The following is a 72,089-nucleotide window of genomic DNA, read 5'->3' on the forward strand; positions in this document are numbered from 1 at the left end:
TAGAAGGCAATTTTCCTTGTCTGTCCAGAGGCTGCACTCAGGATCCCCCTCAGGATGATGAGAAGCATTTTAAGACCTGAATAAGATAGGTTGGGAGAGTGTTAGTCTGAAGATCGAAAGGTCCTTGTTTCCTTCCTGGGATTTGGCAGGTGTGTTTGACATCTCATCTGTCTAGGTGGTCAACGCCAGATTAGACGGGGCTTTGAGAAACCTGGTTTGTGGATGGTGTCCCTGCCTGTGGCAGGGGACTTGGAACTAGATGACTTTTAGGGTCCCTTCCAATCCAAATAATTTTATGATGGTGAGGAGGGCCCAATGCTGCACACCTCCTACTTTAAATGTCTTTCTAGCTTCACTGTCTAAACCAAGCAATTAGCAAGGTATGGTCTACAAGATTTAAGAGCTCTAAAACAAGTGTTTCACTGCATACAATTCTTCAGCACAAGAAGAGTATAAGAGAACAAATTCATTGGAGTTGTTGATCATTTAACAAACACATTTCTCAGAAGCTATGATGATGAGCACTCCTCAGTAATGTATACTCAAGGGGTTTTTAACAGAATTTTACTTTGACATGTAACCCTTGTCATAGGTTCATAATCTCTCCATAGTCCCAAATATGACTTTTGTCAAGGACAAAAAGTTGTTGAGATTGGTTTTGTTTGTTTTTTTCTTTCCCCTGGAAAAAGGCTGAAAAACAAGCTTTAACATTGCTACACAAATCAATAAGTTCATAATCTAACAAGTTAGTAAAATGCATTTAGATCAGTTTTGAATTAATTCTGTTGGAAAATTCACTGCAATAATAAAAACTGAAAGCATGTAAGTATTTCTAAGTCTTTAAAGGGTATTGTTGTTCCATAGCAGAAGGTATTTGATTTGACAGATATGACTAATAAAACCATTAACACGAGCTGATTTTTGTATCACTAGAAGGGTTTTACAAGATTTTTTCAGAAAGTAATGCTTACATTTCCTTACAATCAATCAATCTTGTTAAAATAATCACAAGTTGAAGAGCTAACAATCTCTGAAAATAAAAAAATAAATCACACTGCTGCAAAAGAATTACATAGTGTGCTTTACTAGAAATGGTAAGAGTAAAAGGACTTTGCTTGGCTGTAATCCTGTTTACCAGCCTACATATGCCATTACAGATGACACTGATTTATTATGTATTAGCTGCAGTGGAGTTCACTGTTTAAATCTAAAATGAAAACAAAACCCAGAAAATCAATGCATACAGAATATTAGATGTAGTGTCATTTTTTGTGAATCAGAAATCTGAATTTTTCTCATTGTTTTTCACTAATTAGTGGCTTGTCTGGATTTTTGTTGTTGTTGTTTTATTTTGTTTTTTTTTTTCCCACCCCTTCCCACCATCTATCTTAAATCCAGAACTATAAAATGATTCTGCATCAGGATGAATTTCAAATAATATGTAGGTCCTTGAAAAATTTGACGAAAAGTATTTTTAGATAATTTTGATTACTAGAGGTCTCTTCAAGAAAAAAGACACAAAGGAGAGAAAAATTTAGAAGTATGCTATTAAAGGTTTTGCTGGAGCAAAGTGACTGCAACAAAGAAACTGTTGTAACCCAATACCTTACTGTTTTGGGAATGGTATGTCCCTTTAGCCCTGTGACCCCTGCAGGACCGGTGGACTGGCCCCTGCGGTGGGATTGGCCTGAGGCCGGGGCTGACCCCTCCCCTTTCCTGACCCTTAAAAACCTGTGCCCCGGTTTGGAACTTCCTCTTTTTATCCTGCTCTCCCGCTCTGACCACATGGAAGCCTAAGAATAAAGCAGAATACCAACCCTGGGAGAAAGAGCCTCTAATGTCTTACTGTTCTACATGAAACAGCATCCCAGGCCAGCTCTGCAAGGTATTTGGGAAGCAGGGCAGGCCTGAAGGGTGCAGTTTCAAGAAACTATTATAAATGTCTGTAGAGCAGGATGAATTTATGCCTGCAGCAGCATTGATAATGGTCTGACAGGAAAATGAAGATAAATGCTTTAGCTGAAATGTTTTTGAATACCTTACAGTTGCTTGTTACAACATACTGTTAAAATTACATGATGCTTGGGCCAGTTGTTTTGCAGGTCCTTGTCACAGAAATCACTGATTATGTCCTGTCATACAACTGTATTATGTTGGAGAAAGGTGCAGTATATAGTGTGATTCTCATTATCTGGAAGCTAACAAGATTACCGGACAGAGGAAACGTGCATACCTTTGAAGACAATCTCAGACCAGTCTACGCTGATGTGTAAGAGAAATAAATCCCCTTTTTCAACTTCTACAGTTTTACCAACTGTCTAGACTAAATTGTCTTTAGGCACAGCAAAATTAAAATTGCTGTGTGGGAAAGCTGAATAGTGGAGCAATCTAAGAGCTGTGTTTGTGTTGACGGTAGTTTTCTTATAACTTCTTGTTACTGAAATCCTGTGTGGTGAGCTAGAAAGTTCGTTCAGAAGACATCGTTATGCACGAGGAGTTAGGCCCCGCCCTCTCCATGGCGTTAGCCAATCACAGCTGTATCGAAGTTACTTAAGCCCGTGTTTGCCGAGCAATAAATGCATTTCACCGTCGACCGCATCGGTGTAGCGAGTGATTTGTCCGGCGACTGGGATTGTAAAAGTGTATGTGTGTGTGTTCGCCGTGGCCCACTCTAACCAGGTCGCCACTTGCCTTCGTTTCTCCCCCGACGAAGGCAACATCCTGTAAGGTCAGGCTGGTCATAACTGAAGTAGCAGAAGCAGCAAGTTCTATTTTCCTGAATACATTGATATGTTCATTCATCTGTGTCCTCCCCTTTACATCTCCATTTTTTATGGCAGGAGGCAGTTCTTTCTGAAGTGCCAAAACTACTTCTTGTGTTCTATGGCATCAGTTAGTGTCTGTGCCTGTTGTTTAGGATACTGCTGGGAACCAACAAAGCAGCCTTGTTCTCAGAATGCCCAAGGACAAGAAATGATAACAATGATTAAACACCTGCTGGAGATGTGAGAGATGCGATATTTTCATAAAAGCATGTTTTTAAGAGGTGTTGCCTTCCTCACACGAATCAGGTTGTGTCTGAGTCTCACTCCACAAACTACTCTATATAAGTGTGATGTTTCTTTAAATAAAGGGCTTTTTTGATTCTCCATGACATGAAGGAACTTGTTGCTGCATTCCTTCTCGCCACTTGCATAGCCCAAAATGCAACATGTGTCCCAAGGAAAAAAGGCATTAATGGACACAGGTTTGGCTTCATTCCCCTAAATCTGGATACACCTGCATCTGGGTAGTTCTTGTACAAGACAATTTTTAAAAGCAGTGGAATCCACAAGAACAGTTATTGTATACCATCCTCTTTCTTCTGAGCTTTTATGGATGCATGGTGAGGCTGCAAAGTCTCTGTTCCTCTCCTCTGGGAAAGGATGAGAGAGTGAGAGTTCTTCTACCTGAAGAAGACTTCAAGAAGACCTTACTGTTACCTTTCAAGACTTAAAGGGCGTTTCTAAGACAGACAGGGTATATGTGCTAGGACAAGTGATAGACACTAAAAGAGGGCATATTCAGGTGAAATATAAGGAAGACATTTTTAATTTCTGGTGAAGAAGCACTGGAATGGGTTGCCCGGAAACCTGGTAGATGCCTCATCCCTGGAAATGTTCAAGATCATGCTGGACGGGGCTCTGAGAAGTCTGATGTAATGGAAGTTGTCCCTGTACATCGCAGAGGGGTGGAAGGAGATGACCTTTAAGGGTCCCTTGCAGCCCAAACCATTCCACACATTGTTCCTCTGCAGAGCCCATGTTGTGTAAAGGGTACTTGCATCTGATAAACAAAACGCTTGTGTGTTTCCATCTTCACACTGTCATCACTGTGGTGTGTATTAGCAGATTCTTATTTGACCCATGTTTCTCTTCCTATAATTTGTGATGGCAACTTGTGCCTTAAAAATTATACAGTATTCATAGAGTACTTTGATATACTTTTTGCCATAAATGCTGTACCTTTCTGGTTATTCATTTATTATTAATGTGCTATACTTAATTTTAATTAATTTACATAATATAGGAAATATGTTTTGATTAAACACTTAATTGAGTGCCATGTAATTCTTTATCACCAGCTGACTGTTGGATAGAATTTACACTAATCTTATTCCAGTCAAACAATAATCATTACCATTAAATAAATTGGTATCTTGTGAGAAGGCCAAGTAGAAGGCCAAGTATATTATCCCTCCCTGTCTGAGTGTATTCACATCAACTGGAATATATTTTACTATGAAAAATAATTAGGGAGAATTCTGACTTATTTTTACCATGAGAAGAAGCAAAACATTTTTGCTTGACCAGGTGAAAATGAAGAAATGACCAAGAAGCATAATTCATATCTTCCAGAAAATCAGTGCTATCACTCAGAGTTGCAGGGAAACATTTCTTTTCCTAGCAAGGAGCAAGTATACAGAAAGTTAATGGCTCTCCTAGACAATGGAAAAAAGCTATTGCTGGACAAACTGAAACTGCTGCTCTTGCTAGCCTCACAGCAGAAGCCTTAGCAGCCCTTTGCACAGGAAAGAGTAACCCCAAGAGGAAAAAAATGCTTGGGATGCATACATGAATGTTGCAGGTTTCCACTCCAACACACAAATTATCTGTACTGTAAAAGCTGTCAGCGTAAAGTCTGCAGAAAGTCCCTCACCCTCTTTGCTCATGGCATGCTGGACATGTGGCAGAAACATCTCCTTAGCTGAACCCTGGTGTCTGTAATCTCAGTGTATCAGAACGATATGATATGATGTGTGCTACTGAGATTTCTTAACTGTATTCACTTCAAAATTTCTTTTCCAGGTAGAGGAGCCTCCTCACTCTGTAGAAACTAGTGGGATAATTCTTCCTTCTGGTGTCTTCATAACCCTCTGCGGCTTGAGTTCCTTTTTGCTCGTGGCCTGCGGTATGAGCTTGAGAGCCTCCTTGCACACCCTGTTTTTCAGTTTGGAAATTTAAGTTCTCTGCTGGAAAGTAGAAAACATTACTTGATCTTGGGGTTGAAACTGGGTTATCTTTAAGGTCTCTTCCAACCAAAACCATTCTATGATTCCTTAAACCATTCCTTAAAGGCAGCAGAAAAGACTAAGCTTGTATTCCATACTTCTTGTGAGAGCACGCAGTCGCAAGGACCCATCACCTCAACCCTATGATGTGGGCAGACCTGGAAAAGGCAAAGTGAAAAAATGTCCTGTGAAAGAAATGACAATGATTTTTCAGTCCCGGTCAGATGTCACACAGACTCTTTGACTGTGGTAAGCAAGAGCCAAGATTTCAGGTGAGGCTTTCTCCTATGTGATCCATTTAGGGAAGGTCTTAGTTAAAGCCACACGGAGTTCACTGAGTTCAGGTCAGCCTTCTAACAATGTCCTGGTGTATTTTGGCCTCTGGTGAGACCTTAACTCCTTCCAGATACTGGTTACAGAGCCTAGGCTCCCATATGTGTCTCAAGAGGACAGTGTCCCAAAAGTCACCTAAAGAATTGTGTACAATTTTACATAAAGAAATCTTTTTTTAAATGTAACCTTCTATCTTAAGTGTACATGGAAACAAACAACCACAAAAACAGTACAAAACAATAAGATTCACACTGTATTTGATCAGGTAGGTTCTCATAATACATGTGTCACAGGGAATGGCTAGTTTACTCACTGATTTAAATGTCATAATGAAGTAAGAATTTTCCTCTTGCCTTTCCCTTTTGTATTTGTTGTTTATGTTTTATGAAGAATAATAGGTAAGTGGAATAGTAAAACTAATCCTAGGGTTCATCAAAGTGTTTTAGATAACAGTTTTTGGATAGTTTCAAGGAATATGAATTACAATTTTTGATGCAGGGTGTATTATCTCTTCTATGTTAGAAGAAATTTTAAGTGACTAAAATTTAGATAATCAATGTTGGCAAATGTCACTAAATTGCTTTCCAGCTAATTTTAAAAGATAAAAACTTATCACTATTAACAATATATTAACAATATCCAGGTATGGCTTACAGTCTTTAACTTTCAAAAGTACTGAACTACTGTAAATATGTGTCTTGTTTGCTAATGTTATTAATGCATAGAGCACAATGGTTAAAATCCTACATCGCTACACTCTGTAAGAATGGGGTCAATGTGCTTGATAAAGCTGGTGGGGTTTTTTGGCACAGCCATTTTTACCTGAATTTATTATAAGGGTAGTTCAGGCTATTTTTTTCTGCTGTTTTGCTTTAATGAAAAATGGGTGTTATAAATAACTTTTATGAATCATGCAGTAACCTGTAGGCATCGATTCACTTCCTCTTCATGAATTCACTGAAGCTGCTTGCTCCACATTGGCAGCCTTTCCTTTAATCTGTAGTCAATTACACTGATTAAATGTATTTTCACTATTTCTCACCTGAGCTTGAAAAAGCGTTTCATAACGCATTTGTAGGAGAATTTTGGTTTTGGTAAATGCCCCTTTTTTCCCAGACTTCCAAATTTATCTCTCTGACATAAGATTGCCTTTTACGAGCAACTTTGTTTTTTGACAACACCTCATCTCTATTTGCAGGTGACTGCTGCACTAGTCCAGCATACAGTTTTGGCAAGGTTCTTGACTCTAATGGATTCTAGTTTCTGTGGTATTTGAACTCAGTCAAAGATGATGTCTCAGAAGAACACAGCAAAGAGAGAAAATTTTTTCTTTCACAGAAGCTAGAACATTTCTCTGATAATTTTCCCTTGGTTGAATATTTACTAATACATGAGGAAAACTCAGAAATAGAAAAAAGAATAGAAGCTACTTTCTCCAGCATACATGTATGCTTCTGAAAGCATACATTTCAAACATTGGAAGATTCCATGTGATAAAGCCCTGGAATGAAGAGGAAACTCAAGAAAGCTGGTTAATATTCAAAGATCACCTACTACAAGGTGAAGAGAGTTCATTCATAATAAATAAGACATCAGGCAAAAAATAGTTCCTGGCCAAACTCAAACACAAATTGGAAACATACAGCGGGTGGAAGCAGGGATGAGCAACCTGGGAGAAATACAGAAACACTGAATGAGCATCCAGGGTTGAAGTTAGGAAAACTGAAGCCCACATGGAATAACTTCTGTCCAGGGATGCCAAAGGCAAGAAGAAGGATATTTGTAAGTACATGGATGACAAAAAGAAAAATAAAAGGTCTGTGGAAAATGTGAGTCCATTGCTCAATGAGATGAGGGACCTGATTACACAGCTCCAAGGTATGGAAAAGGCTAAATTTTTGAATGGTGTCTTTGCCAAAGTCTTTACTAACTAGACTGACTTTCAGGAATATGAAGTACCAGAGACCAGGGGGACAGTCCTTTGTCCAGGTCAGGAAATACATAAGCAAACTGGACATCCATAAAGAGCAATGGATATTGTCTAACTAGTCTTTAGGAAGGGCTGTGACACTGATGAGATCCTCACAGACAGGCTATGTGTGGATCTTCATGTTGTTCTATTTTTGTTTCCCTTGGGAGATACAACTTGAGTAAATGGCCGGTTAGTTGTGCTTTTGTATAAAAGGGTCAATGAAACACAAATATGTACAGTATGTTCTCAGCTATGTACAGAGCTAATTCTTACAGGCATCTTTGGAGTTTTTTCTTCAGACTGTGCAAACTGAGGACACCTTGAGAGACAGTTAATGTTGGTTACCACTGCAATGGCTGAGGATGGACCTCAAGTAAAATTTTCAGTTTTCTATCTTAGAAATTAATCATGGTTGCTTAAGTTACTAGTTGAAAAAGAAAACATAATTGGACAGTGACTGAAAGCTGAAAAACTATACTTTTCAAAATTGAGGAAGGAATGCAAAATTGTTAGGTCTAGTTTGGTGCCTAAGAGAAAAAATTGGTGTTGGGGAAGTAGGGTGTTTTTTTTCATCGTTTGAAGATCCTTAGTTCCCTTCCTTTACTGTAAAGGACCCTTAGGCTGATCACCCTCATACATGAATAGGACTCCTAGGTGAGTCAGTTTAAATAAATCTTATTAATATATCAAAAAAAACTGTCTAGATTGCATATTCTTCCCTGCTTCCTGAAACACTGTAATGTTTCTGTAATTTTACTGTAATGTTAAAGTCTAATTGTAGCATTTTGTGTTGAAGACATGGATGCACAGATACTCACTAAAGCTCTATTGCTAACTTTTTATTTACTAGAATGTGAAGGATGTAGTAAGTATTCTATTAATTCTTTTCTAGAACTGTCTGGGACTAAATGTCAATTTTCTTTCATTTCTACATAGCTGTAATTGATTCCACGTTTGCTGCATATGATATCTTGATTGAAAAAAGAACTTGTAAATCTTTTTGTTTCAATAACTGCTGGAGTATTTTTTATTACCATTTCCAGGGAAATGAAACCTCCAGGGCAAATGCACAAACCTACTTATTAATCTCCAACAAGCAGATAAAAATATGAAAGCTAAAATGGTAGCAATGGTTTGAATGAAAGCTGAAGTGGGAACATCTTCCGCCTCTTTTGTTTTTCTCCATCCTCTGTAGCAAAGAAGACATACAGGATACTAAGTCTCTTTCTTTAAGGTTAACTCTAAAAATGGCTTCATTGTAGTTAAATGTTTTTCTTTTACATGTAGATTTGCTTGTATAGAAACAGAGGAGAGGAAAACCATTTTTTAAAACAAATTTTTAAAATAAACACAGGAAAACACTTCTGTGAAACTTGATAAACCTATTAAAAAAACTAAGAATTTTATTTATTTTAGGACTAAACAAATGGCTTTCTTAGAATAACAAATATTTGTATCATCAAAGCTATTTTCTTTCTTTGTTTCATTATAGAGTTTATATATGGACTTAATTTATTTTTAAAATTTTAATGAAATGGTATTCCAAATTTTGGAGAAAACTAATCTTTGGCTGTTGATCCTCAGGAAAACAGGAATGCTTGAAATCTTATGATTTAAAACCAATAAAAACATGTTGACAGTGTAGTTTTAAACTGAAATAAGAAGGCAGAAAAATAATTCATACTTTTATCTTCTGTTCAAAGATGTGGAACAAAGAGCAGTGGGATTTTGAGATCTATGCAATTGTCTAAAGAAATGAAAAGTGTTAATCCTTTGCAGTTATTTTTCTGGAACTCTGGTCTCCTAAAGACCTTTTATTCTATTCCCATACACTCAGTTTAAGGAAGGTGATCTTGAGGACACAAGAAGCATACCTAAGGTTACAGTAAGTTGATGATGCATCACAGTCACAGCAAGTTGCCTTCTTAAATGGGTCTATTTCTCAGCTAAAATCGGGTAAATAGGAAAAAATTATTTTCTTCTTGTCAGTATCTCATTGCAAGGTCAAAGGAAGAAAAATAAAACCAGCATGTCAGTAACTGAGGTAGCATATTGAACTATATTGAAGCATACTATCCAGAAACACTCAGTCCAGAAATATATTGCAGACATTTATTTATGCAAAAGATAATGCATTTGTTTCTTTAAAGAGGAATAATATTTGCCTTGCATTTGGTGAAGCTTAACCTTTCTGTTAAATAATTGGCTTTATATTTTTCATAATGCTTCATTTATTTCCGAGGTTTCAGCAACTATACCCTGCTTTATACTGTCAATACAATGAAGCAGTCTGAATTATTGTCACATGTTCATTCACTGTCACATAAGACCCTTTCTCTGATAAAGTTGTGTAGAGATTGATTAAAAACTTTGAAGGAATCTGACCCAAGTTTACAGAACCTGACCCTGATCTGTAGTGATGTCTTGGAATGGAAAAACTGGGAATAAAAGGAACAGGAAAGAAAGAAATTCTGAGTTCTTTTAGGGTGACTCTGATCTTATGTAACATGTGCACTTACGTGTTATCTTTTTCTGGCTCTCCTTGTAATAGACACTGTCTTCTGTTTTAATGTTTTTCTCCCCCTACTCCCACTGTACGTTTGTATAATAGAAAATATTTGCTGTTTGTAAAGAAAAGACTTCATTCCCTGCAGCTACTAACAATTTAATTGTCTAAGAGTTAGAATGCAAACATTGTATTTCTGTTTTTCTTCATCTCAGGTCATCCTGACAGTGCTTTACTCTGCTGGAAGGACATTTTGACAATAGGTGAAAGAAAACAGCAGAGAATCCTTGTGAGTATAACTCAGTTCTGACTGATGAGATTGTGTGACTTGAGCACCAGTGTTTTAGAGCCTGGCTGTTAGTGTCATAGCACTCACAGGTACAGACTGAATGTAAAGGACAGTATTTTGCTCACACAACCATACAATCTCCTTGATTCCTTTATTCTTGAAAAATGACCATACTTGAAAAATGTCCATACCTCCAATTAAATAATTCAAGAACATTTGTGAACTGTCTCTCAGTTAAGTTTAATTTCTCATATATTTAAACAAAAGCTAAGAAATGCAAATCAATAAATATGAATCTTATAACTAAATTACATTTAAATTAATAGAATCATAAGTATTTCCTTCAGTGCCTCCTTCCAGCTCCTGTAAGATCATCCTCACCAAATAAACACTCAATAACATTTACAGTAATTTCACGATTATAAGATGCACCATTTTGACTAAAATTTTGGTCCAAACCCAAAAGTGTGGCTTATAATTAGGTACAGCTTATATATGGACAAAGAACGAAATGTTGCTGTTTTAGTTTGGAGGACAGGTGTCTGCTGAGAAAGGAAGGAACTTCTCTTTGAAATGATGTAAACCCTCTCCCTCCAAATTATTATAATTTTGAAATCAAGGGGCTTTCAGGCAAAGATATGGGAATTAGGAATAACAGTTCTTTTCTAGGGAAATTAAAATAGAAATACAGTACTACAAAGAAACAAATCCCAAACCCTGACAAAGTCAGAGTACAACCTGACACCCCATCAGGCAGGGTGTTGGTAGCAGTCCCATTAAATGGTGGCTGCATCCTCCTGCAGTGACAGATGTGGTTCAGTTGGAGCAGTGCTCCTGTACAAGGTGCAGTTTCTCTCTGGAGGTCCAGTGGTGATGTGGAGAAATCCGGTTTTCCTCTGGAGTCCAGTGGAGAAAGGGGCTCCCTTAGTGTCCCAAAACCTCTGTTTTTATCTTGGTAAGAAATGTTGGGCTCTTCCCCCTGGCTGGAGCAACTTCCCATGGGATGAAGTAATTTTATCAGTCCCACAGTGGGACTCAATGAGCCATTAGCAGAAAATGGCTCGCTGAAGGAAGGATGGGTTGTGAAAAGATAAAGAACAATGCCCCACCTGGTTTCAATGGATGGCCCATTAGCAGAATATCTCACATGGAGATAAGGATCACCATCCTCAACCTCAACAGATGGTGATAGAATAGATACCTTTTATCACACTCTGTATTGTAACGTGCGGCTTATAATCAGGTGCGGCTTATAATCGTGGAATTACTGTATTTTTGTGTCTGAAAACCTCTTAATGTGAACAGCTGAGTATTGTTCCAACTCTTCAAAGTTGTTCCAGAAGAAGAGAGGTTATTTTAAATCATTTCAGAAGTTTCTGACTGAGTGAAAAAAACCCCAAACAAAACCCAAAATCAAAAATCTCCAAATCTATTAAAAAACCTGGAATAAGAAATTAAGAAATGAAATGATTGGTGCATGTTTTTGAAAGGCATTTGTGTGACTATATTATTAGATAAATTTTCATCAGCATATTTTTCTTATTTATTTCATAAGATTTAGAAAGCATAGTGACTGCATCATTTAAAAGTAATTCAGACCCTTAGAAAAGCCATGAATCACACAATTTAATTTACAAAGTCTGCAAATCCCGTCATTCTTTTACTTTATGCCAGATAATCCTATCCCCAGATACACGATTTTGTTTTCTGTACATTTTGATTAAATAATTGAGAACAAGGAAAGAAATTTAACAGACACAGCAGTTTAATTTATTTTCCTCATTTACGTACCTTTTACCTTTAGCCCTTGCTCAGTTTTTTGCTGAATATTAAATCAACAGAGAAGGAAAACTTAAAAATTGTTGACACTTTTCAAATTAAATAAGAAGAAAGTAATACTGATAGACTATCTCATAAATTCCCAGAACATTTTTGCACAGAGAGGTGTAAATTTCTGTAATAACCATATCTTACCATTTGATACATTTGTAGATACCCTAGGAACCAGATAAGATTATCTTCAGATGCAGTGTTTCATTAAGTTAAACTAATTTGGACTCAATCACTATTGACTGAAAAATATTTAATGCCATAATAGCTACTTCAGCACTATTTTTCAAGGCATCTTGTTAGATGCATCTAGAATCTGAAACAATATGTTAAAACACATTTATTACAGAAAATAATTACAGTTCCAGAATTTCTCTAAATTACCAGAGAGAAAACCATATAGATAGGCCTGTAGATTTGGAAAAAAGTCTTACAAACATGATTTTAAAATGCAAGGGTAATTGGTGAAGCACATTTCTGATTTATTATTATATTAATTGTAAAATATTTTCTTTATAATCCACTTAACTTCTGTAGAATCCCATTTATTAAAGAAGGGTGTGCTGCATTACTACAAGGTTTTTTATCTAAAGGGCTTGTGGTAGAGCTACTTGTGACAACACTGTGAATGAGCAAACAGAGAGTATTCAAAGGGATTGGAGAGAGAGCTAAATAATAATTTTTAGCCCATGGCAGTATTATCTGAGTGACAAACTTGGTATTGGCCTTCGGATTGCTAAAATATGAGCAAAATAGCGTAAGTGTTACTTGGAGACGTATTTCACTTGTGTACTTCCATGTTGTTCTGTTTCTTGTTTACTTTGATTGTTTTTATTTCTTTAGCTGAAAGCAATCTATATCATCACTGAAAAAATTCAGGTTGTAAGACAGAGGACTTTGCTACCCAGGTAATATCTTATCTTTAAGAATAAGTCAATAACCTCCTGGATAGGAAAATGGTTTTGGCCTTTGTCATAGTCACATGCTTTTCATATTAAAGAATTTGGATATCTGGATCAGACGTTAATTAGACTATATGAATGAAGAATACTTAATGCTGTGTACAAATGAAATGTGATTCCTTTGAATATTTTGTGCTTGGCTTTCATACAGAAGATTTATGGACCACAGCATTGACTACATTGTTAGAAAAGATATTTGGACTTTTGAGAAATTAGACTTACCTGACTTGGTGAAATAGTGTGCAGAACGTAAAAAATGTAAAATGCCCAGGAAATTATTAAATTAACCAGCTTGGTGAGAAATGAGTTCCAGCTCAGAAATTAAATATTTGTAACTTTTGTGGTGCAATTCTCTTGCTTAATCAGGTCATGGATCAGTTTTGCTACTTAGCATTTCACACTTAGGCACAAGCCTGCCCTTATATGTACCTTCTCCCATATGTCTGTTCTGCATATGCCTTCAGCATCCTAAAACAAAAACATTGATGCATTGGAGTAAATCCAATGGAAAGCCACCAAGGTGATTGGGACTCAGAGCACATTGTGTAGACATAGTGACTGTGAGGACTGGGTTTATTCTGGAAGATAGACTGCTACCTTCAACTAGCTTATGGGAAGATGTGAGGAATATATAGCCAGATTCTTTTGGGATGTGCACAGTGATAGATGAAAGACCCAAGTACAATTTACGGAGGGATGCTGTGATTCTGTATTAGGAAAACATGAAGACAATCAAACACTGGAAATACTTGTCCAGAGCACTTATGGAGTCTCCACAGATAGAGATATTCCAGATTCCACTCAAACTGAGCAACATGAACTGTATTGAACCAAATAAGACATACAGGTCTCTTCCTATCCAAATTACTCTATCATGCTATGTTTGTGCACTTGAAGCGTGCCCTCTACGTTTACAGAGAAGGCAGTTTTGTGTATTGTCTCATTTGATATGCTTCAGGCATCTCTAATAAGAATCAGTGACTCAAAATATTAACTATACTGTAATGACTATAAAACATTGCTATTATGAATGTAGTCTTCTAAAAACTATTCACATTAATCCTGTTCATAGAATCAGCATGATCATTGTAAAATGACACAATGTGAAAGTAATGGACTTCAAACATGTCCCTCTATCCTTTGAACATTCCTGAAACTCTTTTGTCAACTTTTCTTTCAAAATGCTAACAGGGATTCTTCTTCAGTAGTGAAATTTGATTTAAAAAATATGAAACACTCTTTGCTCAATAATTTAGTGATTATAATTGTCATTGTGATTATGGAAGGGAGTTGCTTCATGACCTCAGCCACAGGAGTTTCTAACCTTGAAAAATGAAGAGTGTCTAGTTAAAAGGCGTGAGCCTCCACCCACTGAACTGGTGACACCAAGGTTGCACGTTCTATTTTTTACCTTCAATCACAGAAAAAGGTGGAGTTTCACTGACTTCTCTTAATCCATGCCCTAGTTTCAAAGGATTCAAAGAGATGCCCCAATTTGAACAATTGCTAGATGAGTACATACTAGGATATCTGCCAAGACAGTGTTTACAAATTTATTTGCCCTTATTTTACAGCAGTCATGCTACTTTCCACATAGTGAATAGCTAAGATGCTAAGCTACTTGTAAGTATAGCATTTGCTTACTGACAGTCTTTCACAAGCAACAGTGGAGATTTCAGTTACATGGTTTCTGTTACTGGAATTGGTTATGGACCATGAGACACTACAACAATGAATAGATTCTCATGCTCCAAATTAAAAAAAAAAAGCAGCAAAATCCCGAATAAAACATCATTGATGAATGGATATGAAGCTTGGTTCCTTCATTTTCCAATTGAGCTAATGTCATCTCAGAAAATCAGTACTAGACTTTTTCCTCCCACCCACACAATTAGCAGAGTTGTCTTTGATGCATAAGATGTTGACATGTCCTTAAAGTCTGTCAGTGTGCATGACTGTAAAACAGTTGCAGCAAACTCTTTATTCTGTCCATGATGCTTAGAAAGTTTTAATCTTGCTTCTGGTCTCTGAAGATTTGATGGTGTTGAAAAAGGCTGAAGAAAGGGCTGCTGCTGATATTATCAGGTATATAATGCCTTATGATGCTCAGCTTGAGTTTCAGTCTCTTATCTCTTACAGGAATGTAGAGTTTGAAGTTACCTCCAGCATTTTTGAATCCAGTGGAGTTCTTCACAGGAAACTATTTAATCCAGTCCCTTTCACCAAGTTTATAAGATCGCTTAAAAGAAGCTGAAAATATGTTTCTAATTTGAAAACTGGGTTTGAATTTCAATTCCAGCATGTGAAAGGTTTTTTCATTTTTTTCAACACTTAGATAAATGTATTCTTGGCTTTCTGAACATCCTACATGAATCCTTCCCTTAGCTGATATTTTCCCCAACATATTTATGGAGCAATCATATATTCCTTTCTTCATTTTTCTGTAATAACCAAGCCATGCTCTCATGTCTTCTAATCATATGGTGATGCCTTAAGTTTTAGCTTTCACATTTTTCAGCTTTGGTGCTGCTGAGGTGTGTAGCTCTGAGCTTCATATGAAGTGTTAGTAAGTTCTCTTCACATGGTAGGTAGACCAAATAATCCTTTTCCTGCTTGAGGCCAAGGACAATCATTACAAGATTCAGGCCCAAAAAGAATAAACAGTGGAGAACTGAAGAGACCAAACAAGGAGGTTGGGACTTCATGACCTGAAGACGTAATTGGACACTTAACCCCAATATGTAAATAGCCCAAAACAGATAAAAGTGTAAAAACTCATGACAGGGATCCATCTTGGATCCATCCTGGGTGCAGCCCTGGCCAGTCTCTTGTAGTGCCCAAGGTGTATCCTTAAAAGGCCTTTCAACAAATACCTACTTTATTCTTTCAGTTCTCTCTAGTCTCTGTTCCAGGTCAACCTCTCTAGGCATCAATGGTAGTAGGATGTATTATTCCCAAACTATTCTTGATAAAATTCTTTAACAGACATGAAATCTGAGCTAATCTTTCTTAACCACAGATGACCAAAAACTATGTGGGGTATTCTATACAAAGGTTAATGAGTGCCTTATTTCATATCTGCCCTCACACAAACACTTTTCAGATAGTATTTGACATTTTTGTGTCTGTACTGCTTTTCTCCTATCAGTCAATTGTTTCTCATTACTTTAATATGCATTACTGAAATTTTACTTTGTTCCGGTTTCTTTCTTCCTCCCTTCCCCTCCTCGCCCCTCCTTAGGAGAAAGAGTAACCCTAACCCTCAGCAGAAGAATAAAAACCTTATGGGTGTGAGGCTCATGCTAAGCAGAAAGGCACAGAGGGACCCATGTTGTGGCAGTCCTGTGTTCTCCTTGTAATGCCTTTGGAAATTGTAGAGTTCTTGGAACTCTGGGTTTTGTGGTTTTCTGAACCCTAGCCCTAGGTAGAAGCCTAATCCTAGGCGCAACCCTAACCCAAAGCAGAGCAGTAAATGCAGTCCTGTGCTCAGGCTAGTGCCAAGCAGAAAGATGTGGAGGGAGTAATGTTGTGCAATCATATTGTGGCAGTCATGCCCTTGGCATTCCTTTTGTAGATGCAAAGTCTCTAGAGTTCTGGGATTTGTGGTTTTCTGGACCCTAACCCTAGGCAGAAACCTAAACCTAGGCAGAACCCTCACCCTACATGGAAAAGAGTAATGGGGGTGAGGCTGGTGCTAAGCAGAATTCCAGGGAGAGACCTATGCTCTAGAGGTCTTGTGTTCTGCTTGGAATGCTTTTTGAAACTGCAGAGTGCTTGGGGATCTGGGCTTTGTGGTTTTCTGAACCCTAATCCTAGGTGGAACCCTAGAGGGGACTAAAAGCCTCATGGGGACCAGTCTGGTGCGCAGCAAAAAGATGTGAAGGGAACCATGTTATGAATGTCTTGTGTTTCCCTTGGCATGCCTTTTGTAGCTGCAGAGTCCTTGAAGATCTGGGCTTGGCGGTTTTCTGAGCACTAACCTTAGGCATAATCCTAACCCCAGGAAGAGTAGCAAAAGCCTCATGGATGTGAGGCTGGTGCCAGACAGAAAGATGTTGGAGGGAGAGAAGTTGTTGCAGTCCTGCGTTCCCCTTGGCTCTAAGTTTTGTGGTTTTCTGAACCCTTACCCCTCCCCTCCTTTCCCCCTACCTTCCCTCTGCTTTTTCTTTCATTAAGAAATACTAAAATACTAAATAAATTTATTTTAAAAAGTGTTCCATGAAGTTTTTGCTAGAGTATCCCTAATTTTCCAACTTTCTTTTCTACCTATGAATAATGTCTTCTCAAGTTCAATGAGTAATTTCTCCTGCTTCACTGAAATCCAGACATGCATTTTCATCTAATACATTTCACTACTCTGAATAGTAGGTGTCAAAGAAGGATTTATAGCTCACAATCTATGCCTTGAACCATCTCCCCCATTTAGCATTTTTCTTCATGTCTCTATTCTTTCCTTCCAAATGCCTTCTAAAGCTTTGCATACCTTTAAGGTCTGCTTTGTTACTGTCCAGTGACTGTCCATCATTTTATTAACCTTGTCTGCTGTTCCTTGATTACCTAGAAATATCTGTAACTTGATGCATTTACTGAAAAATGTTGCCATTACAACTGCAATTTCATTTGCAGTTTTCTTCAGGAGACAATGTTTCATCCCTGACTGCATTAAGTTGCTTGATTTTACTGTCATTTCAGATATGAATCTTTTAATTTTCTACTCTCATCTTCTCAATATTGTTGCCCATATTGAAAACTAAAGTTTTCATTTGTTTTTAGAATATTCCACAAACAATTTAAATCTATATTCTACGCTTCAAAGTATAAATGCCTTTTTCTCTCCCTTTCTTTTTTTCTTGTCATTCTATTTCCTGAGCAGAAGGCTAGAAGTTATCATTCCTAAAACATGCTGTGCATTGTTTGCATAAACTAAGTGGAATAGGAATAACTTCCAGGATGATTCAGAGCACATGTTGAAAAATACATATGAGAAATCTGAAGTCAATTTAAAAGTAAGAAAAGCTGTAAAATATACAAATTATTGGAATGGGATCATTTGGTATTGATTTAATGTTTTCTTTCTTATTTACTAGATTAAGATTAAAAAAGAAATTATGAACTACACATGTTGAATTTATTATTTTTGGTGATGACTGTCTTCATCCATCATCAGTTTAATTCATAACAAATCACAACAGAGTGATTAATCTTCACTAGTGACTAATTTCATAATTTTAAAAAAATCTAATTTTTTAACTGTTTGGAAAAGTGGAATTAATTTTTATGTAGGGATATCAGCTACTATGAAAAGCCAGTCATTGTCTTTATCCGGTCTAGTAACTCAAGAAATGTTTGCAAACAGTTGCAGAATCATGGAATAGCTGAGCTTGAAAGGCACCTCTTGAGGTCATCTAGTCCTATCCCCTCCTCAGGGCAAGGCCAGTTAGAGTAAGCTTGTCCATGACAATCATATTTTAAACATCCCATGCAAAGAGACTCCACAACTTCTCTGGGCAGTCTGTTACACTGTCAGGGAAAAAAAAGGTTATATTCAAGTGGAATAAGTGGAATTACTTGTAATTCCTTGTACAATTTAATTTGTATCCATTTCCTTTTCTCTTATCACTTCATACATTGAAGAGGAGTCTCCATCTTCTTTATGCTCTGACCCCATCAGATGTTTGTACACTTTGATAAGAACCTCTTGAATCTGCCTTTTTTGAAACTGAACAACCTTAGCTCCCTCAGTCTCTCTTCTACATCTGATACTCCAGCCCATTAGAAAGCCTTTGTGTCCCATCTTTGTGTTGCTTCACTGAATTTGTCCCATTAATTCTGTATCTTTCTTGTACTGAGGGCTTTAGAACTGGACATGGCACTCCAGATTTGTCTCACCAGTGCCGAGCAGAGAGGAATCACCACCCATCTCAACTTGCTGGGAACATTTATTATAAGGTAGCCTGGAATGCTGTTGGCCTTCCTTGCTGATTCCTTGCACTGTGTCATTGATAGTTTGTTCACCTTGACTCCTAAGACCATTTCTGCAGAGGCCCTTTACAGCTGGTCATTCTTCACCAAATAGTGCCGCAGGGTTATTCATCCTCAGATTCCATAGTTTCCCTTTGTTTAACAGCATTACCTCCTCTGCCCTGTTCTCCAGTATGACCCTATGGTTGCCTCACATCCCTCCCAGTTTTGCATCATCTGCAAATTTGCTGACAATGCACTGTGTTACTGGAGACAGCATCAACCCTTGGAATATAGTACTTGCCTCCAGAGGACTTCACCGTGATGACCATAATCTGTTTGTTGTAACACAAGAGTCAGTTGTCAGTGTACCTCACAATCCATACATCATTCAGCTTGAACATTATGAGAAAACCACAGATTTAACCAAGAGATTATAAAGAAATTATCAAGTGAAGCCAGACAGACTGGGATGATTGAGCATAAGGCTCATTTTACACATGATCAGCCCCTTTCATGCTATTTTTTGTATACCTCCCTTTAGTTCCTCTCCAGTCCTCTTCCCTACATATCACAGCATGTGTCTGTACTACTCAGCTGATGCCCACAACCCACCCAGCCTGGCTCTCCTCTGGTTTACAACCTAATCAGTTGCAATATTCAGGTTGATCCTTCTGGAAGTAATACCTGTAATTTCTGGATAGCTTATCAGTTAGTGTGAATGGTATGGTTTGTCTCTTTTCATTGTCTCCATGTATGTTTTGTCACATCTCTTTCATTTATTTTGTTTCTACTTTCTCTTTTTTCCCTTAGTTTTCCAATTGACAAGATTGTCAACCAGATAACCGTACTGGAATAAACATTCTCACACTCCCACATGTCCTTATCAATTACCATGACTGACTAGGTTTAGTTCTTATCATGACCTCCCCTATCATTTGTCAGCTAGGAGTGTGTCACTGTATGTTGTTGCTGATGACTTCCTCCTTTCCTTATTATCCCTTTTATTTACTGTGACTAGACACCCTTAGAGGAGCAGAAATGTTTCTTTGTAATAACGTTTCATAATGGACTTTCTAATGTCCGATTTCTCAAGTATACCCTAATCTGGTCTTACTCCGTCAAGGAATTTTTCAGTCACAAGTGGCTGAGATTCATGAAGTCTGGTCAATACCACTAAAGACTGGTAAAAGGATAGCATTGACTACCTCATCTATTTCCATATCTTTTGCCATCCTGCATCCTAAACTACTTTTTTTTCTTTTGTTTTTGATATATGTGTAGATGCCTTTTTTGTTGCCCTTCACATACCTTGCCTGATAAAGGCCAGGTGGGTTTTGTTTTTTGTTTTCCTATGTGCAATCTGGCGTGCTTTCAGTGTCACTACCTTTCTCCAAGGTCCCTGCTTCCCTCTCTTGCATGTCTCATTTCCACATTGGTTCTGTCACCTTCTCCTTGTGCACTGTAGTTTTAGCTCCAGCTCTCCAAGACGAACAATTGTTGACTTTGGAAGAGGTGATTCTTGATCTTGATCTTGACCTTGATCTTGATCTTGAACCCAAGTCTCAACAATCCACTCTAGAAGCCGGGATACTGATCCTGTGCTAATTTCCTCAACATCTGTGATGGGTTGACACATGCCACAGAGCTTTCTGAACAAGCAGTTTGCATCCCACTATCCTGTCTAGTGAGGTAAAACATGCTGGAACAGGTTGAAGGTCATTTCATGCTGCTTGGCCTCTGTGACACAGAACTGTCCCAGACACATTCAACTTACTGGAACTAGCATAGCAATAGCATCTGAATCTCCTGCTTTGCATATTTCTGGATTGTTAGTTGTCTTCAGTCTTAGATTTCTGCACTGCTGCTCACTTTTGCATTAATTCTTAGAAATCTGTCGCTGGTTCATTCGATAGATTTGATAAACAAGAAATGCACTTCTATCTGGAGAGATGCACTATGACTATAGCAGTACCTAAAGAAAACTATGGGGAGATTATGTTTGTTCCTCTCTAAGGGCACCTGTTGGAGACCATTTGGTACCTCTTGCGCCAAGGGTTGGCTACCCTAACCACAGCAGCTGCATCCATGCTGCATTGCACTCGACTCTCTGGGCCTTGTGCTGTAACTCCTTGGATCCATCATATGGTTACGGGTTTCTGTGATTTTTCAGCTGAATGTGTCTGAAACAGTTTGGTGGCTGAACTTCAGCCAGGCAGAGGAGTGTTTTTAAAGCATGACAAACCCTGGAAGTTACATGAAAGAAAAGATGAAATCCTTGGGGGTGAAAAGCCCCAGGTGGTAATGGACTATTCAGAGTGAAAGTAGCCAAATTGTGCAGATCAGTTTTGATTTTTGGGGTGGTGCCCAAAATAATCTTTCAGACCTCTGTTTAGGCGTTGTAGTGAGTGCTAACTGGAGCAGTCTAAACAAATACAGCAAATGGACTGCCAGGGGCTCAATTTGAGAACTTGCTTCCTGCTCTCTTTTTCTCATTAGTTTCGACAGAATTCCAGATGATTGCAGTGAGGTTGTGTGCCATCTGTATTTAGCTTACTTGATAATACACTTAAATCTTCTTCCTGGAGATGAAATCTAGGCCTGACAGCAAAAAGATAATGAGAGAAAAATACAAGATGATACTTTAAAAGAGATAAATTGAATAATGATTTTTTTATGTTGGGGATATAAAATAGGACAGAGACATCTGTCCTCTAGTTTATAATCAGGACTAGCTAAGAGGCTAGCTAGCTTCTAAAAGGGAGTAGCTAAAATAGTAGGTTCAGAACTCACAAGTCAGAAAATAGTATGCAAGATAAATAAGTTTTTTCTCTTAAGTCTGAGGAGAGGTTTAAAATATTTTCTGAGCAAAGCAGGAGTGAAAATCAACTCCCTCAGGGATTACATTTGCCTATTTTTTTTCCTAGTTTCTCTGATTTGCTTTTATTTTATTTTTTACATCAATCTCCTTTTTCCTTGTCTCTGTTTTACGAGGCCACATCAATTCTATGCTATTTCTTACTCTTAGGAAAATAACAGCTTGCATATGAAGAGTTTTGCTCCATTTGGTGCAATACTGAGTTTGCGAAATCTGTTCTTCTGGATGATGCTTCTGGAGAAAATGCTTCTGGAGAAGCACTAGAATTGAGATAGTCAACTTTAGTATAATGATGACTTGATCATGGAATAAGCATGTTCTTTATAGATGCTCTTTTCTCTTTCGTAATATGTGTTTATATTACTTTGTTACTGTCTGTGCTTTCAAGAATTTATTAATTCCCTCCAACAGTCATCTCCATAATAACATATTCGATAACCACTTTCATTTCTTCTCTTTATTTCTTGCAGTTTTTCTATACAATCCATTCTCTCATTTTTCATTTTATGGAAAAGTATTTTGCTGCTTATCTGGATATATTTTATTTATTTCATAGACTCAACCTATATATGTTTGATAAAGGTTGATATCAGACCCATTATTTTATAAAGAAAAAATATTTTTCTATGTATTCTATGCATAGTATATGTATTTCTCTTTAATATTTCTATTTTTTCACTCCTTATCCAAGTATCAAAAATAGCAATTTTATTAAGATGTGGGTTCCCACTATATTGTGTTACATGGGTTTCAATGAAATGAAACTCTCTTCATTGAAAGGAACCTAAACCAGATTTTCAGAGTAATATTTTTATGAGATAGCTTATGAAAAACTTGGAGAGTTATTTTTGTGTTTTAAATGAGTTTATAAATAAAGCCACCTATCTTTTAGCTCTGTATCCTCTCCCCACTGAGAAACCTGAAGCGAAAATAACTTAAAAAATCCTCTCTATGTCTTCTCTTCTTCATGTTAAATGACTTCATGCTCTGCACATTAAGATGTTCAGTTAATTTTTCCTTTTCCTGTTAACAGCTCTTAAAAAACTTCTAATTAATGTTGCCTGGTCTCGGAAAATGTACATGGAACTACCATCCTTTCTCATACCCAGAACTCTTGCCATAAAAAAAGTAAAAGTAAAAAAATAGGGAAGAAAAGTACATAAGAGTTACTGAGGAAAGGATGACTTTCATTCTTTAAAGTCACTGACATTGATGCCACTTCCAAACTTTCATTAAAGTTCAGTTCACATGGATTTGTGTGTGGATAAGAACAAGACTGGGCAACTAACTTTATTGTATTCTCACAATTTTTTCTATCCATCCATGGAATGTAGATTTATGCCCTGAAACAGATGATTCTTTATAATTCTTTCTTGATAATGATTTCTAGTGACTAGAACACCAGTCATAATTTAGCCACTTTTAAAATACTTTGATATTGCTAGTTAATCTTAGAAAATGGTCCCCATAGAACAAAATAATAATAAATTAGTGACAGGAATGACAGTCAAGAATGTTTAATCAGTCTTTCTTGACGCTGTAAAGGCAAGGAGTGACAAATCAGTTTTGTGTTCACAAATATTTGTGAATTTTAACAAAGTATACATTATAACTCAACACTATATCTTAGAATAACATCTGTATTTTTCTGGTACTGATGTCTTAGATATCTGTAACTGGGTTTTTCCCCCTCATTCTTCTGTTATTAAATTGAAGCACATGTAAGAATAAGTGTATCGTAAATCAGACCTTTTATATAACACGTTCTTTTTTGTCTATGGTACATGTTTTGATTATATCACCTCTCAACTGTTTATCTTAGAATACATACAAAAGTTTCCTTAACTTCAGTGGAAATTAAGCAGGTGTTTCAGACTAATCACTTGGTACAATGCTTTGTGGAATGGGATTTTAATCAGTAACTATAAGATATATTTTCTTTCTAGAAGTATAGATTTCTTTCAATGTAATTGAGAGGGTGAGCCAGTTAACTAAGCTAATTTAGTGGCATATGTCTGAGCAGGGCTGGTTTTATTAGGTGCCTTTTAGCAGTGATGTCCATTAACTACAAAACTAATAGCCTGATTCTCAAAGCATTTTATTTATAGAGAAGAAATACTTACTCCATGTTCCCACTGATGTACAACTCACCAGAGTAAATGCAAATTTTTGTATATTTAGATCTTTATTTAGCCCATTGTTACTTGCATCTATTCACTACTGTTATACCTGGTATACCTAGCCTGCAGTGCATTATTTAGTCACAATTGATGACAAGTTTTTAAAGCCACAGTTTCTAAGGACAGCTACTTGAATTTTCTGTGATAATGGTGTCAACTCTTTGAACTGTGGAAGTTGATGCTATTATCTAAGAACTGCTTAGAAGCAATGAATACGTAGAGTGATGAGCTTCAGCCGCAGTTTATTCCTCTCAACATGCCTTTAATGCAGATATATGGATGTTGATGCCTAATAAGCTGAGTCTGTTATAGGACCTCTAATGTAGGGCAAATGTGCTGGGGAGGGAGGCACAATTCACACAGTATTTTCAGCTGGGTTTTTCTGTTTCCTGTTCATTAGTTGAGAATTAACTCTACTATTTGATCCGAACACAAAAAAATTCATTCAGGTTTTATATTTCCAAAACTGTTAGGAAACAGTTTTCCCTTGAACAGTTATGCTCTCTAGCTGCATCTTACTCTACATATGTGTTCCTTGAAGCAGCACTTTACTGCTTTGCTTTATGTTTTACCCTTGGGAAATAGAGCTAGAACAAGGGTATTGCATGCATTTTAAAAATTATATTCTCCTGTGAAATTAGAGTAAGTTTCTCATAATTTCCTAAGGGATTTAGTGAAAGAGCTATTGCTTCCAAATTTCAGAGTCCCGTTTTTAATTATTTCAGTGACAGAGCTGATAAATTAAAATAAATTATCTGCCCCGACTTATTTTCTCAAATGGAAAAGTATATTTTTTGCATTTAGCAACTACCAAAAGTAATTGCAAGACTATGGCTTTTTCTAAAGAGAGGACACAGTTCAATTGCAACTCTACTGAAACTAGGAATTACTACTATTTGAAATTATATAATTTACTGGGGGTTAGATGAGATATGCACAGGTCTTTCTTGACTGCTACATTTACGAAGCTTGACAAAAAAGACAGGCAAACTGTCTTTGCCCAAAGTTGAACTATATGTAATCTCTGCTCAATTAATATAAAATTTCGTAAAGCTGCAAACACCAAGACCAAGAATTCAGTTCACAGTTCTAATCAGAGAGACTACATTGTCTTATAATTAAATATACCTTATCTGTTGTTTTTTATTTTAATCCAAAAACATTTTAAAATATTTATTTTCCAATATTATTCAAAATTTTATGGATTATTTTAATATTTTTCAATATTTCAATATAATCATTACATAATAATTTTTTGCAAGAAACCAATTACACAAATAATACAACTAAATTAATTTAAACTGTTCTTTGCATTCAGGTTACTTTTTGATGGTATCAGGAGATGGAAGAGGGAAAAAACATTTGTAGTGAGGGTTCTTAAAGCTGTTTTATACAACAGGGTATGTGTCCTGCCTGGGGTTTGACTCCAATGTCTTATGTTCCTCTTTCCCTTTATCTTGTGGTACTTTTCAATTTTTTTTTCTGCTGTTGATGTCTTTCTTGATATACTGCTGCTTGTTTGCGATTAGAGATGGGAACTGCATCAACTACAGGGAATATTTCCACTCAAAACCTGAGGTTTTTTTGGTTCTTTTTTCACCCTTTTTGAGAGAAGTCTTTAGTCCCAAAAGCTTTACTCAGTGAATCTTATTACAATTAACATCCATGATGATTCTATTTGCTGTTGACTACAGTGAGAGGGCCATTAATGCCTAAGAACATTTTTGACTCATTAACCAAAATTGGCACAGAAAATGCTACGAAAGTCTATTATTTCCATTAGACTGATCTGTATAAAAAATGACCATTTAATAAAAATTAGTCTTTGCAGTTAGTAAGCCAAAGAAACCTGCAAAAGTCTTTATCCTTGAAAGATAACCATATAATCTATGACTTTCTCAATTTCAATAATACTCTTGTAAGCACTTTGTTTTGAACTGTTCTTGAGTAGAAAAGCCAAAACCAGAACCTGGTATAAACATTTATATTTGGCAGAAGAGTGTGATTAGATATAAACCCAGGATTTTGTCAGCCAAGAAATTTATTGTTTTCTGTCACTGTGTTTGGAACATGCTAAGAAAAATTGAACTGATGAGCAAATGCTGTTCAAATGGTTTGGCTAGCAAAGGGAGCAGCTGCTGCTTCTGACTTATGACACATCCTTAGTCCACACAGCTATAAAACTGTTATACATATTACTTCCTAGGATGGCATTTGTGGGAAATGTTGGGTTTTTTTTAGTAAACCCAAGGCAAATTTGTTTAAGTGTATAAGTTAGAGCCAAAATGCTCAGGCATTTAGTCATTTGTTTATGGGTTCTTCCGTACAACAATTGCTCTTTTTTTGAGAAAATAAAAAATTAAATAAATTTCTCCCTCTTGTGAAACTATATAAAAGTTTTACTCCTGGTTACTGTTAAGAGAAATCTAGTCTAATCAGATTTAATAAGGCTTATCATCTTGGAATTTGAGCACTTGCAGCATTCAAAATTATGAGAAATCTGTGAGATGAACTACAGAACTTCAGATGCATGGTCTAAATAAATAACAGAAAAAGTAGTTTGAAGCTCAGAAACCATTCTATTGTTGAGACTTATTAAACTGAGTATTTAGTTCCTCAAGAATGACAACAAATGTTCAAATACTTGAAAATTTAATAGAAATACGTGGAATAATATTTTGCACTACCATTTGGATTTGAAGGATATTTCAATGCTTTGTGGAGCATGTATGCTGTAAATAAATATATTTTTTATCTGCATATTTATTATCACCTTGTTTCATCAAAGCAGTATTCTAAAATACAGTATGGTTATTATTGCTTCAACTGACCTGATGACCTTTTCATATGAACTGACCTTTCCCTATTTATATGACCATTTCATACCCCAGACTTCTCATTTCAAATACTGAGTATTTGCAGAGCAACATGAGACCAAATTTCCCACCCAGGCTGAAGAATCACAATCTCAACATGTTTTTAGGATTTGGGTAAACAAACGAAGGTTTGATCTAGCATTGGGGATAGTTCATGAATTTTTATAGTCCCTACACTCATAAAAGTTGTTCTAAATCAATGTCAGATTAACTTAGCTGTTACTCTTTGATTTTCTGGGAGGGTGAAGAAGGCAATGCCTGTCTTTATGACCCAATTTGAGATGTGAGAGATGCAGACTGAAGTTTATGAATCTCTGTGCAAAGTGAATGGAGGATGAAATGGTTCACAGCATCCTAGTCTGAATCTGGCTTTTTTGTCCTGTATGAAATCAATACCTTGCCGTAGCTGTCTCTATAGCAGGCCGATGAAGCCAGGGCTGCTAATTTAGGCACCCAGAAGAAATTTCATCTGATTGAATGTCGATAAACATATCTGGTCTAGGCATCCTGAGCTCTCTTTGTAGTCAGTAGAGAAACAAAGTATTTTTAAAATCATGTTTGATTTTTTCCACATTCATCTATGAAGGCAGGGTAGCATGGCTGTCACCATAATCCGATAAAGGCTTTCTGAGGACTTAATCTCTCACAGATCCATGTTCTAGCACACATTAAGTAGAGAAGCTGGTATATGGCATGAGACACACATGGATCATCTCGGCATCATCTGTAGGCTATAGTTGTTTGAGCTTTGGACCTACACTAGCTTATGCACACATTTGTGGACAGACGTTTTTGTGGCCTGCTTAGACTTCCTCTCTGAAAAAAGAAATAATTCCATAAAATAAGAAAAAAAATTCAGGTATTGAAAGGGTCAGCCCTGTAGTCATAGGTATGACATTATCCTGCTATTTTATGTTTTTGGGAGACCATATTTGCTTCATTATCCAGAATAATATACAGATATATATAATATAATATGGCAGCCTAAATTAACTTTATGCATGCTAGATGCGTCAGTGCAACATTTCAGAAAGTGACATGAGCAGGTGTGAATTCTTGAATATAAAAGAGAAAGTCAAAAATGGGAGAGATGGTAGGAGTGCATTCCTGAGAAATATGGTTATTTCACAGTTCTGTGACGTGGTTCTGAAAAATCAAGTACACAAATCATACTGTGCTGTCTAGTGCTTAAAACAGGCAAACAAACTCAGAGAAAGAAATGGCTTACAGGCTCAGCTGCAAAGCCTTCAGTCAACATAGTCGTATAGGATAGACGTGACAGTAGGAAAGTAGTCAGAAAATATTATGGCTTGCAATGTCCAGATTTCAATAATAATTTTAATATCTTTCTATGCCAAAACATTCTGCTATGCATTGAGTAGTGATAAATACAAGGGATCAAAGGCAATAAAAGTTATGCCCTGATGGAGTAAGAATTGGAGCATCATGTTAGAACAGCAAATTTTCTCATATATTTCTTTCTTTTAAAGACTTTTGCAGTCATCGTAAATGGTGGTAGCAACTGAACCAAGCACAGGTAGCCTTGAGAAAGAAAAGTTCAGCAATAGAAAAGTAGAAAGGAACATTAACATCAGTATCTAGGCAATAAGCAGAATATCATTTGTAGATAGGCAGCCAGTTTTTAAAACATTTTAACTCTTTACCTAACTGTGAGGTTGTTGTACATTTCCAGTCTGTTGTGCTCCAAGGAATGCAGAGTGAATTTCAAAGCAAACAAAGATATTTTTAACAAGTTCTCTTACTTAAAATGAGCAGAATTTTTCTCTCAAATCCCTTGCAAATCTATTGCTATTTAAACTACAGAAGCTAGAACACAGGTATTTTCCTTTTTTACATTTATTAATGCACGTGATTTGTAGCATTAACTGAAACACTTTTCCTGTCTTTTTTGATGAAGGATAGCAAACATATACTGTGTTTCTAGACCAGGTTAAAAATGTGTAAAAAACAAATGCTTCCAGTCAGTCCCATTATTGCAGCTGGGAAAAAAATCCAGTCTCTGCTTGCCTGGGATACTTCTTTTATTGTATTTTAACCCCTACATTTAACCTAATGACATTTTGATGTCTAAAATCTGAAGTTATCCTCAGATGAATATTATCTGCTTTACAATCAGAAATAATCAGCTCTTCAGCTGCAGGCAATATGTGTTCTATTCAGCAAATCTGTTACGTGATTCACAGATCAGCACAAAGAAGTTATTCTCTTACTTATGGATACTATCTTCTCTCCAAAATTTACGTTTCTTATTCAGGCAAAAATTCTATTTGCCTTAGTGTTAACTTGAGTGAGTATAAAGGATTAGGATCTCTAGGCAGAGTCACAGAAAAAAAAAATAACAACTCTAAAAAATTATTCAATTATTATTATTAATTTTTGACAGAAAAACTAAAAATAATTCTTACACAGTTTATACATACCTTTCTAGGACTTCCAAGAAATTATAGGGGCCCATTGGAATTAGAGAACCCAAGATATGCTGTCTGCCGTGAGCAGATCTTCATCCTTCTGCACTGCCACCTCAGATCTCACAAAAAACTAATAACCATGGACAAACACTTTCTCCAGATAATAAACACAGAGAAATTTTTCTGAAAATCCATCAAATGTTCAGAGGAGACAGTCAATCTGTAATTATATATATATTTTTTTTTTAATTTTTTTTTTTAATGAGTATGGATCAAGCTTTCTAGGAAAGTTGTATAGAATGTAGTCCTTTCCCATTACAGACTTTTAGAAACTGTAGTCTCTTCATACTCCATGCAGAAAAATTTTATTATGTTTCTGGAGATAGGTGTTAATGCAAATGAAATGGGATTTGTTGCTGAGCATGTGGACTCTTGCTGCAAATGTTAGACAATAACTGTAAGTAGGCTTGCGACAGGATAGACTTTTTCCACCAATGGCTTCCAGAGTTGGATAAAATAATTTGCAATGTCACAAGACAGAGAATCAAGCATCAAAGTAGTTACTTGTGTGTCTTGCTGGAAAGAATGCTGGCTTTCCATGATAGTTGAAAATAAGGGATTTTTTGTATTGCTACTCTTTGAATCTAGAAGCCAAGGTTATTCCAGGAGAAACAAAAGATTATTTTATTATGAAAATCTGAAGAAGAATCTGAATAGCTTAATCTCTAATTTTGCTGTTGATTGCCATTACCTTTAGATTCCATCCCTCTCACTGCAATTTTCTTTCTTAACAAAATTTATCTAACTTATCTAAATAAATGCCACAGCTAACTTTATGTCCTTCCCCTAGTAAAAAGAATCCCGAGGGAATTCCTTTAAGACAGTAACATCAATATCAGACATATTATTTGCTTTTGAAGCCTTTTCTTTGCTATTAATTATTTCAATATGTGATTATAATATAGTTTCTGTTTGAGAAAGACAAGATGTCAAATAGACAGCTAAATGTCAGGTTTAATTTCTGCAGAACTGAATTACATGAGATTGACAAGTAATACTGCTTGTTTAGTACTGAATAATCAATACAGTTTATTCTAATCTACTTTCCTTAGTAAACCCGCTGTTATCCCTCAACTTGCCATCACCATTCCATCTTTCATGTGATTCCACAGGGAAATTGTAGTGGTGGTGATATGTGACCTTACTAGGATCTGTATTTATCCCTATCCTATTGTTTGAATTAATAAGCAGCAAACATCTCAGGTTGTAATATAATGCAATACTATGCATTATTAACAAATCCTCAAAAAAGAGAAAACTATTATTTGAGGAGCTTTATACATTTTATATTGTCATATTTCTGAATGAAAAGTAAACATCAGAATTCTTGGGCTTTTGACAGACTTACTGGGTAGCCACAGAGAGTGCTTGTTTAAATGTCAGTGAATCATGGCTAATATTTATGGCACCTTAGTGAAATACTCACAGTACAGACTGAAAACATATAGAATATGCCTGAGTTTATTTAAGAGATTATGATCTGTGCTGATATTCTTCAAGGGCAATAAAAAACCAATATGTCCCACATATTGCTTCTGTGATTTCCTCTGCAAAAATCATGTCCTCAGAAAACATTTGATAAAACATTGGATAAGGTTTCAGTACTTGTGCATATATCTGGTCCAGATTAAAAAAAAAAAAAAAAAAAAAAAAAAGCCAAATCCAGTTAACAAAACCCCCAACTCACAGAAAAGAAGCAACAGGGACAATTACAGTAATTTCACAATTATAAGCCACACTTCTGGGTGCCAGCAACTTTCCATTCTTTGTCCATATATAAGCCGCACCTGATTATAAGCCACATGTTACAATACAGAGTGTGATAAAAGGTATCTATTCTACCACCATCTGTTGAGGGTGAGGATGGTGATCCTGTTGCCTTCGTTGGGGGAGAAACGAAGGCAAGTGGCGACCTGGTTAGAGTGGGCCACGGCGAACACACACATACACTTTTACAATCCCAGTCGCCGGACAAATCACTCGCTACACTGATGCAGTCGACGGTGAAATGCATTTATTGCTCGGCAAACACGGGCTTAAGTAACTTCGATACAGCTGTGATTGGCTAACGCCATGGAGAGGGCGGGGCCTAACTCCTCGTGCATAACGATGTCTTCTGAACGAACTTTCTAGCTCACCACATTTCCCCCCTCTCCATGACCGATTAAGCCTTCGCAGCTGTGCGAAACTGATGTTAGTAACAACTCGTGAAACATATTAGTAACAACACACGAACTATTTTAAACGTCTAAATGCAATCGCAACTTGGTTATAACTTATCCAGTCTAACAATGAAAAGGGAACCGAACATTAACACGGGTACAACAACTGCAACTAGTCCCACTAGGGTGAACACATGGGTGGTAAACAGGGCTGTTGGGTAAACAGGGAAATTGAACTGATTTCATTGCCAGAGCGTTTGGCCGTGACGCTGGAACTTGTCTTCGAGTTCTTTGCTTGGCCAATGAAGCAGGTTTGGCAACAACAGGACACCGAAGCACGAAGATGGAACGCGAGGCTGATGAGATGGATCACAGCAGCGAACCTGTCAAAAGAAACTCAAGAGATTTCGTTAGTTTCATTGGTTTTGTTAGACAGCACGGGCTTTATGGATTTTAATGGGCACCACTTGATGACATCATCATTTTTTACTGCCCGTATCCTCTGCCCATTACAACTAGCTTCCATCATTTCTTTAGCACAGGAAGCTTCTGCTGTCTCCAGAGCAGTCACTGCTTCAGAGGTTAGCTCCAGTTCACTTGCTGTGGTGTAATCACTTACATTCTTTCTAGTCTCTGGCACTGTCTTAGCAGTGCATCCTCCACAGTAACACTCAGTTCAGCTGCTTTCTGAATTTCTTTCTCTTCCTCTTCTCTTGCCTGCTCAATGCACTCTGTCAGAGCAGCAGATATCCATGATGGTGATCTCTCCTCAATGCTGCTCACCAACCTTTCTTCTTCCACAACGGGAACAGTAACTGCATGTACCAGCCCTTCAGATCCTTACTCCATCCTCAGGGTCTCCTCTAACTTTTCTGCTCTCTCTTCCTCTGAGGTTTGTTCTCTCATTGCTTCAGCATCTTTAACTCGTTGGGCTTCCATCTTTTCCTGTTCTACTGCTTCATACTCCGATAAAGGAACAACAGCTGGAATATCAGAATGTTCTTCAGTTGTTTCTGCCATGTCTTCTCTTGCTTGTTACCTGCAGCTGAGTCCTTGCACCAGGGCACTGGCAGAGGAATTCTCGCATGTGTGGGCACGCTCCTGCCTGGACTGCTGGATGGGGACCCGGTGCCCCTCCAGGAGGAGCGCCCGCAGTCCTGGCACGAGAAGAAGCTGATGGAGGGACTGCTGCGTGGATGGGAGCTAGATGTTCTTCTTCTGTGACTGGCTGGTTCGATGCCCAGATGCCTTGGGGCAAATCTCCTGTCTTTCTCCCCGCTTCTTTTCCCTGTGTTTTTTTTTTTTTTTTTTTTTTTTTTTTGACTTTTAAAAATAACATTGCCCACTTTATTTTGAACTTCCACGCTATTGGGGCGAATGATGAAGAAATTCTTTTCTTTACGTTTCAGTAGTGCTACAGGTTTGGCTTCACCGCGAAGGGTGGGAAGCAGCAGCAGCTCGTGTTTACGGAGCTGCGGCGCCAACCTGGGCCAGGGCTGTGAGGTGTGAGGCACCCCCCGTTCCTCCCGATGGGCTGGGAGCGGGGGGCTCTCCCTCCGCCACCTTCCCATCCTCTTCAGAGATGCCCTCCGCCGCCTGGAACAGCTCCTCGGCGAGGGCGGCAATGCGGGACGGCGCCTCTTCCCTCAGCAGCTCCCGCAGCAGCGCTTCCGCAGCCTCCACCCGCAGCCCCGCCATGGCCCCTCATGTTCGTCACTGCCCGTGTGTGAGGCACGAGAAAACTCTTGGTCCTGCCCCTCGCCCTCAGGCTCGACGCCATCTTGTGACGCGTAGAGCAGCGGTTTTTTTTTTTTGTTTTGTTTTTGTTTTTTTTTTTTTAAAAAACTTCTTCAGGGCTTGCCTCTTTAAAAATGCCCTGAGGCTCACATATTTTCTTGCAGTCTGGCGACCGATTAGTAGCTGGATTGGGGGTTGAGATAAGGGACTGGGGCTGCGAGCAGTTGTCAGTTTTTGACCCCGCACGATCACCAGACGCAGACTGAGTGGCGGCCACCTCCACTTTCGGTGTGATTTTTAAACAGTCTCGGGCCGCTCTCCAAGTTTCCCGTTTCAACAATGCTCCCTCCAGAGCCCTCACAACTCCTCCCCAGCTCTCCAAGCGTTTACCAGAGCTGGAGACAATCACGTTGTTAGCGCAGGCGTTAGTACACTCCCTCCAGCACCCTGAATGCAGGGTGTCTGTGGTACGGTCTATCGCCCTCGATTTTAACAACTGCATGATTACGCAATCAAAATTCCTTGATTTGCATTGGATGCCACATTGCCTATGCAATTGGGAAACTACCTTGCCAAGCGCATCCGTTTCTTGGCAGTACGTGAGCGTCCTCACCATCGGGGTCAGATCCAGCTGCCTCGACCGCCCACCTCTTCCAGCGCGAGTCCCGTCACCCGGACCGCCCTCAACCGCGTGTATCGGGGGCTATTCCCTCACCCGAACACCTGGGGGCGATCCCGGGTTTCGGCACCACTATGTTGCCTTCATTGGGGGGAAATGAAGGCAAGTGGCGACCTGGTTAGAGCGGGCCACGGCGAACACACACACATATACACTTTCACAATCCCAGTCGCCGGACAAATCACTCGCTACACTGATGCAGTCGACGGTGAAATGCATTTATTGCTCGGCAAACACGGGCTTAAGTAACTTCGATACAGCTGTGATTGGCTAACGCCATGGAGAGGGCGGGGCCTAACTCCTCGTGCATAACGATGTCTTCTGAGAGAACTTTCTAGCTCACCACATGATCCTTATCTCCATGGGATATATTCTGCTAATGGGCCATCCACTGAAACCAGGCAAGGCATTGTTCTTTATCTTTTCACAACCCATCCTTCCCCCAGCCAGTCATTTTCTGCTAATGGCCCATTGAATCCCACTGTGGGACTGATAAAATTACTGCATCCCATTAAAAGTTGCTCCAGCCAGGGGGAAGAGCCCAGCATTTCTTACCAAGATAAAAACAGAGGTTTTGGGACACTAAGGGAGCCCCTTTCTCCACTGGACTCCAGAGGAAAACTGGATTTCCCCACATCACCACTGGACCTCCAGAGGGAAACTGCACCTTCTACAGGAGCACTGCTTCCACTGAATCACATCTGTCACTGCAGGAGGATGCAGCCATCATTTAATGGGACTGCTACCAACACTCTGCCTGACAGGGTGTCAGGTTGTCCTCTGCCTTTGTCAGGGTTTGGGGTTTGTTTCTTTGTAGTACTGTATTTCTATTTTAATTTCCCTAGAAAAGAACTGTTATTCCTAATTCCCATATCTTTGCCTGAAAGCCCCTTGATTTCAAAATTATAATAATTTGGAGGGAGGGAGTTTACATTCTCCATTTCAAAGAGAAGTTCCTGCCTTTCTCAGCAGACACCTGTTCTCCAAATTAAAACAGCAACTTTTCGTTCTTTGTCTATATATAAGCCGCACCTGATTATAAACAGCACTTTGGGTTCAGACCAAAATTTTAGTCAAAATGGTGCTGCTTATAATAGTGAAATTACTGTAATAATGGATTTTAAAGACTCATAGAATTGGGTTGGAAGGAACCTTTAAGATCCTCTAGTTCCAAGCTCCCTGCCTTGGGCAGAATTTGAAGTAATTGACTACAGAAGGCTTTTAAATCACATGCAATTAATTTCCATGTTTTGAGCCAGTATCAGGTGAAACTTGGTCATGGACTTATTTGAGTTTTCACTTGAGATTTGAATTTGTTTTATATACATTTTCCAGATGTCTTCCATACATTTACCAAAACTATCAAGTAATTTAATTTCTGGGACAGAGTGTGTTTGAATAAATACATGAATAGAAAAGGAAGAAGCAACTCTCAATATATATGCAAAGAAATATCCCTTTACATAACAGGAATTTTTTTATGTTAGAATCAGCTTTTAGAGGAGTATCTGAACAAATATGACTGGATGGGATTGAGACTAAGACGCTGGATTAAGGGATAAGTATTCCACTTCTAACTGTGTAACACATTTCCTGATTACCTCAAGCACACCACCTCACTCTTCCATATCTCATTCCTATGTTTTTTTTTGTTTTGTTCTTGTTTTTTTTTTGTTCTTTTTGTGCGGTTTTTTGTTTGTTTGTTTTTTGTTTTTATTTTTTATTTTGTTTGGGTTTTTTAAATTATTGTATGAATCCATTTTACTTACAAATAATGCATGAGACAATGATCATAAAATTTGCTAGCCAAAAACATGACACTGAAGCAGTTATTCAAATGAAGCGAAGGTGTATGACCTTGCTATTCACAAAAATATTGTATATGTGTGTATATATATGTGTGTATACATGCAAATGCAATTTACTTCTGTAAAAGTGATAGAGAAAATTAAAACCTGCTGTACAGAGGAAGAAACTTTCTTCCTGCTCTTTATTTATGACACTCCTATTTCTTCAGTCAGAAAATAAACTGAGTATTTTCTATTTAGGAACAGATTTCATTATCTAAAATTCCTTGAGCTCAGCATTTCCTGCTGGCACCTTAAAGAAGTTCCATCCTTTCCTCAAGAATATCATAAGGCTCAGGGATGCAAAGAGAGAGATACCAATTGTGTTAAGCTAGTACTCCAGATATGTATTTTGAATAGGTAATACATGGCAGAAATTGATATGGTTTCACTACCATTATATGAGATACATTTTCAGAGGCTCATGGCCCTGAAACTTTGAAAAATAACTCATTGACAGTCTAGAATAATGATTAAAAATAACTTTTTGGGTTAGGATGACTGATACATAGCTCCTTTTTATTATAGCAACATTTTAAGGATTTCTGCCACAGTCTTTCTTTAAATCTTTGCTGTTTCTCTTGGTCAAACAGACTGCTGAAAACAGGCTGCTAGAAAGAGCAGAAAGTATTTTTTCTTAGTTCATGAACTGCCACAATAGGACCATGACCTGTTTTTTGCCAATCAAAAAGAAGACTTATTTCCCTTCTTGTACAGTCTTTGCAGGACAAAGCAGCACCTCTTTTACATGAAGTTGGAAAGTTATTCTTAATTTATTTAAAATGTAAATATATTCAAGATGCAATGGGTATTATTAGTAGTCCTGGTGTAATGATACTAGGAGTTTTATTTTAAATTACAGTAATTTCATGACTACAAGTCGCACGGAGTATAAGCTGCATTTCCGGTGTGTTGGCAACGTTGATGTCTTTGTCAATAAAAAAGCCGCATCCAAATATTAGCCGCACTTTCGTTTGCGGCAAACTTTCACAAAGTCGTCATTTAGTAACAGAATCGCGGAACGCTGACCTTGGAAACATTATTTCCAAGTGAAAAAAGACAGAGACCATATCTGCAGCAACGTACCCTTTATTTACAAGCCGAAAAAGACAGGAACAATAGTGTGGTCATTTTATGAGCATTCCCAACAGATCCACGTTGCCTTTAAACAGCAGCTCAGCCATGCGGGCATGGCCCGGCCCCTCCCCTCCCCTCCCCTCCCCTCCCCTCCCCTCCCCTCCCCTCCCCTCCCCTCCCCTCCCCTCCCCTCCCCTCCCCTCCCCTCCCCTGATCCACGCGAGCATGGCCAGCCATGCAGCCACACAAGACTGAAAGCACTTTAAAAAGTACAGAGAAATATCACACGCTTTTATCAAACTGCTGAGAGAATGCGCCGAGGGAACTCACCCCGATAACACCCCCCGCCACTCAGTAATGCCACCATCCACAGGCAGGCAATAAGCTGTTCTCTGGTTGGTTCATCATCATAACACCGGGAAACCATGGATTTCAAACCATTTTTGCTTGGGACAGGACTGGCACGGTACCAGGTATGGGCAGATATCACATTTTTGTTCATAAATTAGCCACCCTGGAGTACTAGCTGCACTTCCAGATTTCCACCAAAATTTTGGTCAAAACAGTGCGGCTTGTATTCGTGAAATTACTGTATTCAACTAATCCATAAAAAATAAAAATCATTATTAATACCTTTAACGTTGTTATACAAAAAGTTTTGTATAACTCTGTTTCTCTGGGATCCTGCTTGTACAACCATTGCTGTTCTGAAGGCGTTATTTGGAAGGGTAAACATCTGAAATCCTTCTACAGATTATGGATCCTGGTGTGGATGTCCAGATATTGGTAATGGAGCTTTCTTCCTCACTGTTAAGAGCTGTTTTGACACATTGAGAACACCTCATTCTCTCTCTGTTGCTCTTTAACTTCACTCAACATCCACATTTACTATACATGCTATGTGATCTAAGTACCTCTTTCTTACTCTCTTTCTCCAACAGTTTTGGTTGAATATTTTGCATTTTTTACTTGGAGATCATCTCAAAATTGCTCCCTGATCAATTGCAATAGTTACTTAATTTGAAGAAATTTTCAGTGAATATATGGTAACCTTGGATTCTTTGGAAATTTTAGTTTTCATTTCTTTATAACAAGAAGAGGGAAATTAATTCCATTCTGAAAGAATATAATGGGAAGCTATTGTGAAAACAAACCACTAACACAACTGTGTCATTAGCAGAAGTGGTGCTTAAGCTCCTGTGAGTATTTGCTCATTTCTTTTATATATTGAATGGATCTGGCTTGTTATTTACTTCTCCATAGACATCCGTGAGGCTTATGAGACCTTGATATCATGGTCTCTACACACATCAATTCTATGAAATATTTTTAATGTAGTTCTTACAGAGTCTTGCATATAGTTTAAAAGCATATGAGTTTATAAGACTAATGAAGGACATTGTCAGCTTCATTAAATTTCACTGAAGACAGCTATATCAACAAATATTTTTGTGCAAGTGTTTTGTGATGATTTGGTAGGCTCCTGTCTGAGGTATGGTCCTATTTTTCTCCATTCCTCTCCTGTTCTAAGGCTATGAAAAATGAAAGCAAAGTATAAAGCTGATGCAAAGGAAATAATATGAATTACATTGAGACAATCTGCTAGCACCCAAGGCAGATTAGGTTTTTTTTACAACCAAGTTTCACAGGTATCAAGCTCCTGTGCATGTTCCACTGCATGGCCGAACAGGTAGGAGGTCATTTGTCACAGAACGTAAAAGAATTTAGTCTTTTTGAAGCAGGGAATCCAAGGCTACAAGACCATCAGTAATTCATACTATAATTCCATTTTTGCATAATCAGACAGATTAGCTGCCAGCAGTCTGTTTATGTGCAAAAGCATAGCAAAATCTTGCAGTTACTTTTCCTTGTAAGCCTATAAATTTTTATGAGGTTTATATATTTCAGTCAGCAAAATGTATTTTGAAGAGAAATAAATTTTTTTAAAAGATAAATATATTTCACTTTTTTTTTTTTTTGGGTGACATGTGCATACTAGTTGAGCATTTTTTATGAGAAGCAGCCAAAAACAAATTGTGCTCTCTTTTTGTGATTGATCTAAAAGGTAAAAAGCCTGAACTTGGAACTGTTAAATGCAGATGACCACTGAATTAATTTGATTTTCAGTGCTTCAATCAACTCAGCTGGAAAACTGGATATTAGCAGGATCTGACTGAAAAACAGATGTCGTGGCAAAACAGATACAGTTTCCATAAATGACACAGCCTAAAACTGTGTGAAATTACATGTAGTTACTGTAAAGCAGTATAAGGAGAGATAGATTTGTGGTATTTTTAATTGTAAAAATCAGGGACAAGTTCAGAGATATCTTGTTACTGTTCCAACACATCTTTGCAGTGAGTGGTTAAATAAGATGACACTGCAAATTATTTTGAGGGGGAAAATAATACTTAAAATATGGGAAACTTAATGTAATATAATATCATCTAATGAAGAATATATTTGGCAGAATCTAATCAAAATTATAAGGTGAAACATCAGATACCTTACACATTTTATTGGAATTTGAAATAATTAAAGAAATCCTTTATAATAACTCATATTTATAGTCCTTGTGTCTTTGCTAGACCTCACACACATTCCGATAATACATTTCTTTCTTGAGTCCAGTGCATCATTTTTGTTTGTTTGTTTGTTTGTTTGTTTGTTTGTTGTGTTTTTTTTGTTTTGTTTTGGGTTTTTTCTTATTTTTTTTTCAACCAGTGATGTTGTTTCATGTGGTATAGGAAGAAATATCTGAACAACTGAAAGAACCAGACCCTTCTTCTCTGTAGAAGATATTAGTAAGGATAGTCTCATTGAAATGAAGGATGCAAAGCTCACTAGCTTTAATGGTGCAAGTGCATCACAATATATGTACCACCAAGGGAAGTTTTCTTTAAATCCCAATGGTCTGCATGACTGAAATGTTGCAATGAATAGATACATGATTTTTTAGGAAAAAGAAGCTAGTAAAGCAAAGTGGTTCCGTTGCCCTTTATGTCAAAGAATATTTGGAATGTCTCTGGAAAGGGAGAATTATGAGTGCCCCTTCCAGCTTAATTCATTCTATTCTGTGATTCTGTGAATGGGTATGCACATTAATGGTTTCTTCTTCTTCATTGTGGTATCCAGTTGGGATAATTTCATGTATTTTCTAATACATTTCTATATTATTTTCTCAATTAGTCTGTATGCAGTATCATAGTATTTCCAAATGTACTGTCCATGGTGCCTTCAGGTATGTTAGATACTCTTGTCCTCTGTGTTACCCCTAGGTTTGCCCCAGCTCCAGGTCCACATTACCATAACTGAGCGTGGGTGAGATGTGCCCAGCTGTGGGGTCCCAGTGCCAGTCTGTGCCTGTGCCACCTCCCTCATCTATCTGTGTCTGCACTTCTGAGCTTTGCCATGTCCTCACTTCTCAAGGCCTCTTTCATTATACTGGATTCCAGATTCTCTACCCTGCATCACTATGGTACAGTCATGAATATCTCATTCTCTATAAAAAACTGCATGTACCTACTATAAAAAATCCATATTTGTACTATACAAAGATAAACAAAAAATTATCTGCCAGCTCAGTTGAAAAACCTCTGTCACAGCTAAACTAAGTAAAACAGTCGTAGGCAGGTCAAGGTAACGGCAGACAGAGCAAGTAAGACAAGCCTTAGTTCTGAGGCTCTGCAAACTCAGGGACCTGCTAATAGTCTGACAATACAGTGTTACAGGGCTATACAGTTACACCTTTTTACTTCTGAACTTTAAGATGCTTAGTAGTTTCAAGGATGAAGCCAAACATGCAAGCAGAGGTAGGATGGAGTGATTCAAAGATTTTAATATAATTGCATTGACTGTTTTAATGTATATGTATATATACAAAATATAGATCTCCATATATATTTTTCCCCCATATACTATCTATCAAGCACACTTTGAGGATTTTGACCTTGTGATTCAGGCCAAGGATAAAGTAGTTGTGTTTCTGCCTGAGTGGAAAGCTCTTTTGCTCTTTGAGACACACTTCTTCTTCTAAGGGAAAAAAATATAAATAATAAATCATGTAGAATTTTACCCCTATTCAGTTTCTCACCCCACCCCCTCCCTCAATATTTTCCTGTGGGACCTGGTACAAAAACTGTCTACCATATTTGTTTGTTTATTTTTTATTTAGACAGCATATACACTCAAATTTAAGGCTGGTTTTAATGTATATACTATACACAGATAAGATATTTATATGTAGATAATTCAACTCTTGTTTTGCAACTTGGAAGAGTTTATTGTTGCCAAAACCCCGAAAAAACATGATTGAATTTATCTTGGCATTATTGTGTTCTTTATGTGTAATTACCAATAGTCAGATATCTTAAATCTATTTGAACACCCTTGTCTAAAGCTTAGTAAGTCATGGCACTACAGCAAGACCTCTGCCATACAGTAGAATGTATGTGGTAAGATTTTGAAAGTTCAGCTACGTTTTCAGATGTATTTATAATAATTGGTTTTGACTAGAGATTATAGGTCTCTGTGGGTAGTTCTGAGGCTGAAGAAGTGACAGACGTACTGCAAAAGACACTTAAGACAGTGTTTATGTGCTGCCCTAAAGGTACTTGAAAAAGGCTCAGTTTTTTGAACAGATGGTGTAATTTGCTTCCTGTTGCTTTTAAGGGATGTCTTCTTATCCTGAAGTATTCTGGCATACTCTCAAGCAAATCCTATTTGTCTATTGCAACTGGCTTTGCTTCTTTATTTTAATTCTCCTCTGACTTGTCTTTCACTCTTATTGTAATAATTTTTTCAGGGAATTACTGGCCTAATAAGCCTGATGTAACCATGACATGTATGTCTAGCAATATCAGTAACAAGGCACCTCCATCAGTTTTATTGTTCTGAAATAACACAATAAAAGCTGCTTCTCGAAATTATAAAAAAATTGTTAATATAATGTAATGATGAATACATTACACCATATTCCCAGAGCTTCATATGAAATCAACTTATAGCAAAGTCTAATTAAAAAATACAATCTAATATAGCTATTTTTATTCTTAGAAGACCTGACATTTGTGCTCTGAAGACCTGTCCACTGTCATTACTGAATAGTAGAACCCTTTCCCTTAAAACTGCACAATGCTGAGATAACAATTCTTGAAATCCTTCCTATCACAATGTGGTACTTTTCCAAAAAAGAGAATGGTTGTGGGAGAGAACCAAGGTGATTCTCTGCTAGAGAATATTGCAACCATCAGGGCCACCATTTTGTTAAACCTCCATGGTGACCTGTGATCACAACAGTGGTGGCTGTCAGAGGAGGAGGTTTATGCTACCCCATGAAAAGAATTAATTCAGTTACGCAGATGCATTTATTTTTTTCTTTATACTGATAGCTGAGTCGCTATTTCTGAAACTGGGGAAGAAAGTTCAGGAGCAGCATTGCATAACTTAGGCTGTTTTAATATGCTTGCTTGCAGCTGTATGCTTAAGGAAATTTAAGACTGTGTTGTATTGGAAGATGTGGACTTCGCATGACATCTCTATTTTCCTTGTTTTCTAGATCCCTGGCAGAGAAACTGCACAATGAAAACATGAATTGATTGACTGTGTGTGACTTTGAGACTATCTGACACAGGTTAAGGGTGTTCATCTGCTTAAACATGTCTATGTACCCGAATATAGGCAGTTGTCTACTGAGTCTCCGAATGCTGAGCTGCCCAGTCATGAATCAGCTCCAGCTCAGAAGCTATCTAACTTAATTTGTGAAATGCAGTGTCTCATCTAAAGTAGCATCAGTAAATAAAATATAGAAAATAAAGGAAGTACAGATCTGCTTAGATCCCTGTCTTAATTGTGACGGTGAGACATGTACAGTAATTTCATGATTACAAGCCGCACCAATTATAAGCCGCACTTCCAGGGTGTCAGCAACATTTCGTTTTTCCTCCATAAATAAGCCGCACTGGATTGTAAGCCACACTTTCGTTTGCAGTGAGGATCCGTGTGCAACTTTCACAAAGTTGCCAAATAGTAACAGAATTGCGGGATCACGGGATTTACTGGCTTGGCCCTGCTTGGGGCGGCCGCCAGGGAGCGGCCCCGGCCCTGCTCGCCACTGCCACTGGGAGGCAGGGGAGTAGTGTGCCCGGTCGGTGCCACCGGGAGGAGGGAGAGGGGCGTCCCTGACTGCTGCCGCTGGGAGGAGGGAGAGGGGCTTGCCCGGCCATTGCGGCCAGGAGGAGGGGGAGAGTAGTGTGCCCAGCCTTTGCCGCTGTGCCTTCCGGGGTCGGGCAGTGCTGCCGCTGCGCTGCCACTGCCCTGCTGCTCCCCCGCCGCTGCCCGGGGCCTGGTGGGCTCCGCCTTGGCTCAGGGCTGCTGCTGGCTCGGACTTCCTGGTTGGGAAATTTCCAAAATTTGTTTATATATTGGCCGCTCCTGAATGTAAGCCTCACTTCCGGTTTGGGAGCAAAATTTTAGTCAAAATGGTGCGGCTTATAATCGTGAAATTACTGTAAATAGAATTAGGGTCATGAGCACTTGTGATCATCAAGGACTATTCAGGAGATTGTACTGAGCAAACCTAATTAGGATAATTAGTGACCTCCTACTCAAATGTTTTTCTTCATCATGTAAGCCAATTCAGGCTTTTTCATTCTGTATTGCTGTAGTGATACATAAAGCAGTAGCAACGTTTTACCTCAGATGAAGCTTGTATTTTAAAGAAATATTTCAGTGTGAACAATATACAGTTGTTAGTTAACAACCTTCATGATGAAAGACAAAATAACATTGAAATAATGTTACTTGCTTAACATGTTTTTGAACTGTTGTCATTTGATACTGAAATTTTGTGTTAAAAAACCTATGCTGGAAACCACAGTAACCCACAATGAAACACTCAAAACCTTCTCATTCTACTTTCAGTAATGGCTTTTCCATAGCATAGCTGCTTTTATATGCTCCTGTTCCATCAAGGTTATTTCTAAAATAGTCGAACTTCCTTTCAGAAGTGTAGTGTGGTCATCTGCAACTTTTTTTTAAGACGTGTTATGCAGAACAAATAAACAGCTTTTTTTTTTTTTTTTTTAATAAAATCTAGGCACTTTATCTCAAATGGAAAAACAAGAAAGGAAGAAACAGATGAAGCTATTTCACATCACAGTACAAATAATGATAAAAGGAATAAATGGCAAGTCAATTTAAATGCAATTGAATGTAGCTAGTATGATTCAGTAACTGAGAGAAGGGTAAGTCAAGGGCATACTGTACTCATTATTAATACTTCAGGTCCAAGTCTTGTAAGTGGTTTCACAAGTTCATCAAACAAAATGAAAAAAAAAACCCAAGTCAAAACAAAAAAGGCTTAATTTTTGTAATACCAAGTTCCCTCAGAAAGAACTAAGAAGCCTAAAAATATTACTGAAGTGTTATAAATGTGTGTCAGTCCAAACATCATACATTATTTTAATGTAAAACACTTGAAAACTAAATATAACTTTAATGAATAATGCTACTGATTTTAATTCTTGCACCTCAATGCTTTCCAAAAGACAATGTTGTTCTACTTGAGTAAAGTTTCTTTTAAAGCATTTTCTATTAAACATAGCAAGCACCTGGGGACCACTTGGAACAAAAACAAACTGATCTCAGAGATATCAAAAGGGTTTGGTTTTTTTCAAGTTTATTGTAGAACATAACAAAATAAAAATTCAAAATGGGTTACATAAGACTATTCTGTTCAAACCTGCATACTAATTATACATGTGTACTTCTGTAGAAAACACATGGTAGTTTCTGGAAATTCTTCCTAAATATTGCTTAGAAATATGCTTGTGAAGAAGTAAAGATCTCTTTCTTTTCCTTCGATTCCTCAGATTAGAGATCATCTCATACACCAAGGAAAAGTGAGAGAGCCAGGAGAGAGGGAGTTTAATTTAATTTGGTGCTCTGATTTTCTGTATAAATGTTTCCATTGCTGACCTTGGCAAGAAAGGGTGATTTCAATCACTTGTTGAAAATGACAGAAAGAACTGTACTGACTTAAAAATCCACTTTTTTTTTTTTTTTTTTTTTTTTTTTTTTTAAATCTAAGATATGGTAGATTAACCCCTTACTGTGTTGGCTCCTACTGAACTGCATGTTATATGTGAATGAATGAAATGGCTACCTCCTGCCCTTCTTCCCTGATTTTGCTTCCCTACAAACATGGTTTCATTAACATGCAGTAGTTTCTGACCAGCCACTGTTCCTTAGATTGATACATTAGAAGGAGGAACAATTGGCAACTTCTCAGTCATTGGACTAAATTATAAACTGTAGTGGTTCGGGATGTTGGAGAGGACCAATGTGGACAGGTCAGGGTAATAAACGGCTGTATTTCATTATTCAAGTAATAAATGTTTTAGCAAACCCGATTTCAATAGCTAATACTAGCCAACATGGGAAGTTATAGGCTTGTACAGTTGGCATGAATACAGCTCCATCAATATGATCCTTCCAAGCTGTGTGGATAGCCCTGCATAAAATGCAAGTTTGGTTGTTAAACTATATTCTTCACAATTCTTTTGTGAGCAAAGGCATTCTTGGATATCCTGCTGAATCCCAAAAATCTGTTAATAGTGACTGACAAATTACCTATGGTCCCATCAAGAAATCCTTCAAAGCAAGTACGTCAGTCCTGACTGCAGTTACCCCCGTTACCCTCTCATAAATGTCATAATGTGTCATAGGCTACCCTATGTATCACCTGGAAAGCTGTTCTTTCTTTTGGTGAAGAAAGGAAAAACAGATCTTGTGTTAAGCACTGAGAGCTAGTCCCTTCAAGGACTTATGGATCAAATGATGAATGAGAATGTTCAGTCCTGCTTCCTTCTCTGATTGACAGTGTAAAGAACTGCACCAGAAGTCAGATGGCACCCTTTAGAAAATAAAGTTATGTAAAGAAGGGAAAATACATCTGTGATGCAAATGGGAAACAAATTTCACCTCAAGCCAGTTGGTGACTGCTGACACCATGTGATAACAAAAGAGGAGCTTTGCTGCATCTTAGGAAAACCCTGCCTCTGTACACTTCAGCAGGGATGAAGAGAGTAAAGATTGTCATGATTATATGGTGACCTCATATCAATAAAGGATGGTATATAAGTTCACTTTCCTTTTTATCTACTCATTAAATGATGCAATTCTTGCATACACTTTTGTATTGTACTGGTAGAATTATTTTTTTTCTCACTTATATTTATTTTTCATTTTCATATCATTTTATCTGAACATATGTAATCCCCCACCTCTCTCTTTACTTATATAAACTTAGGTATTCCCTGCTAGTGAGACTTGTATCAGTATTAAGAGAAACATTAAAGTTATCTACTGAATAAATTTTAGTATAGCTTATCTTCACTGAAGGAAGAAAGTTACAAGTACTCAATGTGTACTGTTGGAGAGACTTTCCATTCAGATCTCAGAACTTAAAGGACAGAGATCATGGGGTGATTCTCTGTGTGTCTGAGCTTGGTCCTACCAGCCCTCCTGGCTACTGTGGTTATTAGCAGGAATACATGGTGTAGCTTTCCCAAGTAGGATGGAAGGTGAAAAGGAAATTCCTTACTTCCTCCTTTATTTATTCCTGGTAAAAGCATTCCATTATTTTGGTAATGTTTTTCTTTTCCACCCAGTACCATGCTCTGTCTTGTCCAAGGACCGCAACATGTCAGCAGACAAGTAAGTAAATAGATGGCCTGAGATAACAGTGTGGTGAAGATGAGTCTTCTCCTCGCCTGGTGAGAAAAAATAATCAGGCAGCTCTCAAAGTTTCTGCCTTAAGATCTTTTTTTTTCTAACAGACACCAGAAACATGCACTGTCCAAACTGTTTGGAATACAAGGGAACGAGTGAGTAAAAAGTGCTGGGATGCTGTTCATCTTGCCTAACTTAAGCTGTTTAAATCAGATATCTAGTCTAATACAAAGTTTTCAGTGTTGACAGAGGGAAACAAGGGTATACTCCAGAGGCTGTCATCCTATCCAAGGGCATTAAAACGCAGGAATAAAATGTTCTCTGGAATTGCCTGCTTGCACTAGCTAAAGAAAAGGTCTAATGAGAATGTACAAAATGCTTAGCTTCTAATTGTTTAAATTTGAGTGGGATGAATGTAGTTTCCAGTATTCCTTCAAATTCTCTAATTTGCTTGTCTTCATAATTAGGTATTAAGATTAAATTACTTTATTTTTCTAAAACCTACTTAACTTGCATTACTAATTTATATTCATGTTGTAATCTTGATACAGGTGACAACTTCGGAGAAATAAATATAACCCTGACTTATAAAGGTGATATGATACTGTTGCGACCTGCTCCACCATGCAAGAGTAACCCAGCTTCTTGTTAATAGATCCCTTGGGCCAGATTAGAGTGAAATGCCACTGAATGATTTTTGTTTGTAAAATAAAATGTGTATTTTAGAACAATCTGGGTTTATTTTAGGATAATCTGCTTGTAATGAAAAGCAGGTATGTGGCTGTCCTGGTTATTATCTATAGTGATATGGCAATATGAAAGAATAAAAAAATGTACGGAAGGAAGGGAGGAAGGAAGGAAGGAAAGAAGGAAGGAAGGAAGGAAGGAAGGAAGGAAGGAAGGAAGGAAGGAAGGAAGGAAGGAAGGAAGGAAGGAAGGAAGGAAGGAAGGAAGGAAGGAAGGAAGGAAGGAAGGAAGGAAGGACATATACAGTAATTTCACGATTATAAGCCACACTGAGTATAAACCGCACTTCTGGGTTTCAGTAACTTTTTGGTTTTTTGTCCATATATAAGCTGCACCTGATTATAAGCTGCATGTTACAATACAGAGTGTGATAAAAGGTATCTACTCTATCACCATCTGTTGAGGGTGGGGACAGTGATCCTTATCTCAATGGCAGATAATCTGCTAATGGGCCATCCATTGAAACCTGGCGGGGCATTGTTCTTTATCTTTTCACAACCCATCCTTCCTCCAGCGAGTCATTTTCTGCTAATGGCCCATTGAGTCCCACTGTGGGACTGATAAAATTACTGCATCCCATTGAAAGGTGCTCCAGCCAGGGGGAAGAGCCCAACATTTCTTACCAAGATAAAAACAGAGGCTTTGGGACACTAAGGGAGCCCCTTTCTCCACTGGACTCCACTGGAAAACCGGATTTCTCCACATCACCACTGGACCTCCAGAGGGAAACTGCACCTTGTACAGGAGCACTGCTTCAACTGAATCACATCTGTCACTGCAGGAGGATGCAGCCATCATTTAATGGGACTGCTACCAACACCCTACCTGACAGGGTGTCAGGTTGTACTCTGACTTTGTCAGGGTTTGGGGTTTGTTTCTTTGCAGTACTGTATTTCTATTTTGATTTCCCTAGAAAAGAACTGTTATTCCTAATTTCCATATTTTTACCTGAAAGCCCCTTGATTTCAAAATTATAATAATTTGGAGGGAGGGGGTTTACATTCTCCATTTTAAAGAGAAGTTCCTGCCTTTCTCAGCAGACACCTGTCCTCCAAACTAAAACAGCAACTTTTTGTTCTTTGTCCATATATAAGCCGCACCTGATTATAAGCCGCACTTTTGGTTCCGACCAAAATTTTAGTCAAAATGGTGTGGCTTATAATCATGAAATTACTGTAATCACCTATGGATCTATGACAAGGCTTGATTGTTGCAGTTTGTCTGTTGGTCCAAGTGATGGTCTTGAGCTGTTGTGATTCATTGGATGTGAGGGAAGAAGCCTGTGAAACACAGGAGTCCGATGTGTTAAAATATACTCAGCCTTTGGGAATGCCCAGGTACCTCCCCTAGGGAGGAGTTTTCCATCCTCTGGTGGAAGGCCTCAGAAATGAATCTTGGAACACTTCAGGGGTCTTAAAGATTTATGGCACCTTCTAAGACATGACTGAGCTGCCCCATTATGCCTTGGGAGCAGGTGAGCAGAAGTTTTAGAGCTGAGTTGTGTAGGGGAGGGCAATTAGCATGATAAGAGTCACCATCCTACCTTGCAGGATTTGCCTCTTCATTGTGGCCTCCAGGTGGTGATGGTTCAACCCCTCTGTTGAAGGAAAGCTAGTCATTACACATCCAAAAACTCACCTCCCCTCTGGGGGAATGTACACCTGGCTCAGCAAAGCACCCTGTAACCTCAACAAATGGAGAAATATTTGGAGTTATTAATCATTAATAGTCCAGTCTCTCCCAGATACCTAAATGGAAATATTAAATTCAGTATTTATTTACCCTCAAATGCTTTTGGTGACTAAACCACATTTCTTTTCACATGGTTGCAAATGTAATACCATGAAAAGTAGGGAGGCCCTGAGATGTAATAGCAATGGTTATGGAAGATAGCTCTAAAGCAGACATTTATACAAACATAGCCTTCTGCAGAGTAGGAATGACTGCTCTGATGAATCACCCACTACACTCAAGATACTCACAAAACTGATCAAGATATTGATTTAGATGTTGAAATATTAACATCACAATTGACCATTAAATTATCCATCTTGCTGCCAGTATACCAACTGTCTTATTATTAGCTTTTTTCTTAGCTGTTTCTCACTAAAGCATACACTCTGGAAATTATTTTTTTTCATTATTTGGTGAAGAGATCACCAAAGATGACAAAACCACTACTTCAATTTCTTCCAATTATGAATTACTCTTAATGTTAAAAAATAAAAAAAATATTATTCAATCTGTGTTACTTCAATATATAGTTCTTGGGTCATTTTAGGATTTTTATGGCATTAAAAAGACTGCTTCTGCATTCAGTATTTTTCCTCTCCAGAGATACTTTACTTACTATAATCAAGACATTTCACTTGTCTTTGATCACCTAGAAAGAATAATTTCCTTAACTTTTTCACTGACTGGACTAGTTCTCCAGCTTGTGAATAATTTTTAATGTTCATTTCTTCGTCTCTCCAGCCTTTGACGTTTTTATTTTTTATTTTTTTTCCCAGATGCACTTCTTGTCTAAATTATCAGCTGAGAGGAGAGTTTTTGATGGATTCTGTCAAATGAATGAATCTCCCCAAGCATTTTCAGAAGATTATTTATAAGTATTGCCATGTGAACTGCAAATCAGCAAAGCATGCATGGGTAATTAATGCCCATTTCATATGAAATATGAAGAGTAAACATCATTAATTTTCTTTGCATAAAAACCTTTAAAAATCAGCATAAGTATTTAATAGTTCTTCATGCATATAGAATTTCTTTAAACTTCTCATCTCTACATCTTAAGGAATATGTCATTCAGTATCATACATACTGTGCATAAAAGGGTGACCAAATAATAAAAGTGACCACTTTGTTTTTTTCCTGTAATGTGTAGCAATGGATTATTCTTCTGTAATCCTAAACTTCTAGAGGAAGAAAAACTGCTGATTTTCACAGAAATTCTTGATATTAAGAGTATTTAACTTCAGAGACAGTCAACAACATCCTTATAAAATTAAGATAGTAGGTTGAAAATACTGGCAGATCAAAGACTAATGGAAAGATTAATAAAAAGACAAAACCATGATTCCTTTAATTTTCAGAAGTCCAAAAATTTTCACTGCTCAGATGGTCTTTGAAGGAAATTCCAAAAGTCTGTAGAATTGTTCTGAGGAAATTAGTCACACACAGACCTACCCTACTCCTTTTATGAACATTTAGGATGACACTGAAACATTACAAGTAGAATTGATTCTTGAGGGGCTGTGGGATAGGAGCTATCTTTCTCTGTTTGCTTCTTTTGATGCTCCATCTGTACAAGAAACGTCCTCAAAATGGAGAAACAAAATGGAGAATCAGAGTGAGAAACACTTGTGCAAAATAAGAAAGATAGTACATTCACTTGTTTTCTCTTAAGTCTAAAATTCAAAGGGATTTTCTGGAGGATAGGCAGTTTTCTTAACTTCGGAGACAGCTGGGACAGAGCAGTTCCGCACATATTGAAACCTGCAGATTCTTCAAAACTCATTGACCACGTTGTGTCTTTTCTTCCTCCTGGGTCGAACAGGTATCCCATAAGCTTAAATGCTTGCACTTCAAGCCTTTCTAACTTGACTTGAAGATACTTCTTTTTTTTGAGTGTGGTAAAGAAATTACAGAAGTCTTGGACCTTGCTCTAACTTCAGCTATGTAAGTAAAAGTCAGGATTGATGGTGTACTGCTGTATGTGGACTGCTAAGTTGAAAGACTGTAGAAAAGGAACAAAACACCAACTTTTTAAAATACAGTTAGAAGACTGAGAATGTTTCATAACCAAAACAAATAAAAATTGTTTTCAGTGATAGAAGCTATATTTTGCAGGAGTCTCTGCCTTCAGCTATTTCCCAGCTACAGGCAGTAGTTCATTAGAGATGTAAATTTTGAGTTTTATGGCCATAATATGCAAATATATTAGGTTTGAACTTAATTGGAACTCATTAGAATAAAGTCCAGGAGTGAATAACATTCAGAATTTTTCCAAGGTGTTAAAATGTCATTTTAATTTCTAACATGGCTAGATCTGTCTTACTCTCTCTTGGCATCTGCAAAGGGTGATACTGAGGAAATAAACCATCTTATACACCTACTGTGCTCACTTACCATGCCTGTATTCTGTTTCATTAAAGCAGTTATGTAGAAGAGCCATCAGTACCCTTGTTTGACTGATACACTGTTCTACTGGATAGAAATGGGATATAGTGATGTTTACCTTTGGAAAAATCTTGGTGAATTGGACAAGAATGTTCCATATATTATAAATATCAATAAAGACTCCCACCAGATGCACAGCTATACTTCAGCCTCTGAACTCTGCAGCACTTCAGGAGCCACTAAAGCCACTGGTTTCTAGTTCATGAAATCTGCTGAGTTCTTTAAGTGAAGCCTTGTATTGTTATGGTGGTCATCTCTTATCCCAAATACTGCATTGCAAGATGCTAAACAAAATACTGAAATGGTAAATGTAAATATAGGCCATTCTAGCCCACAATATGAGAAATCTAAAAGCTATATTTTTATTCAGTCATTTGCAAATTAAATTATTAATAAATGTAAACGTATTTCCAACCCTATACTATGAGTTAATTTCTTTTTGTTTGATGTTTTTTATTTGTTTGTTTGTTTGTGTTTTTTGGTAAGCATGTATAATTCCTGTAATTGCATTTTTTCTTCTGCTTTTATTTTTGGTAAATGTCTGAGAATACTAACTGAACTGTGGAATTCAGAGATGTTGACTCTGTGCCTGCAGCACAAAACAGAGTCAGTAATCCAGTAACGGAAGAAACTACCCTATATGAAAGACTCAATGGGTAAGACAATGTTTAAAATATTTATCTTTCGTTTCCAAAGCCCTTCAAAACAAATAAATTAGAAAAGGGAAAAGCAGCCATCTGAAGAATAGGATTTGTGAATAACCTGCTTCAGATGATGTCCTGAAGGTCACCAATCCATTTTGGTCAGGATATAACAGAACACATCCTAGCTCTAAAAAGAACAGTCTATACGCCTCTCAAATTTCACATATTTTACTAGTGATTTATTTATTTTTTTAGCCCTCTGAAGCATCTGGTATAGGAAGTTGTTGGAGAAAGAATCCTGGTTCTGGTAGACCTGTCATCTGCTCTGTTCTGACTCATTTTATGCTCCCCCTGCTTTGTCAAACTGAATCACATTTAGCATCTCTTTTAAATGTTGCTTAAAAACCATACAAATACTAATCAAAATTTGTACAATGAAGGTGTTTTTCTCACATAAATACAAAACTGTAAAGATAATTTTATGCAAGATCTAGAAGTTCTTTTGTCAGAACTGGAAGTGGCATATTTTTCTCTTTCATATATTTCCAATAAAGATTGTTTTAAAGAAGATGTAGCCATTCTAGCTGATATGTGGCGACATTGATATGCTAATGTTTTTATTCTGAAATAGGCAGAAACACAGTGTTAAACCAGAGAAAGAATAAAAACACTCAGAGGTTTCTGTGCAATTACAGTAATTTCGCACACCGGACTATAAGGCACACCTCCGGGAGCCGGCAAATTTTGCAACTTTGTACATTATATAAGGCGCACTGAACTATAAGGTGCACTTTTTTTTTTGCAGCGAAGATTTGTGCCACGCACAACAAAGTAACGAATTGGCAACAGAATCGCGTGATCGGGGCGATTACTGGCAGGTGCTCAATTCACAAACATTTTTCACAGATTGGTGTAGCCTTTAAACGCAGCCCCAAGTGTCCTTCCTGTGCTGCGGGCCTCGGCAGTCCCGCCCACCCCCGGTGCCGGCTGGCAAGGTGTGGTTTGGAGTTGCCTGCGGTCCGAGGTGGCTTGGGGCTGCCCACGGTTCAGGGTAGCTCAGGGCTGCCGTGGTGTGGCCACGGTTTGCACTTCCAGGTTGGCTCAGGCTGGCCACTGGCTCCCTCCCTCCAGGAGCAGCGGCCCAGTGGCGGGGTCCGCCGTTCCCCTCCTTCCCAGTGCGGCAACAGGGGCTGCCGCTCCTCTTGCTCCCGGGGTGGCAGCGGTATCCGCCACTCCTCTCCTTCTTGGCATGGCGGCACGGCAGCGGGATTTGCCACTCCCCTCAGTCCCGGTGCGGTAGCAGGGGTCGCCGGGGTTCGGCACTCCCCTCACTCCAGGCGCGGTGGCAGGGGACACCTTGCTCCCAGCAGGGCGGCATGGCCGCTCCCTCCCTCCCCACACGACTCCTGCTGGCCGGGAGCTACCCGGTCCTGCCCTCCCTGCGCGGCTCAGCTCATGGCTCGCACTTCCGGGTTGGCAAATTTCGCAACTTTGTCCATTATATAAGGCGCACCGGACTATAAGGCGCACTTCTGGGTTCGGACCAAAATTTTAGTCAAAAGGGTGTGCCTTATAGTTGTGAAATCACTGTAATTGGTAGAACGATGCTTCCATTTATTCTGAAGAGTTAGTAGCTCCTCAAGTTGTTCTAAGTTAATGAATTTCTCTTCAAAGTTGACTTCTACTAAGTCAGAATAAGCATATCAGAATTCAGCTTTGAATATTTTGATCATTTTTTAAATGGAAGGACATTCATTGTTGGAGGGTTATATTGAATCATACAATGGAATAAAATGTCAGATCTGAACATGTGTATTTATAGACATTTTTATCCAGGGTGATGCTATTTTTCAAGTATCCTGTTTTCTTGTGAATTCTTTCTGGTACTATTAATGTAAGTACCTGGTATTTATTTTTGTGTCTTGCTATATCCAGTGTCATATGTCTACATCGTTCATAATCTGCACAAAGAAAGAAAGGAACATAAAGAACTTAAGTCAAACACAAAACAACAGACACAGAAAAGCAAAGCCAAGAAGGAATCCCTTAATGTTTCTTATCATCAAGAAACAAATTATCACTTTGGTTTCCCCCCCTCATTAGAGAGGCTAAATAGCAGTACTTTGTTGCCAACGGGTAAGTAAGAATTTAGTTTCACTTTACATAAAGATGAAAAGTAAAACCACTTTGCCATGACCCAGGAGCTGCATCAGACTGAATAAAGAATGAGATAAATAATGCAAGCCACCTAAACTAGGATTTTTTTTATTAATCACATTTAAATATTCTTTGATCTTGCTCTCTGACTCCTGCTCTCAGTACCATGTGAGAGACTGGCTGGGGGCAAAGCTAAAGATATCCCCCTGAACAAATAGATTCTTGTCTGTGATCATGGAATATATTAGCAGATATTCTACTAACATGAGAACTTGTACATCCTTTAATCTCTAGACTGCTACTGGTTATGTGAAGAGCAGAGTGAACTGTAGCAGTTAGAGTGCTGAATATTAAAAAACAAAGATGCAAATTGTTTGGGTTTCCTTAGGCTGTCTAGCCATGAAGTACTCTTTGCTGGGGTGGTTTAACATCTTCCTGGTTTGCTCCTCAGTATGTTTTGACAACAGCTCAGTTTCTCACCTGTTTCTTAGTGGTTGTAACTTTGGTTCCTACTGTCAGAAGATCTATGCCATGGATCTATTGCAGGTCAGACCCTTTCTTATTTGCATCTGTAGGAATGATAGCAGTATGTGATCAAACTCTTCCAGGACCTGGATCACCTCATGTTATACTATTCTTCTATGGAGGATGAGTGTTGATTTTGTTTTATTTCTCTTCTTCTCTCAATGACCTGGAAAATCTAGATCAAACACCATCTTAACATATCTGGAGGATGCTGTGGAAAGTTCTTGACTAAACAAGATGTACAGTATAGCAATGTTTTCTTCCCTGTCTTTTTCCTCTTTGAGACCATCTTCTATTTTCTGTTTCTGCATAGGATGCATTGACTAATCTGATCTTTTGAGCAATCCTCGTTATTCAGAAAGGAAGTAACAAAGCAAAGCACACTACCCTGGTTGGAATACAACCTGCAAATTTATGAGTCATGGGAATGAAGGGGAGCAGGGAAGTTCTCTCTTATTCTGCACAGTTTTCCTGTAACATGTTACTAAGCATACAGAGATAATTGTCTCAAGAAGTACTCTTAGAGTGTGAAACATCACAGCTTTTTCACACGTTACTTCCTTTTTAATAGATAGAATCTATATTTAGACTGGTAGACTGTTTCAGACTTTATTGCATTGAAGTGTTTTATAAGAGAAGTGTTCTAGAGATGGAAAAGCAGACAAATACCTACTGAAAGCTACAAGAACATTACCATGATGTCCAGAGATGCAGTTAGAAATATAAATGTTCAGTTAGAATTGAAATTGGCCAGAGGTATTGATGCAAAACCAACAGGATGCTAGATTGTGTCAAAAATAGAATCATAAGCAGAGATAAAGAAGTCATCATCCTATCCTACTCAGCATTTGTCAGGCTGTATCTGAAATTCTCACTTCACGTTTGATCCCAGCTAGGCAAAAAAGCTGCAGACAGGCTAGAGGGAGTCCAGATAAGGGCCACAAAGATGATGAAAGGACTTAGAAACCTGATATATGAAGAACTGGGTTTGTTCAGTCTTGACAAAGCAGGCTTAGTGGAGACGTTATCACCATTTCAAGGGTAGAAGACAGAGACTCACTTTTTCATAAGTAGTGACAAAGAAGAGGCAAGGGATTATGGAAAAACAAGTTACTTGTGGGGAGATTCAGATTGGACAGGAGAGAAAATTTTTTCACATTGCTATCCCCAGCCATTGTAATAATCTCCCATGGAAGTGGTGGGTTCCCAAATGTTGTATACTTTTGCAGTTCAGCTGGACAGGGTGCTGGGCCATCTTGTCTAGACTATGCTTTTGCCAAGGAAATTGAAGCCAGGTGAGCTTTGAAGTCCTTTCCAATCTGGTATTTTATGACTGTAAGATTCTATAATGACAATGGCTCATATGAAAAGTTGAAAGAAATGAAGCTGTCAGTTTAAAATGTTATATCCTCTCATGGATAACTAGTTGGATAAAAAATAGGAAAGAGGTACAAGGAAAAAGAAACAAAAAGCGACACCACAAATAATTTTTTCCTGGTCCTATTCAGTCTATTCATAAATTATCTGGAGAAGGGATACTGTAGTAGTAAAGTAGCAAAAGCAATATTGAATGGCTGGAAGATAAAATATGAGAGGAATTCAGTTTCAATAACTACGACATAATGAATATTTGGGTAAAGAAGAAATATTTATATACAAAAATCGAGACCTGAATTATCTATTCCAATTCAGGAAAGAGCTCTTGCTGTCATGGTGAATAGTTCTTTGTAAATGTTAGCTCTGTGTTCACTGGCACTCAGTTAGGCATGCTAAGAATTATTATGAAAAGATTAAAGAACATAAGAGAAAACAGCATTATATCAGTGGATAATCCCATGATGAATACACAACTACAACTTTCTGTGAAGGCCTGTTCAGGCTTCCACTATCTTAACTTCAAAATATAGGCAACTTGAAAAGGTGATTTGGCAAGGATGATAGGATATATAGAAAACTTTGTTATGACAAGCAATTAAACAGGATGGGAGTGTGCAGCCCAGAAAACAGAAGACTGAACAGATTTTGTGATGAAGACTTGTAAAATCATGAATGGCATGAAAGCAATGAATAGCACATGGATTGGGGACAGTTACTATTTCATCAAATGAAATTAACTGACAGGTTTTGAAGAAAGATCAGGAATTACATTGCCATATAATAAATACTTACACTGTGGAAGTCATTGATACAAGATGTGGATGCCAAAACCCTCAAGGGAGTTCAAAAGGAATGCCAGACAAATTAATGCAAGAAAGAGCTGTTCTGCACAAGGAGACAGAAATACATTAATCTTAGGAATCCATTGCTTGCAGAAACTGACATTGTTAGCAGAGGTGATATATCAGACCAAAAATAAGCCTAACAATCTATATTTGTCCTAATATCATGGTTTTTTTCCACTGGTATCTGCTATGTTGCCACTGTGAGACAAAAGAGATTACAAGGCTATTTGGTTTAATCAGTACATACATCCCCATATTTCATGTCTTGTATGCTCTCTCAATTCTTTCTGACACTGCCTGTGTGACAAATCTGTCTCTCGGTGACTCAGTGTTTTTGGAGTGGTATCTGTATATAGTCATTCTCTTCAAAAATGAAATGTATAGCTCCATGACTATAGATTAAAGACTTTGTGAGGCATACCCAGTTTGCAGAAAGAGGTTAATGCATTTTTTCTTGGCTTAGAAAAGACCATTTGTTTTCTTATACCCTCTTCTTCCTTTCACATACCCTCAGTATCCTGACATGATTTCGAAATAGAAATCTTCCCTAGATCTCTGTTTATACTGAGCTTGCAACATTTTGCATTATAGTTTCTTGCCTTCTTTATATTATAAACAAGCTCATTATTTTAGTATTTAAGGAGTACATTATGTGACCTTTAATGATGACCTTTAAGAGCCATTTCTTCTTCTCCTACAGGCTGATATGTTGAAGTTAATATGAATTTATTTTAGAGGGACAGAGGAATGAGAAAGACTTCTTGGGTCCTGGGGTTACCTTATGAGTAACTTAGCATCCAGTCCCATCTCTGCTGCTCTCCCGCAGATGGAGCACAGAAGTGTATTACAGGAAGCCTTGTCTCTAATCCTGTCTCTGGCCTTGTATCCAGCTGTTCCAGATTAGTCACCCTGGGTGGACCCTAGATGTGACTGCTGAAGTTGATTATCTGGCACTGTGAGTGGCCCCTGTCGCTGTCCCCAGGGATGTCCTGCCCAGATCCTGCAGTTCTGCTCCTAGTAGGGAAGGCAGCATGCAGCCTGTGCATGGAAACCTGGGCTCTCTCCTCATCCTCCCTCGGAGACCAGCCCCATTCATGCTGCACCCTGAAACTTAAGTTCAGTAAGATGAGAATTAACCTTTCCGAAATCCTTTAAACATTTATATATTAATATATGAGTTTTAAGTTCAGTGCTTCTAACATTCTACAGAGTCTTAATACTCTCTACTTTGGATTTCAAGTGAACAGACTTTCATCTTGTTCAGGGTTCTGTTTGAAAGAATCACACTCACTCCATGAGACTTGTTTATTAACAGTAGTATTAACCCTGAGTATTTAGGTTTAATCATTATTCCTGTAAGACCACCCTGTAGAAATGCAGAATACAGTACTTTCTTTTCTGCCTTTTCTGTTTAGTTTAAGGACACCCAGGTCTTAGAACGTAGATGGAGAAGAAAAAGTATGATCTTTATACGGCCTTTCAGATTTTACCACAAACTACAGCCACAAGATAGTATGAAACTTTAGTTTATAAAACTTATTTAGAAATGGCAATAAACTGCCTAAAGATGATAGAAAAGGGATTGATCTAGGCTAGAGGTAACTAATCTGCTTTGAGTATTAGAAGTACAGGACAGTTAAGAAATTTGTAAATAAAAGGATTGTATAAACACAAAGATCAAAGCAAAAAAAAACCAAAACCAAACCAAAAACAAACCAAACCAAAACAAAAAAAACCCCAAAACCCCAAGGAATGTAATTACTCCTATATAGTATACTATATTTAACAATACATAAACCTAGAATATGTCTTTACTGGAGATTTCTGTAAGACTTTAATGTGTAAGTCACAGTATAATTAAAAAATCCCTTTCTGTTCAGATAATTTACCTCTCACCCTATCTACCTTTCCATCTTCCTTTTTTTCCCCCTTTCCTTCCCCATTTCTGTACCCTTTGTCATAGTTTCCTATAATTTTATATCTCTGGTTTATTGATTATAAGTATGGAAAGTAATATTGTGAATACTTGTGAATTTCAGTATTTTCCTAATAGAAAATACCCAAGCAGTTCAATTAACTTAATTTCTTTTCCCTGTAAATAATCATGTTTTCAAAGTCTTGAGGGTAATCAAACAAAGAAAGGGAAAAAAGTAAAAGAAAGAAGAAATGTTTTCAGTTATACAACATATTTGCTTAGAGAATTTTCTTTTACATTATAGGGTTTAATTTCGTATTTAGAAGTTCTTTTTAATAGAATTGTTTAAAAGTCAGAAAGAGTATATTAACAATAGCAAATAAAGTCTGCAAAGTCAGAACATACACAAGCATACACAGAGAAAGGATCCTTAAATTATTAAAAAGAAGAAAAGCAGGAGGGTAAGTTAATTTGTGTCATAGCCAGGTCACTGGTCTAATCATGATTTCAATCCCATGTAATGTTACCTCTTACTTTATTGATGTGGTAATTGTTTCTGTTCATGCCACAGAGAGAACAATAATGCCCATCTAGAAATGTGAGCAGCCTAGAAGCAATGCTAACTACTTGCTGTCCACACAATTAAATAATTAAATGTAATTTCAGATACTCTAGTTTCCAGAATGGTTTGGTCAGAGGTAAGACAATATTCACTCCTCTGCAAAATCAAAGAAGAGAAGGAAATTTTTTTCACTTTGAAGCAATAGTAGACTAAGTTGCTTTAATTCTTTTTACACTTGCTGTACTTAAAAAAAAAAAAACCCTAAAAAACTGAAAAAAAACCCCCAAACCACTATTCAGCTGTCAGATATATTTGCTCTAAAGCTAATGGTCGCATTTCTTAATAAAAGCTGTCTTTTTAGATATCTTGCAAATAAGCAGCAAATTAGACATGAATACCAATTGATCCTGGAGTAATTTGCAAGTGTTAACAGAAAAGCTGAAGTATGGTGAATGCTAGAATTACACAGTAAAATATAGTAAGGAACAATTATCTGTCTCAAGGTATTTTCTGCTAGTGAGAGGATTGTAATGTTCTTGTCATTGCCATTGTGAAAAGTTTTTGATGGGACAAGTAACAACAGCACTCCATTTATTTTCATTGCTATCTATAAATATATAGTGTGATTGCTGGAAGTACACTGATGCAAATTATAATAATTATTCGATTTGAGAAGCACCTTTCTCACCATGGTCCTCAGCACTAGTTATATAATGTAATAATTATGACTTTAATGTCTCTTTGTGATAAGAGACAAGATGACACATTTTGTGTGTGATGGAATATGTTCCATAATTACATTGCCTCTTGTCTAAATCTAGGGTCTAGTTCAAAAAAATGAAATTTTTGAGGTGAATGCAATTGTGTTGTTAAAATATCATTTTAAAGACAGAAAAAATGCCATATCAATACTATTTGATAGTTAATACAATTATTTTAGAATAACATTTTACATATATGCAGAGCTGTTCATGGAAATAGTTTCCTGCACAGAGACACATTAGTGAATGAACCATCTAATTACCTTTTCTGTGTTTTGTATTATCATCGTATTCTCTCAGAAGGATAAGGCAAGTTATCAGTAATTTATTCAGGACACAACAACAAACTATGAGCAGAATTACAATTACGCTTAAATCTTTCCTCATCCTTTTTGAAATATCAGACTACGTTTTTTTTGTTCTCATTCTTCAGAAGATACAGTCAGAAACCACATTTTAAAATGAATCTATGTGCATATCATGCTAAGTGTATAATTTAATATCAGGTTTAATGTTTTTAAAATTACAAAAAATAACCTGAGGCATACATGTAAAGCAGAGACAACATTTATTTCAGCAAGATTTGCTCATAAGTAGAGCATTGCTAGAACCATGATTTCCCTGGGGATTTTTTTTTCTCGCTCTGGTGTTTGGGTTTTTGGGCTTTTCTTTTTGGTTTGGTTTGGTTGTATCTGCATATATGGAAACCTAATAAGAAATTTACTCATCTAATAATCAAAATAAGTCTCAGGACATGGTGACAAATATCCACTAGGAAAGTTTAAGCAATGAAATTTTTGTTCTCAGAAAATACCATGTTCCCCAAACCAGGCCTTTTGCTGTGATGAACTGGTTTTAATGAAACACTCTAGGAAAAGTTTTGCAAATCTTGGATAGAATATCTGTTAAGGAAGAGACAAGTGATACCACAGATTAATAAGTGACCAGGTAGTAAGGATATTTAGCTGAGATGTAGAAGATCTGGATTAAATTCCTTCCTTAAGGGACTGAATACTTTCATACTTTATGTGTCCTATCACTTTAGTTATTCAGAGACCAGAGTCACAGTGCAGTATATTTTTAGCACCCAAGAATTTTTCTAAAATTCAAAATGCTCTGGTGAATTTGAAACAGTATTTCCTACTCATTCCTCCCTGTGAGGAATGAAGGTACATTTTCTTAGAAGATTAAAAGTGACAGTAGACCATATTCTGATGGATTTAATATGTATTTTAAAACACAGAGGAATTTTGAAGTTAAATCTGATTATTATATGAAACTTCTGCCAAGGAACTGATCATGCACTGGTTTCTTTTGTGCAAATCACATATTTGTGCCTTGGCCTTAAAAAAACAGGAGAAAGAAAAAAAATCTCATTTTATCTTGTTGTGAGTAGTAGGTAACTTTAGAATAAAACCTGTATGTTCCTGAAATCCTGAAATCCTGAAATTGGGTGAGATATGTTGTTTTTATAACCTGAATTATATTTAATCAAAATAAATTTGTTTTGGTTGCAGGTAGCAGCACTACACTCCATCAGTGTAATGAGGTCATGGTTGAACTTAATTAATTTTACATGGATATACTGTTTCCTTTGAAACTTCTGGTTCTACTAGTGAGTAAAAATAGCACTGATGGATGATAGATGCAAACTTTCCAAATGGGCTAAGAATAAAGTTCAGATGTAAATTGATCCTTTAGAGAGCAATTTATTTCTTAATTTTCAGACAAGTAGCAAGATTTACTAAAAACGCTACCGAAAAAAAAAAAAAATCACCTTGAATAATAACCTTTACAGATGAAGAATTTTCCTGAATTTTTTAAGTTTTAATCCACTGATTAGAAGGTTTCATTCCTTCTGTATGAGATTAGTGTCTTGGAAATAGAAGGTTTTGGTATATCCTAGTTCAGTATGTCAGTTCATTGCTGATTTCATTAAAGTCAGTAGGAATTTCGTTGTCAAAGCATACTGTTGGGGTTGGCTCACCAGGAGAAGAAGAAAAACTCAGCCTAAGGCCATGGGAAAACACTGTAGTCGTTGAGAGCAAAAGGCTCACTCCCAAGATCCCCCTGTTCAGTTATGTAGATGGTTAGCAGAAAGTTCTCAGTTCTCTCTGTTATTATTGGTTACTTTTCACTGCAGAAATTATAATATTCCTAATTGGTCTTTCCCACTGGATCTCTCCCTCAGGCCCCACCTTAACCCCCTCCCTGCACGCAAGTGAATAAATATCTCTGTTCTGCCCTGAACCCTGTTTTCTTCTGTTTTTTTCTAGTACGGCACATGCCTTCCTGCTTGTTGTTTTCACCTCATTAAAGTTCTTTTTCCGAGCAATTAGATCAAAGCTGTCTCTCTTCATAAAGTTGCCAGAGCTGTTTACCAAGGAAACCCTGGGGCAGACTGTCTGGGTTTGGACTGGGAGGTTTCAGGTATTTCCTTTGTTTGGGCTTCTTTGTCATTGCAGTTGCAAAACATTCAACATGCAAAAAATGAGAAAAAAATGCTCTAAACATGTAGAAAAAAGGAAGGGATTTGGGACTAGGATTCAGACTGACTGTAGAGATCTCAGTCTGCATTAATTGCCGAGCTCCCACTAAAGCAAATAGAAGCACACAGACAATTTGAATGAGTGATTTGACTTTTTCTTGATATCTTCATCAGATGAACTGCATCCTACGTGGACCTGATCGTCCTTGTTTTAACTATACTGGAATCTAGACTGCTGTAGATGTTGCCATGGTGAAAAGGTTCTAGGGAGCTCTCTAATGAGAAGAGAGCAACCAGGTTGCTTTTGGGGATGGTCATTGAACAGCAATGTTTTAACTCGCAAGTTTGGATTTAGAGGTGTAAATCTTTAAATCTAGTTAGCACCATGTCCCTCAGTTGAATGAAACTCCTGTTAGAATTTTGCCAAAGAGGTTCTGAGTAGATGATTTAGAACTAGAGTATGGCTAGACAGGAATGGATTTTTCTATCACCCTCAGTCCTGTCCAACTTTTAGATTAATTCACTTCTAATTAGTCTTAAATGGCAGTTAAAATGAATGGACTGGTTGTAAGTCATCTGACTGTTAATGGCTTACAGAAGAAAAGTACTGTTAAGGGTAAGATTCAAAACTCAATTTTCTCTAAAGCTTTTATAATATTATAATATTACCTCCTCATTTTAATTGTTATCTTGTACCTTCATTTTTCTCCGTTGGATAACCACCTCTGCTCATTCAGTAATTGAAGAATGTCATTATCCCATGCCAGAGGGGTTGGAAGTACAGTAATTTCACGAATACAAGCCGCACCATTTTGACTTAGATTTTGCTCTCAAACCGGAAATGCGGCCAATATTCAGGAGCGGCTAATATGTGAATAATTTTCTGACATTTACAACCCCAGAAGTGCCAGCCAGGGTGCCGAGCCGAGCGCCTGCCAGTAAAACCCAGGATTTCGCGATTGTTACAAATTGGTTACTGTGTTGTGCGGCGGGTGGGGCCAGCTCAGCGCCGGCAGCGTTGGGAGAGAGAGGGAGGCAGGGGAGCTCCCTACTTCAGGCGGGGGAGAGGCAGGGGGCTCTGTGCTGACATCCCCACAGCTCAGGGAGGAGGTGGGGGGCTCCGCCCCCACTCTCCGTCGCGGCGCCGGGAGCAGGGGGCACTCCGTGCTCGCCCGCCGCCGCCGCGCCGGGACCAGGCGCCCGCCGCGGGAGTGGGCCGCTCTCTCCGTGCCTGGCCGGCACCGCGGCGGGAGCGGGGCTGGAGCGAGCGAACCCAGAGGCGGCGGTCATCCCCGAGCGGCACCACCGAGCTGAGCCACCTGGCCCCGTCAGCAGCCCCTAGCGGGCCGAGCCTGCACAGCCTTAGTTGAGCCAGTAAACCCCGCCATGCCACGGTTCTGTTACTATTTGGCAACTTTGTTGCACGTGGATCCTCGCTGCGAACGACAAAGTGGCTTATATTCAGGTGCGGCTTATTTATGGACAAAAACCGAAACATTTGCCAACACCCATAGATGCGGCTTATACTCAGTGCGGCTTGTATTCATGAATTTACTGTAAATGATTTTTAAGGTCTCTTACAGTCCAGGTCACTCATCCGGAGGGTTGTTGAACACTGGAACAGAATAAACCTGTTTGAGTTCAAGGAGTGCTGGAAAATGCTCTCAGACACATTATGTGGTTCTTGGAGTGTCCTGCATAGGACTAGGAGTTGGACTTGATGATCCCAATGGGTCCCTTCCAACTCAGCATATTCTATGACTCTGTTATTATATTAACAATACATTGAAATCGTTACTCTCAAATTGATCGATTGATAAAAGTTCATTATCAAACAAAAAACTTACAAAGAAAATGTGATTTTTGAAGCATTTTTGCACTCATTTCGAGATTGAAAATGGGCATACTTGGGAAAATTTCCCCCCTTTTTTTTCCTTTTTAAAAATATTAACAGAGTATTTATGAAAAATCTTAAGACTAACAATACTAGACATTTTGACTACCAAAATTGCTTCATAGTTTACATCTGTCCCTTTCTTTAAAAATTGTGTGTATTTTAAAATAATTTATCGATAACTTTTAACATATATAAAATAGTAAATATGTAACCACCTGATAATTAGCAACTATGAGTTATGTGGAAAATATTGAATTGAATTACAATTAAGTGAAATATGGTGCTTAATTAAGCAAAATGGTCCATTTAACTTAAAGAATGTATGAAAACACTGTAACTTGGATGATGTGCATAGCTTGAAGATGATGATGTGATGTCATAGGGCAGAGCTTAAGTGGCATCAGGTTTATGAACTATAAATACAAGAAAGGAAGAGATCCTTTAAAGAAGAAACCCCAATGTTTTTTCTTTCTTGTATGAGTAATGGAAAATTTTATTAGTATCTGTAATTTCTGACTTTGGTAAACCAGAGTGCCATACTACCTTAATTCAAGTTCCCTGCAGGAAAGAAGGAAGAACTCAGAGATTACCTCTGACTTTATGACTAGATAAATGTAGAAGAACAGGAAAATATCTGTTTCTCTTGTATGTTTCACCTGTCCTCTAGTCCACAGATCTATTAGGGTGGAAATATGAACTAAGTCCATGGAAGGACATTTAAATCCATTGTTTTCAATGGATTCAATGGATTTCAATGGATCCTGGAAAACCAGGATCTCAGTAGCAGAACACACTAAAACCTAAAGAAAGCCTTCCATTGTTTGCATCATTTGATCAGAATAACTGGCTTAAAAAAAATTCTCCCCTTGTCTTCAGTCATCCCTGGAAGTAGGGCCATGAAAATGGTGAAGGGCTGTGAGGGGAAGCCTTGTGAGGAGCAGCTGTGGTCACTTGTTCTGTTCAGCCTGGAGAAGAGGGGACTGAGAGAGGTTTCATTGTGCTATTCAGCACAACCACACAGGAAGAACCTAATTTGATACAAAAATCAGCAGCAAATGAGGAGCTTTCACTGTCATCAAACAAAGGAACTATAATAGACAGGTAAATAAAGCACCTCATTGTTACTACTTTTTCCCGGTAGATAAGACATCTGAGCTCTATTTAATATTTAATAGTTTATTCAAAGTATCGGTAGAAGACATTAAGAACATCCAGCTATACTAAATACACTGGGCATTAGGCTATTTTCTTTAGATATGGATTTAGATGTCTGAATGTAAAGAAAGAATGTGAATTCAGGTCTTCTGCAGAGAGGGAGAAAAATCAGTAAAGAGAATAAAAAATAAAAAACAATGTTGTAACATCTCTTCTTACATTAGTATTCCCTTGCTTCCTAACTATTTTTGAAAGAAACCAAAACTTCAATCTTTCATGAACTCTAAAATAAATGTTATTTTATTAGTATGTTTGTGTGGAAAATTGCCTTTTAATTCTAGGTCACTGCAAAACAAATTTTATAATTTTTTAATATTTTTCTCAGCTTGCCTTTTAAGATTTCTAGTCAGGCAGATGCATGCCTGTTTCCACCACAGACATGGAACTTATGGTTGCATATCTTCTTTCTCTAAATGCATCCTTTCTGATGTCTAGCACGTTTCCCCAGATAATGCAGTCTTTGAGCACATGATCTTTTCCTCTGGAAGACCAAGTCTTTGTCTTTGATGTATTGTGGATATGTGCACTAACTTTAACAGCATGACTGCTTTCAGCAATGCTAAGTCTTGTCTTCATACCCATGTGATTACTGATAATTAGAGTAAAGTGATACCCTCAAACAAATTAATACTGTTTCATTTTCAGAGGAAAAAAGCTACAACTAAGACAAAAAGGTCATTAAAATCTATTGAAACTCGTTATTTACAGTCTTTATTGCTGTTATAGGAACTAGGAAACTCTTGGTATTTACATGGGGATGTATCCATCCCTCCCCGCAATGTGCTTCTGACAACTTTTTTTCAGGTACAGTAATTTCACGACTATAAGGCGCACCCTTTTGACTAAAATTTTCCCTCGAACCTGGAAGTGCACCTTATAGTCCGGTGCGCCTTATCTGATGTACAAAATTGTGAAATTTGCCAAACCAGAAGTGTGAGCTGTGAGCCATGGGAGGAGGTCCAGGGGGCCCGCGGCACCCCCCCTCCTGGGTCCAGGTAGTCCCGGGGGCCCATGGCTGGGGGGTGAAGGCGGGCCTGGGGGCCTGCGGCACCCTCCCTCCCGGGTGGAGGCAGGCCCAGGGGCCAATGGCTGCCAGGTTGAGGCGGGGCCTCGGCCAGTAACCGCGCGGGGGGAGCTGGGGGCGGATCCTCGCTGCAAAAAAATAGTGCGCCTTATAGTCCGGTGTGCCTTATATGATCTACAAAGTTGCGAATTTTGCCGACTCCCAGGGGGTGCGCCTTATAGGCCGGTGCGCCTTATGGTCGTGAAATTACTGTACTCTTAATGGATACACACAGTGTGTGGGAGAGAACTTTCTGGCTGGTTTGCTGATTCATATTAGTTTTGGTTTTTGTTTTTTTTCAATGTCCCATTTTTATTTATCCAAAGTAATAATACAGTGAGCAAACCCTGCCATAATCTGAGCAATTTCTAGAATGCATGGTAATTATTGTTAATCACAGAACTGCCTGATGTCCTTCGCAGATCCAAGATAAACCAAGACACACACTTCCATTTGAAAGTGCTTATCACCCTGCTTCCTTGGGTTCTCACCATGTCTGCTAGAAAAATTAACGCCCTACTGTTCACCTGCAACACAAAGGGAAGCAAATTGCCTGTTACAGAGATCAGCCATGAGGGTGACACACTGAAATGAAAATAATTAAAAGCTGGTTTCTACGAGTTTATTAAATTTTAAATCATTGTTATAATAGCTCAATTAAAAGAAGACCTGGCTATGTTTGATGGCAATTTAAAACCAGGATTTATCTGCAGTGGATAATAGGTGAGTAGGAGCAAGATTTTATGGTATAACTGTAGTAATTTGTTTAATTTGAAACTCTTGAGTATCATCCAAGTATTTCAGAACAGCTAAAGGGGCAATGATAAGGCCAGTATATAACCAGTGAAGGTACTGCTTGTAGGAGAAATAACAGTCCCACAAGAGCAATAGTTGGATATTGGACCTATCACTTCTGAGTTTGTCCAAGCCAAGCAGGTCAGTTACAGAGCACTGCTTAAGTTCTTCTGCCTAATATATGTTCATTGTAGTCATCTGCCCAATAATTACTGTGTTAAGATTCCACTGAATTTTTCAGTGCTATCAGCTGTCCAATTAAGTGCAGCTGAGTAGAAATTTATTTCCAATCTATCCTGCCTTGTTTTCCCATGTAATACACCAGTTTACCTCACCTACGGAGTTAAGAAAAGCCCTGTATAAGATGCTTCCACATGAATGATGGGAAAGAATCCTTGCTCTGATCCCCTCTCCTCTGTATGGCTTGTTGTGAATTTCAGAGTGGTTCCCCTCAGCTTAACCAAGATAGATGAAACTATCAGATGGCCAAGTTGTTCAGAAAAAGTGATTACACTATGGGTTAGCAGTAGGAGGGTTATCTGAGCAAGAGACAAGGTTTCCTGAGAGAGTAGAATAAAGTTGTACAACCTAGATGCAGAGTTGAAATGTATATAGGCCTCATAACATATCATTTTCATGTGTGTCACACATATGTATACATGTATGTCTGGACAGCTAAACATGCATGAACATGACTGCTCACTAGACCTGTGCTTGTACTTTCCATTGGTTGATTTCTGCAGGGTGAGAAGAGACAGAAAGAGATTCCTTGGCTTAAAAAATTAAATAAATTGAAAACTTAAATAATGTGCAAAATTATATTGACATATTTGTATTCAGTTTACTGCTCTAGAAGTAGTTCTATGTAGGGAGACTGATTATGGGGAAAGGTCTTTTTACACATGTATGACAAACCACATCCTTCATTATTTTTCTGTCTTATTCCAAGAAGTATTCTCAATAATTGGTGTGTTTTTTCCACACTGCCTACTTTTTTACTCTATGTATTCAATAGTTACAGTGATAGAGGATTGTTTACCTAGTAGTCATATCAATGAGTGAATATATAAAGAAAGGATATTCACTTTTTAAAATCTGTCCCTGTAGTCTAGACGGTCATAGGCTTTATTGTGATTTCTACAGCTCAAAGTTCATATCAGACGTTTTGTAATAAAATGCTTTTCTTTAACATTCTTTAAAAATATCACTTGTATTTGATTTCAGATACATTAACAGATAACTTGTTTGTTCATCTAACCATTCCAGTAACATGGGGAGGAGAAGAGAGGAAAAGGGGTGAATCAATGTAATATAAAATCAATCTATGTCATAGTTCCAAAAGGTCTAGCAGCACATCACTACATCTAGTCTGCCCCTTGTTCATCAGAAGTTACAAACACATGCTATTTAATGCACTAGGTATTAATGCACTAGATTCTTGTTCTCAATTAATTGTGCCTGACTGTTTCAGGTTACATTTCAGAATGTCATTCAGCTTTGATCTAGAGATATCAAATGCCTACTTTTACTCCTTTGTTTTTTCTACAATAAAAAGTGTATTGTGTTTAGAACTTCTTTTCAATGCAATCAGTTCATTACTTCCTTTAAGAAAAATAAAACAGACTAAGTATCCAGTCTCTCAAATTAATTTATTTTCTCTCTATTTAAAAATAAATTTGTGACTTATCTATATATCCCCCATTTTAAATTATCTTTTACAATATTTGGACACAATGTTTCAGCACTATTCTGACTAACGCCTCGTACAGAATAATATTATTTATCTATTTCTGTTTTTACTTTTCTGCTATAGAATAACAACAGATAAAAAAAAAGCAAACCTAAAACCTAGGATTTTTTTCTCACTTTTTCTATTTCATATCTTTATGGCATTACATTGGTCTACAAGTGGACCTGTTTATTCATTTGGGTTTTATTAAGGAATATAAAATTAAAACATATAACCACAGAATCTGTCCATAAAAGTCATCATTAAAAGACATTTTCCCACTGAGGACTTTTTGCTTCATATCTGTCATTAAGAGGTAGTAACTGCATTAACTTTAGAAATTGCTAATGCTAACTTTTGAAGCATGTAATTAATTTAAAAGCCAAATATCTTTTACTAGTTCAACTGTTACACCTTGACTTCACAAAATTTTTGATTTAATCAGAGTAAATTCAGGTTCACTACACTTAAAAGATGAGCTTTGCAAAGGATCATTTCTGTTTTGATTAATTGCTATGTATTCTTATTTTTTAATTCACAGAATCCTAGAATGGTTTGGGTTGGAAAGGACCTTAAAGATCATCTAGTTCCAACTACCTCTGACATAGGTAGGGACACCTGCCACAATACCATGCTGCTCAAAGCCCCATCCAACCTGGCCCTGAATACCTCTGGGGATGGAGAATCCACAACTTTGTTGGGCAGCTTCATAGTAAAGAATTTCTTCCTAATTTCAATCTAATCCTATCCTCTTCCAGGTTAAAGCCATTCCTTCTTGTCCCTTCACTTCATTCATTGTAAGACCCTCTTCAACTCTCTTGTAGGTCCCATCAAGGTACTGAAAGGTGGTCTTATGTCTCCCCAAAGCCTGCTCTAGGCTGAACAACCTCAGCTCTTTCAGCCTGCTTTGATAGAAGAGATGCTCCAGCCCCGTGATCAACATAGTAGCTCTTCTCTGGACTCCCTCTAATAGCTTCATGTCCCATACAAGAGGCCCCAGTTCAGTACCATGTTAGTTGCAAAACAGCTCTTCATTTATTTTACTTAAGTTTTATGTATTATTTTACTTGTAAATATTTGGGTCATCACATCTAACCTTTCTAAATACTGGTATAACATCTGTATTCTAGTTACTCTGTGATTTAAACAAATTAACCACCAATGAATCTAGAAAAAAGGTTCAGCTCTGGTGTCTGTTGTTCAGTATTCTGTTTGGAATGAGAAATAAAGTCTAATCCTTTTGAATTAAAGAATATGATTTCTTTCTCACCCACTCATTAGCAGATGAATGAGGATTTCTCTCTCCACTTCAATACAGTTCAATAGATAAAGTATTCTTTTATGGAAAAGCAGTGGTTCAAATCCCTGATATAGAAACTATGTTCAAAGACTGCAGATGAGATTGAGACATGTTATTAAAAAGCAATAGAGTACCCTGGAGTATCTGTGCTCTTAGGTAGAAAGGAGAACCAGTTCGTCCTCCAGAAGGTTTTTGTATCTGTGCCTTAAAAACTATTTTTCAGGCTAATTTGTTTTACATATTTGAGTTAAATTGAAGTTACCAACTTTGAACTAATAGTTGGATGTCCAAACTCACTCTTTAGTAGTTGTATTCTCAAAGCAAAATGCATCTTGTTGGACCCAGGAATTTTCTGCCATAATTTTGTTGGTTTCTTTTCTCTTCATAGTTTAATGACATTTTATTAGTTTGTCAACTAATAATAATTAATTGAATTCTTACAGCAGCATCTTCATTCTATTCTACTAACATGTCTCACCTCTACCTGCGTTAACTCTCCCACGTTTCCTCCTCTTTTCCTGGGATCTTCAGTTCTTAAGCATAGGCCAGGAGTTTCACTGCGACACATATTTATCATTCAGTCTTCCCCTACGTTTGTTGTTGGCAAAAGGTCACAGTCATCTCATTAAAAAATCATGAGTGATCACACCTCTATATATAAAAGAAAAAAACCTTTCTGTGAAATCAAACCAGGGTGAACATATTGATGAACTAATATATAGAACACTTGGAACTGAGGTGAAATTGACTCAGAGGCATAAGCATCAGTTCTATAATGTAACGAGGAAGGAACAAATCCACCTGCATCTGGTTGTATAATCATTGGACTTTTTTGTCTTTTATTTACATGTGAATTCTTAAAAACTTAAGTTTTTTTCTTTTTGCATTTCATTTCACCCCCAGTTGTTCATCTGATAGGATTTGGTACCTTCTCTACATTAATTTCTTCTAATTTTTTTCCTCTGTTATTTTTTTTGGCCACTACAGTAACTTGTTTCATTGCTAGGTACATGTAATTTCTTGGTAATCTATTAAATATTTTCCTTTTCCCCTTTTTTTAGGGGGGTAGAGGTGGGGAGGAGGGGAGCACAAGGAGGTGTATCTGGTTCAATGAAAATTATTAACAGCTCCTTTTAAACATTGGTAAAGTACTCATGCATCCAAATTTCAATGAAGTATGGCCTAATGCATATTACAATTTCTAATAAGTAATTTCATTTTTAGTGGAACTGCTTGAAAGGGACCTTACTTTTATTGTTTTTAATATATTTCCCATTGTTTTTCAAAGTGTAATTTCAGTGACTTCAAATTGTTTACTGTTCCCATTTTT

The sequence above is a fragment of the Catharus ustulatus genome, chromosome 2 (assembly GCF_009819885.2).
Source record: "Catharus ustulatus isolate bCatUst1 chromosome 2, bCatUst1.pri.v2, whole genome shotgun sequence".
In the NCBI taxonomy this organism is placed as follows: domain Eukaryota; kingdom Metazoa; phylum Chordata; class Aves; order Passeriformes; family Turdidae; genus Catharus; species Catharus ustulatus.